We start from the raw sequence: 72,089 nt of genomic DNA on the forward strand, positions 1-72,089 counted from the left end.
ACTTTTCAATGGGTTTATTCCATCTTGGAAAGAAACTGAAAAATATTGTGATTCAGTAATATTGTTGAAGATAATTGGGATCAAAACATTTATAAATATTACATATAGATATGCAAGTGAAGCTGAGACAATATTTAGGGAAAATATAATAAAAATTTAAAAATGAAATAATTATTGGTATCTATCACCTTTCTTTATCTCATTAGGAAACATACAGCAATAGATTTGCATCAAGATCAGATTGAAGAAAATGCTCAATTTCACTGAGGTGACAGAATTTATTCTTCTTGGACTGACAAATCGCCAGGAATTACAAGTTATTTTCTTTGTTATCTTTCTAATAGTTTATATAATCACCATTGTGGGAAATGTGAGCATGATTATCCTAATCAAGGTCAGTCCCCAGCTCAGTAGCCCCATGTACTTCTTCCTCAGCCACCTGTCCTTTGTGGATGTATGGTTCTCCACCAATGTCACACCCAAAATGCTAGAAAATTTGATATCAGAGAATAAAACTATTTCCTATGCCAGCTGTTTAGTTCAATGCTTTTTCTTCATTGCCCTTGTCCATGTAGAAATCTTTATCTTGGCTGTGATGGCCTTTGATCGTTATATGGCAATTGGTAACCCTTTACTATATGGCAGTAAAATGTCAAGAACTGTCTGTATTCGATTAATCTCTTTCCCATATATATATGGGTTCCTCACTAGTTTGGCAGCAACACTGTGGACTTATGGTTTGTATTTCTGTGGAAATATTGAAATCAACCATTTCTATTGTGCAGATCCTCCACTAATAAAAATGGCCTGTGCTGGGACATATGTTAAGGAGTACACAATGATCATTCTTGCTGGTATTAACTTCACATACTCCTTGTCTGTCATAATTATTTCTTATCTCTTTATTCTCATTGCTATCCTTCGAATGCGTTCTGCAGAAGGAAGGAAAAAAAGCCTTCTCTACTTGTGGATCCCACTTGACAGCTGTTGTTATATTTTATGGGACTCTCATTTTCATGTATCTCAGGCGCCCCACTGAGGAGTCAGTAGAGCAGGGAAAAATGGTGGCTGTGTTTTATACCACAGTAATCCCCATGCTGAATCCCATGATCTACAGCCTGAGAAACAAAGATGTGAAAGAGGCCATGAACAAAGTCATTAGCAGAACATGTTTAACCAAATAAAATTTTTCCTTATAAATTCTGTGAACATTTGATCTTGAATGGGTGATCTGTAGGTGTGGGAATGAATAGCCATGAGTCACTAAATTTTTCTATTATAATTTTGAGGGGTAAGGGACAAAATAATGAATGCAACCAGGTCTGTTCCAAAGAATGCATCTATAATAACTATCAACAATCTCTTCTTTAACTGTAACAATTGAAGCCCATTAAGGCTGTAAAGTTAAACATTTTATGTAGATATATCAATTGTAAAGCATTGACATTTTTATGTAGAGTCAACAAGCATATATTAAACACCTGCTCTGTGTCAGGAACTGCATTAAACATTTGTGGGTACATAGAAAGGTAAAAAAGGAAAAAAAAAAGTCCACACCTCTCAGATTGGCTAAAATGACATGAAAAAATAATGACAATGTTGTAAGGGATGTGGGAAAACTGGGATACCAATACATTGTGCATGGAGTTAAGAACTGATACAACCATTCTGGAAATCAATTTTGAACTATGCTCAAAAGGCTATCAATGGGGTATACCCTTTGATCCAGCAGGGTTTTTACTAGGTTTATATTCTAAAAAGATCATAAGGGAGGGAAAGGGACCCCCATGTGCTAAAATGTTTGTAGAAGCCCTTTTTGTAGTGGTAAGAAAATGGAAACTGAATGGATGTCCATCAGTTGGAGAATGTCTAAACAAATTATGATATATGAATGCTATGTAATATGAATTTATAAGTAATGATCAGCAAGATTTCAGAGAAGCCTGGAGAGATTTATATGAAGTGATGTGAAATGAAATGAACAGAACCAGGAGATCATTATACATGGCAACAATAAGATTATATGATGATCCATTCTGATGGACATGGCTGTCGTCAACAATGAGTTCCAATGGTCTTGTGATGAACTTTGAAGAAAACCATCAGTACCTAGAGAGAGGACAGTGGGAATTGAATGTGGACCACAATATAGTATTTTTACTCTTTTTGTTGTTGTTTCCTTGCATTTTGTTTTATTCTCATTTTGTTTTCCATTTTGATTTGATTTTTCTTGTGCAGAATAATATTTGTGGAAATATGTTTAGAAGAATCATACATGTTTAATATATTGGATCAATTGCTGACTGAGAGAGAGGGTGGAGGGAAGGGAGGGAAACAATTAGAACACAAGGTTTTGTAGGGGTGAATATCGAAAATTATCCATGTATACATTTTGAAAATAAAAAAAATCTTTAAGTAAAAAAAATTAAAGTCCCCACTTTTAAGGAGCCCTCAGTCTAATGGGAAGACAATATATAAATACATATGTACAAATTATATATCCTATGACACATTAGAAATAATCACATAAGAAAAGCTTTAACATTAAAGACAATCAAAAAAGACTTCCTGTACAATGCAGGATTTTCACAGTCCTTATGGAAAGCCAAAATTTGAAGATGAGGAGGGAGAGCATTTTAAGAAAGAGATACTGAATTTATCCTGTGATGAACAACAAAGACACATGTATTATTGCAAAGTATATACAGATGGGGGAAATGTTTGAGAAGACTGGAAAGGAAGGACCAGTTTAGGTAATGCAAAATCTAAAAATCAAAGGATTTTGAATCTGATTCTGAAAATAATAGGAAGTCATGAGGGCTAAAAATAGTTTTTCACTTCCTGAAAAAAAAAAAGTTTGGTGATACCCCACCCTGACTTCTTCATAGGACTATTGTATAGACAGAATGGGAATCAACAACTACAACTACTTTATAATAGCAAACATATACAATGTGATATTTGCTAATTATAGTCCTGTTCAAGTCGCATAATTTCTTTAAACTTTAGTTTTCTAAATTGTAAAATTAGGGAAGTAAGCTTGATGACTCCCAAGTGTCCTCTCATATAAATCTATGATGTTTGATTTTAAATCTATATATTTTTTGATCCTTCAGTTTCTTCATCTGTAAAATGGATATAGCATTCCATGAATTCTCTATCCTACCAGCTTTGTGGAATTATTACCTTCCAAGGTCCATGCTTCTTCACCTATAAAATAAGTTGTAATTCAGTGATCAAATATAAAAATATATGTATATATGTTTTATATATAAATATATAAATTTATAATTGATATATTCTAGATATACTAGTCATTACTTTATATCATCTACATTTCCCTTTCTCTTTAATAAGAGAAAATTGTGATAGATAAAATTCTAAGGTCCTTTTGAGCACAAACTACATACTTCCATGATTATCTTTATTTTCTTTGTGTTACAATAATCTTTCAGCCTAGAAAACTAGAGCTGTCTTTGTTTAATTACATATTGATTGTTTTACCAAGGTCAGTGGTAAACTTTTTGAACACTGATTCTTCTTATCATGATGGGTATCCACTGGATTTACAGAAATGAACTTTCAAATAGTTTTTAACTTAACAAAGCTTGCATTTAAGTGGGGAATTTATACGCATTACTAATCATTTACAATGTGCAAGATACTTTGTTTCAGTGCTGGGTAAAAATCTGACTGAATTATACTATTGCCTTAGGTAATCAAACCAATCCTCCCATCTTTGGTAGAAATCAAATCTCAGGGTGGTAGAAGGCTAAGTAGAAACTAAATAGGCAGAACTGAATGATTGGATAGGTTCAATTTGAATGGTTTGAGAATCTAAGTCTAACTACTTTTAAACTAATTTAAATATCAGGCCACATATAAAAAAGGATATAACTTCTCAGTCAATCATTAAAAATTCCAGGTTTCTATATAGAAACCAGAAAAGTAAAGTTTCTTCTTAATCCCAAATTCAGGATTCTTTCCCCTACAAATTATTGTGCTTTCTGGGGAAATTATTGAAAATATCTTGATGAACCAAATCAGTTCCAAGAGAGCAGTAATGAACTTAACCAGCTACACCTAGGGAAAGAACTCTGGGAGATGACTATGAACCACTACACAGAATTCCCAATCCCTCTATTTTTGTCCGCCTACATTTTTGATTTCCTTCATAGGCTAATTGTACACTATTTCAAAGTCCGACTCTTTTTATACAGCAAATTAATTGTTTGAACATGTATACATATATTGTATTTAACTTATGCCTTAACATATTTAATACATATTGGTCAACCTGCCATCTGGGGGAAGGGGTGGGGGGAAGGAGGAAAAAAGTTGGAACAAAAGGATTTGCAACTGTCAATGCTGAAAAAAAAATATACATATATATGTATGTATATATATATATATATTCAGCATCGACAGTTGCAAATATATATATATATATATATATATATATATATATATATATATATATATATATATCATGACAGTGCAGCTAGATGGTGCAGTGGATAGAGTAGAGTCAGGACAAATCTAGTTAAATTATAATTTTCATGAAGTGTACATTTTACAATTTCTATCAACTCACTTCTAGAGAATTATATCTCCAATAAGAAGAAATTTAAGAGAGATAAATTTAGTCTTACATTTATATACAAAAAGAAGTGTGAAACAGAAGGGAATTTATTTAGCACCTAATATGTTAGGCATTATGTTAAATGCTAATCTTTTTTTCATCCTCACAACCAATAAAACAACCATCTTCATAGGTATTTATGAAAGAGATGACAATTTAGTTCTCTGATATCAAATTAGATGCTTCCAAAACCCTAAGCACAGTAGATAGCAAATAGTAGGCACTATAAAATGTTTCTTTCCTCCCTTCTTTCCTTAACCATTCAGTTAAACAGGCATTTAACAATTGATAAATTCTTTTTCTTATTCCTCATTATCTTTATTCTTTTCTCTCCCTTAGCCATAAAGTACCTTCTCACCTGGAGAATTATAGCAGTCTTAAATAATCACCCTGTTTCAAGTATCTCTTAATTATGAAGTTAATTAATTGACTATTAGGTCTAATTGAATGATCAAGTGGCACAGTAAACTATGAGGCAAACACAAAAAAAGGCAACCCAATTGGCCAAGACTTTGGCCAAGGCAACTTAACCTCCAGATGTTAGAGGACTTTATCCATTTCTTTTTCTGTTCTCCCAATGATTTACACCAGTAAGTAAATATAAATGTACTCTAGGAGCTGATACTTCATTTTAAATAATTTTAATGAAAATTTTCCAATAATTTCATACATAAGTGAACTATTTGTCTAAAAGAAACACAGAATTACAAGCATTCCTTTAACAATGAACTACTCACAAATTGAAAATAGCCTTTGGATATCGTAATCTTTATTTTCTGCTACTTGCTACTTTAATTTCTTTTAGTTAATTGGAAAAAAAAAACAAGAAAATGGTCCATCTCCCACTGCCTCTTTCCATTAAACTCCTCATGAAATGCTTTTTCTAATTGAATTAAGGCTAAGTTCATGAATTCAGCTCCTCCATGTCCTACACTGACCTCTCCATGGAGACTTCCAGTCATAATTTGTCAAGAATTGAACAGCTAGATGATCCTGGAAATAGTTTCAGACTTGGAGTCAGAAAGACCTAAATTAAAACCAGGCCTCTGCATGATGGAGGCCACAATAATCTCTACATTTTCTATTAGAACAGTTAATTGGCACAATGGATAGAGTAGTTGAGTCATGAAGAATGATCTTCATGAGTTAAAATCAAGCCCCATCTATGTCACCCTAGGCCAGCCACTTAACCCAGTTTGTCTTAGCTTTCTCATCTATAAAATATTCTGGAAAAGAAATTGGCAAACTCTCTATCCTCTCTGCTAAGGAAACCCAAATAGGCTCACAAAGACTTGGACACAATGGAAAAATTATTTCAACAAAAGCCTCCTAGGTTCCTTGAATTGTGAGGAGCCTGAAAAGGGAGCCTGGTGTCATCTCATGAAAAACTTTAAATAAGTACATCAGGACTGTGTGATTCTCCTACAATTGGCTACTGAGAAACTGAAGAAAATCTTGGAATCAAGCAGATTTCCCATAAAAAAAGCTTCTTGCTGATATTACTGCAGAATCCCTCAATGGCATTGTGCTTTGAGAAGTGTACATTGAAAATTACTCACCTATACTTTTTCTGAAAGAGAATCCTGTATTTAGCTTACCCTCTGTCACATAGTAGGTTCTTAATAAATGCTAATCAAATGAATAAAGTAGACCACCATAATCAACTGTTTTAGAGTAAAATAATTCCTGAAGTAGCTAGGAAAAACAGTAGACAGAGGGGCAGCTAGATGGTGTAATACAGAGAGTGCTGGGTCTGGAGTCAAAAAGATTCATTTTCTGGAGTTCAAATCTGGCCTTAAACACTAACAATCGGGTAACCCTAGTTATGTCAGTAAACCCTTTTTGTCTCAGTTTCCTCATATATAAAATGAGCTAGAAAGGAAAATGGCAAACTATTCCATTTTATTTGCCAACAGAACCCCATATTGGATAATTAAAATTGGATATGACTCAAAAAACTGAATAATAAAAATAGATAGATTGTTAGTGAGGACATCAAGAGAATGTGAGTGCAAATTCTGCCTCAAACATTTACTAGCTGAATGATCCTGCACAAGTCTTTTAAACTCAGTCAGTTTCAGAGTTACTGTCTATAAAATGGAGATAACAAAAGCTCCTACTTCATGACATTTCCTGAAGATCAAGTGAGATAATATATATAAAATGTATTGCAAAACTTAGTTGATATTCAAATTCATTAGGATCTTTGGGAGTACTGTAAGACTATATCTGACTGCAGAAAATAAGGAAATGTTCCTAGTTAATATGTCCTTGCTGATGGCAAATCCAAGTATGTTCCCAAAGTGATGACATGCCCATAGGATCAACTGGAAGCTAGGAAAGAGAGGTATAATATCAAAGGGTTCTAATCACTTGGTTAAAATGACATTTAAAACCATAATTTTTTTTGGGGGGGGGGCAAAAAATGAGGAGGGGGGCAGAGCCAAGATGGCAGTGAGGACACATGCATTTTTCTGAGCTCTCCTCTACCCTCAAATTATTTTATGAAATTCAGCCTCTGAATTAGTTCTTGACTGTCAGAACACAGAAATATTGGGAGTACAACACATTACCAACAGAAGATAATCTTGAAATTCACCAGAAAAGGTTTGTTTTTGCTTAGTGCAGGGATGGAACAGGGCTAGGCCACGCACATACTCAGGAAGTTAGGCAGTGAGAGCACTGAGGAAAGCTCACACTGAGCAGACTGGAGGGAAGCAGGGTATGGTCTCTGCTGGTGGAAAATCTGTGGGGAGAACTCTACCAAATATTTCATATCATCAGCAATTATTTTGAAAGGAATTTCTCTTTGTATCTCTTGCTGCTGGACTTTGTTGGTAATATATAAAAATGCTGATGATTTATGTGGATTTATTTTATATCCTGGAACTTTGCTAAAGTTGTGAATTGTTTCTAGTAGTTTTTGTTGTTGTTGTTGTTGTTGTTGTTGATTCTCTAGAGTTTTCTAAGAATACCATCATATTATCTGTAAGAGCCATAATTTGATTTCCTCATTACCTACTCTAATTTCCTTAATCTCCTTTTCTTCCTTTATTGCCAAAGTTAAACTTTCTAATACAATATTGAATAGTAATTATGATACTTGGCAACCTTGTTTTACCCCTCATCTTTTTGGGAATGGTTCTAGTTTGTTCCCATTACGTATGATGTTTGCTGATGGTTTTAAATAGATGCTATTGATCGTTTTAAAGAAAAGTCCATTTATTCCTATACTCTTTAGTGTTTTTAATAGGAATGGGTGCTGGATTTTGTCAAATGCTTCTGCATATATTGAGATAATCATATGATTTTTATTAGTTTGCTTGTAGATATAGTCAGTTATGCCAATAATTTTCCCAATTTTGAACTACCCTGCATTCCTGGTATAAATTCTACTTGTTCATGATGTATTCTTCTGGTGATGATTCTCTGTACTCTCTTTACTAATATCTTATTTAAGATTGTTGTATCAATATTCATTAAGGAAATTGGTCTATAATTCTATATTATATAAATATTATAAATGGTTTATAAACCAAGCTGGTTTAGGTAATAGCACCATATCTATGTCACAAAAGGAATTTGTTAGGATTCCCACTTTCCCTATTTTTGAAATAGTTTGCATAGTATTGGAATTAATTGTTCTTTAAATGTTTGGTATAATTCAAATGTAAATTCAATTGGCCCTGGAGATTTTTTTCTTACGGAACTGATTAATAGTTGGTTCTATTTCTTTTTTCTAAAATGGCATTATTTAAATAATTCATTTTCTCTTCTGTTAACCTGGGCAAACTATATTTTTATATGTCCCACTTAGATTATCAAATTTATTAACACATATTTGGGCAAAATTACTCATAAACATTGCTCTAATTTCTTTTTTATTGGTGGAAAGTTCTCTCTTTTCATTTTCCTTAACAATATGATTTTCTTCTTTCATTTTTCTAATGAAATTAACTAAAGGTTTATCTATTTTGATTTTTTCCATAAAACCAATTTTTAATTTCATTAATTCAGTAGTTTACTTACTTTCAATTTTTATTTATCTCCCCTTTTATTTTAGAATGTCAAATTTTTATTTATTTGGAGTTTTTGATTTGTTCTTTTTTGAGGCTTTTAGTTGCAAGCCCAATTCTTTGATTTTCTCTTTTTCTATTTTATGCAAGTAAGCCTCCCTCCATGCCAGATTGAAAAAGATCTTTTTTGGAGATCTTACAAATTATCTTCTGCTGGAAATTTGTAACACTTCAGATATCTATGGGTTCTGTCACTCAAAATCCAATTCAAACGTGTGATTTACTGTCAATTTGAGGGATACTGGGAGAGCTCAGAAATAGATGTGTCTCCTCTCTGTCATCTTGTCTCCAATCCTCCCTCCTTGGAATGACTTTAAATAAAAAACTGTAGAAGTTCTATTTTGTTATAAAGACAGAGTCAATAAAGGTGGGTTTTTTGGTTTTGTTGTTGTTGTTGTTGTTGGTAGGGGAATATCCTCTTAAGATTTCTTCTTCAGGATGACTAATTTTTCAGCTTAATACAGGATACATTTGAGAAAGGATAAACCAAAATACAAGTTAAATTGTGAGTGTGTCTCAATATTTACAGTAATAAGTAAATGAGGGGCTGGTATAGAGTAATGGCCATAGGATAAATGGAATCGTGAATAAAGATGTGAAATATATGAAATATATGATCTTGATAATAATAGTTTGTCTTTATAAATATTTTACTGTTTGTGAATTACTTTACACATATTATCACATTTAATTCTCACAACAATGCTTTGAAATAAATGCTATAATTACCCCCATTTTAGAGATGAAAACACTATATTTCAGAGAAGAGAAGCAATTAATCTAAGAGCATACACTTAATATGTGTCTGAGGATAAACTTGAACTTCAAATTTTCTAACTCCAAGTCCAACACAATATATACTTTACCACTTAGCACCCTAGGTGAAGTATAACCCTCATTTTCCTTTTTTTGGTATTTGTTTCTAAAATGGAAAAGATATATTATGGATTCTCTCCAAAAATTTTTTTAATGCCTCCTTCACATCTTTGTTCCTCAGGCTGTAGATAATGGGGTTTAACATGGGAATCACAATGGTATAAAATACAGATACAACCATGTCATGACTCAGAGAGTAGCTGGAAGAGGGCCTCAGGTACATGAAGAGGATAGTGCCATGGTAAATGGCTACCCCAGTCATATGGGAACCACAGGTAGAGAAGACTTTTTTCCTCCCTTCAGTGGAGCGGATTCTCAGAATGGCAGCCACGATGAAGCCATAAGAAACCAGGACAATCAGGATGGTGAAGATCTCAATTGAGCTCACAAAGGTGAAAAGCAGCAGTTCATTGACATGAGTATCAGAACAGGAAATGGCCAGGAGTGGAGGGATATCACAGAAGATGTGTCTGATTACATTGGATGCACAAAAGGATAAACTAAATGTAGCAACAGTATGTAAAATGGCATGTGACACACCCCCTACATATGAACCAATAATAAGAGGTACATAAACTTGTGGAGACATGATGGCTGAGTAAAGCAGTGGATTACAGATTGCAATGTAGCGGTCATATGCCATAGCAGCCAAAAGAAAACATTCAGTGGTCCCAAAAGTAACAAAGAGGAGCATTTGGGTAACACAACCAGAAAAGGAAATGACTTTATTCTCTGCTAGGAAATTGACCAACATCTTAGGTGTGATAACTGAGGAGTAGCAAGCATCCAAGAAAGATAAAACACTAAGGAAATGGTACATGGGGGTATGGAGTCGGGAATCAATCACAACTAACAATACTAATCCCAGATTTCCCACTAGTGTAAAGAGATAGATTGCAAGGAATAGCAGGAAGAGGAAGATCTGCAGCTCGAATCGGTCCGTGAAGCCAATTAGGACAAACATGGTGACCATGGTGTCATTAGCCATGATTTCTTTTTTATTTATCCAATTCTGGGAATAACAAGAGAGTTGCTACTATAAGTGAAATTTGCTACATTCTGTTATATTCTAGAAATTTTATATGTCACTGTATGAATTATGCTAACATTGAGATAAGTTTCTTTAAAGCCTTCTCTTATAATAGAAAATAAACTTCCTCAACCTCTTATGAATGTTCATTGAAAGCTTGGATTTTAAATGAAATGATGAACCCATGATCCTTTTTCCGAAGCTAAATAGGATCATGTAGTAATATAGTATAGGTAAATTCTACCTACAAAAAATTGTTTTTAAAATACTTCAAGAAGAATTATTCTTCCATAAAGAAAGTCTTTATGGATAAGCCTGGACTTTGTTATTATCGAAAGTCACTTATATTCTCTAAAAATTCTGTGTAGTTTTTACTATTTTCTAATGGCCATAGTGCCTGTAAGTACTTGTTCAGACCCTAGAGAAAATAATTAAATGCATGGATTTGAATTCTGTTCCTGTTTTTATTATCTGTATACAGCCTGTGAAGTCAATGTTTATTATTTATTATTATTTTCTAATACAAAATTTAAATTAAAGGCTGATAGATCTAGAAGAGAATCTTAATACCCAACAGAATGTTAAGATCTGTTTGAGGACAGATCTCAATTCAACTCAATTTTGCCTGTACATGAATCCATTAAATATAACCAACCAAGGATTATCTGTATTTCATTTGAAGATAACCAATAAAGAGGAGCTCCCATCTCACCGCTTTGATTATTAGGAGAATGTTCTTTACAAACAGACTTATCTATAAGTTTCATCATTGTTTTTAATTTTAATATTCGAAATCAGATGGGGAAAAATTTATGACCACTTTCATATGATCATTATATCCAGTAAGATAGCTATTCTACCCTTCCAAAAATTATTTTTAACAGAATATAAATTTCTAATGTCAAAAAATTTCCTCATATTATGTTTTCTAATTCTCACCATTCTTGTTGCACTCCTTTGGATTCACTCTGCTTGTCAAAATCCTCAAAATATGACATCAAGAAGTAAACACAAAACTGCAGATTTGGTTTATAGAAGTATCAGAAAATAGTAAGACCATTTTTTTTCTTTTGACACTATTCCTTTTTGTAATGTGAAATATGAGATCTGCAATAAATAGTAGAACATAAAAAAATCTTACTTTATAATATTTTATGTATAAATTACATGCACATATATATTAGCAAAAAATTGTAATTTTGCTTAAAGCAATGCCATGAGGCATATGTTTTAACTATTATTGTGTTATGTCTGATTATTATTATCAGTTATGACTGATGATGAAAATGAGTAAAAAGGAATAGGTGACTAGTCTCAAGATATTGAAGTGGACAATATGAAAGAAACCTAGGGTGAAAACACATTTCTCTATGTTCTAGTACCTAGTAATTGTTTAATAAATGCTTGCTGACTATCTTCCAGTACAGCAAGCTGTTCTGTGCTACTCAGTGACCTTAGAAAACACAGTAAAGTTTCTACCTCACAGATTTTACTATGTAACTTTGGAAAAAATCATAGTTTCCTAGGTCTCTTCAATTTTAAGATGAAAATGCTATACTGATAGTAAAGATTTTTGTTTCTACAAAGTCTTCTGACCTCATGATAACTCTCTCAAAAAATAGGAAATGTAAGTAGGTATTCAGATTTAGTAATTTTCAAATAGAGTATATATTCATTTTGCATCTTACAAAATACCTAATGAAGGTTTAGAGTCTGGCATATAATACTCTAATATAATTGTTGGTTGGCTAACATTTAACCTCACTAAGTATTTGTTCAATGAATGAATATATAAAAATAAGCTTGATCAAAATGACTTAATTCTATTCAAATAACTACATATACATGGTCAAAGGATGAAATTGCATAATAAAAAGAAAATTAGATTATTTATCCTTATAATGTGCTCTACCAAGAAGATATTGTGATAAAGGATCTACACAAGCTGAGAATTAGAAAGGTACTATACTAATTTTTAGGTCAGATCCAATTTTAAAATTGTCCATCCTACCTGTGGAATAAAAGAACAGAAATTGTAGGTTGAATAGATTATGAGTATCATGTATTTAAACCACTTATATGTATTTTCTCCCAGTTATTCAGTGTCTCAGTGGGGAATAGTCCTGGAGGGATATAGCTCAATCATCTTCTGGGATAAAGAAGCACTTACAATTTGTAAACAAATGAGCAAGTGGATTTTTAGGAAATTAGTGTACATATTGAGGATTACTTCCTGAAGAACTTCTCCTTTTCCTGAGTTATGAAACAGAATAATTATTTAATAGAAATGTATATAGTGAAAGAACATTAGTTAGGCAATCAATAAAATAATTTGAGTTTTAGTCATATCAACTCCCATTTGTTTATGTGAGATCATGAATGCAGAATATATGTTCTCTTTCCATGAGATTTTTTATCTAAAAACAAAGAGATAACATTATCCACCATATTATCATGAACGAATTCAGACATTTCTTTAATGTCATAATATCTGTGGAGTTCTTTCAATTTTTCCACTTTTGTCTTATTATGGAATGGAAGCAATTCTGAGTCTCCAAAAACATGCCAATGCAATAAAAGTTCCAAAAGGTCTTGAGAAATTTTAAACAGGAGACTAATGGCAAATGTTGCTAAGTCCTGATATCTTACCTTCAGATGAGCTAAACAATGAAGATCTTTTAAGCATTCTAGAATGTGGTTCCCAAATATCTTTGCAATCTTATTACATATGACCATCAGTTTTACAAAAATTATATTGGAGATATTTTGAGATCTCTTGCATGAGCACAATGGTGATAAGTCAAAGAGATTGATATACTAAAATATCCTTCAATAATGATTGTTATATAATGAGATGATTCAGGTCAATTCCAGTAGACTTGTGATGGAGAGAGCCATCTTCATAAATAGTTCATCAATTTTGAGAATGAGGATTATGGGAACTGAATGTGGATTAAACAAAATATTTTCATTTTTATTGTTATTGTTTCTTGTTTTTTTCTCTTAACTTTTCCCTTTTTGATCTGATTTTTTTCTTATGCAGCATAATAAGTATTGAAATGTAGTTAGAATAATTGAACATATTTAACCTGTATTAGATTACTTTGCTATCTAGGAGAAGTGGGAAGGAAGGAAAATATGGAAGAAAAGATTTTGCAAGGATGAATGTTGAAAATTCAGAATTGAACATCAAATAGAAAATTTTGATTATATTAATTTAAAAAGTTTTTTTTTATATTAACAAAACTAATGTAGACAAGATTAGAAGGGAAGCGATAAATTGGGAAAACATTTTTACATTTAAGGGTTCTGATAAAGGCCTCATTTCTAAAATATGGAGAGAATTGACTCAGATTTGTAAGAATTCAAGTCATTCTCCAATTGATAAATGGTCAAAGGATACGAACAGACAATTTTCAGATGAAGAACTTAAAACCATTTCTAGCCATATGAAAAGGTACTCTAAATCACTATTGAGTGGAGAAATGCAAATAAAGTCAACTCTTTAGATATTACTAAATATCTCTCAGATTGGCTAAAATGACAGGAAAAAATAATGACAAATGCTGGAGGGGATATGGGAAAACTAGGACACATACATTGTTGGTGTAATTTTGAATGGATGCAGCCATTCTGGAGAGTAATTTGGAACTATGCTCAAAAAATTATCAAACTGTTTGATTCAGCAGCGTTTCTACTGGGCCTATAACCGAAAGAGATCTTAAAGAAGGAAAAGGAACTTAGATGTGCAAAAATGTTTGTGGCAGCCTTTTTCTAGTGGCAAGAAACTGGGAATTGAGTGGATGCCCAACAGTTGGAGAATGGCTAATAAGATGTGATATATGAATGTTATGGAATATTATTGTTCTATAAGAAAAGATCAGGAAGATGATTTTAGAAAGCCTTGGAGAGGCTTACGTGAACTGGTGCTAAGTGAAGTGAGCTGGAACCAGGAGATCATTGTACATGGCAACAAGAAGATTATACAACAGTCATTTCCAATGAACATGACTATTTCCAACAATGAGATGATTGAGGGCAGTTCCAATGATCTTGTGATCAAGAAAGGAATCTACATCCAGAGAGAGGGCTGTGGGAACTGAATGTGAATCACCACATAATGTTCTCCCTCTTTTTTGTTTTTGTTTGCTTGCATTTTCTTTTCTTACTCATTTTCTTTCCTTTTGATCTGATTTTTCTTATGAAGCAAGATAATTGTATAAATGTTTACACATTTTGGATTTAACATATATTTTACCATATTTGACACATATTGGATCATGTAATGTTCTCTACTTTAAAATATAATCATTCTCTGGGAGCAGATTTCTTGGGAGCTTCTGGAGGCAGCTTTAGTTTTAGTTCAGTGTAATAATCACCTCAAATGCAGCCAGCTGTTAAAAGTTCAGATCCTTTATTATCTCTGGCTTCTGAATCTCCTTCCATGGGCCTGGTTAGCTTTAATCGAGGTCTATCTTTCTCTTTGGTTCCAAGAGCTCTGTTGCTAGTCCTTTGTCACTTCCAGCTTCAGCCTCTCCTCCTCCAAATCTTCAGCCAGCAGAAAGGTAGAAGGAATGAAATCTGTCTTGCCTCTAAGAGTGGGCTTCTGGATGTCTGTAGGCTTGTGGGAGCTCTTTGCTTATATACTGTACACTGAGTATACTCCAATCATTACATCACTAGGAAACCATTATTTGTTGTAGGATTAAATCAATGCTAAATTCGATTTAACCATTGTCTCCTCAATTCCATTTAGTACCTTGTTTCAAGTTCTGGTCCATAGCATCTCCTTGTAGGATCAGATCAATTCCACTGTCTTAGTACCTTGTAAGAATCATAACAGGATCGCTTGCCATCTAGGGGAAGGGTGGGGGAAAGAAGGAGAAAATGTGGAACACAAGGTTATGCAAGGGTCAATGTTGAAAAATTTTACATGCATATGTTTTGAAAATAAAAAGCTTTCAAAAATTATATTTTTATATTTTTGAAAAATAAAAAAAACTATTATAAAACATGATAGCTATAGCAATAAGGCAGTATGCTAAGGAATATATAGAAATCTGAATTACAAGTCAGTAAGAAACATGTATGAATCCAGTTTCCAACATATTGTTTCCCAGTATTCTTAGCAATTTTTGTCAAATAATGAGTTCTTATTCCTCAAAGTGGAGTGTGGGCATTTATCAAATACCATATTACTATAGGTATTGGTTACTGTATCATGAGTATCTAATCTATTCCACTGATTGACTCCTCTACTTCTCAGCCAGTATCAAATGGTTTTCATTAGTTCCCTTCATATTTTTGAGCTTTTTTTCTTCCAAATGAATTTTGTTATTCTTTTTGTTTGTTTGTTCTATGAAATAATTTTTGACAGTTTAATTGGTATGGCACTGAACAAGTAGATTAATTTTATGCTGAATTCTCACTTTTATTATGTTAACTTGGCCTACCTATGAGCAATTGATATTTTTTCCAATTGATTGGTCTTACTTTATTTGTTAAAAATGTTTTATAATTGTGTTCACATAGTTCTTGGGTTTGTCTTGGCAAGTAAACTCCAAAGTATTTTATTTTGTCTACAATTATTTTAAATGAAATTTCTATTTCAATCTCTTGCTGATGGGCTTTTACAATAATATATAGATATGTTGATGATTTGAGTGACTTGATTTTATATCATGCAACTTTTCTAAACCTGTTAATTATTTTGAATAGGTTTTTAAATGATTTTCTAAGACTCTTTAAGTATAACATCTCATCTGCAAAGAGTGATAGTTTTATTTCCTCATTGACTATTCTAATTCCTTAATTTCTTTTTCTTTTCTTATTACTAAAACCAACATTTCTAATATAATGTTGAATAGTAACAATGATGAGCATTCTTGTTTCACCCTTGATCTTATGGGTAATGTATACAGGTTCTCTTCATTACAACTAATACTTGCTATAGGTTTTACATAGAAATTGTGTGTGATTTTAAAGAAAGCTCACTATATCCCTATACTCTCTAGTGGTTTTAATAGGAACAAGTACTTGATTTTGTCAAAACTTTCTTGCATTTATTGTGTTAAGTCTAGACTAGCTCCCTGGGGGCCTTAGGATCAGCCAGAGTCAGGATAAGTAAAAGTCCTTAGTCATTAGGAAGAGAAGCAGGCAAACTGGCAGGAGTTTTGCCAACGATCTCTTTTGAAGTCCAGAATCCCCAGCCTTCTCCTCTTAGTCCTGGCCAGGTGATTATCTGGCCTCTGTCATCCACCCTTTAATCCTTGCCTGTGGTTATCTTAACCCCAAACATTGAACCAGCATGAAACAGTGAGAAGAGCTGTGTTTCAAAACATATGCTAATAGAGCCATTGTCTTATATTGAATAGGTAATTAGCCTTAAGTGCTTGGTTGTCTGATTCCAGTATACCTTTTCATAGTTTCAGACCTTTATATATTGATATTATCCAACCCTTCATTCCTGCTATAAATCCCACTTTGTCACAGTGTAATATCCAACGGATAAGTTGATATAACCTCTTTACTAACATTTTATTTAAAATGTTTGCATCAATATTCATTAAGGAGATTGGTCTATAATTTTCATTCTCTGTTTTGTCTCTTCCTGGTTTAGAGTTCAGTACCATATATGTGTAATAGAAAGAATTTGGCAATACTCCTTTTTCTATTTTTTCCAAATAGTTTACATAGTATTGGAATTAATTCTTCTTCAAATGTTTGATAGAATTCATTTGTGGATCCATCTGGTCCTGGAATTTTTTTTTTCCTTAGGGAGTTCATGAATGACTTGTTCAATTTATTTTTTTTTTTTAATGAGACTACTTAAGTAATTTAATTCATCTAATGTTAATCTGGCCAATTTGTATTTTTTATAAATCTTCATACATTTCAATTAGATTATCAGATTTGTTGCCCATACAGTTGGTCAAAATAGTTGCTAATTATTGCTTTAATTTATTTTTCATTGGTGATAAATTCACCTTTTTTTTTTTTTGAGGCTAATGATTTTGTTTTTTTCTCTTTCCTTTTTTTTTAATCAAATTAATTAAATGTTTATATATTTTATTGGGTTTTCATAAAAGCAAATCTTACTTTTATTAATTATTTTAATAATTTCTTAATTTCAATTTTACTAATTTCTCCTTTGAGTTTCAGGATTTCTAATTTGGCATATAATTGGGGATTTTTAATTTTTTTTCAAGTCTTTTTAATTTCATGACAAATTCAATAATCTCCTCTTCCTTTGTTTTTTTCATGACTCTATTAGAGATACAAAATTTTCCCTCAGAACTGTTTTGGGTGTATCTCAAAGGTTTTGTTATGTTGTCCCATTATTGTTCTTCTCTTTGATGAAATTATGGGTAGTTCCTATCATTTGTTGTTTGACCCCACTATTTTTTAGTCTTAGATAATTTAATTTACAATTGATTTTTAGTCTGCCTTTCCCTGATCCCTAACTGAATATAATTTTTATTGTAATTTGGCCTGAAAAGGAAGCATTTACTATTTCTGCCTTTCTGCATTTGACTGTAAGATTTTTATGCCCTAATACATGGTCAATTTTTGTGTATATTCCATGTACTGCTGAGAAAAATGTGTATTTCTTTCTGTCCCTATTCAGTTTTCTCCAGAGGTCTTTATATGTAGATTTTCTAGGATTCTATTAATGTTACTAATTTCTTTCTTATTTATTTTGTGGTTAGGGTTGTGTGATTATGAGAAGGAAAAATTGTGGTTTCCCCACTAGTATAGTTTTGCTTTTTATTTCTACCTGTAACTAACTTAAATTTTTTTTCTAGAAATTTGGCTGATTTATCTCTTGGTACAGTTAGTATAGTTACTACTTCAATGTATACAGTACCCTTTATCAAGATATACTTTTCTTCCTTATTTCTTTTATTTAGATCCATTTTTTTTTCTGTGCTTCCCTCAAGTCCTGTGTTTGTAGATAAAATTTTCTATTTATTTCTGTTTTTTTTCCCTCAATGGAAATATTTGAAACTCTCTTATTTCACTGAAAATTAGTCAGCTCTTCTGAAAGATGATTTCAAGTCTCACTGGGTAATTAATTTTTGGTTGTAACTTTAAGTCCTTTGCTTTCAGCAATATTGTGTTGTAGTCCCTCTGATCCTTTAATGTAGAAAAAGCTGCCAGATCTTGGGTAATCCTGCCAGTTGCTCCTTGATATTTGCATTGTTTATGTCTGGCAGCTTGAAGTATTTTTTCCTTTAGATTGTAGTTCTGGGTTTTTGCAAAAATATTCCTTGGGGTTTTCCTTGTGGGATCTTTTTCCAAAGATAAATCGATCAAGTCTTTCAATGAGTATTTTCCCTTTTGTTTCTAGTATATTTAGGCATTTTTCCTTAAATGAACTATTGAAGAAAGCTATCCCAGCCCTTTTTTTGATTATGGACTTCTGGTAGGATAATAATTTTTAAATCATCTCTTCTGGATCCATTTTCCACATCAACTCTTTTTCCAATGAGGTATGTCCATGCAATTTTTCATTCTTTTTAGTTCACTTGACTAATTCTTGCTGTCATAAAGAGTCATTAGGTTCCATTTGCCTTGTGGTAGTTTTTCATGTGTGATTTTCTTCAGTTAGCTTTTGTATCTCTTATTCCATTTGGTTAATTCTATTTTTGAAGCTACTGTTTTCTTCAATTATTTTTTTTTATTTGACTAATTGTATTTTGTAAAGAGTTGTTTTTTTCAGTAAATTTTGTCCTTTCTTTTCCAAGCTGTTGATTCTCTTGCATACCGCTCATTTCTTTTCTCATTTTTCCTCTCCTTCTCTTATTTGCCTTTTAAAGTCTTTTATGAGCACTTCTAAGAAGACTCTTTGGGCTTGAGATCAATTCATACCACTCTTTGAGAAATCCTCTGTGGATATTTTATCATCACCTGAGTTGGTGCTTTGATGTTCCCTGTCATCCTAGTAGATTTCTATTGTCTGTCAATTTTGTTTTTCTGTTTCTTGCTCATTTTCTTTCCAGTTCTTTTGTTATTTCCCTTGTTTTTTGTTTTTGTTTTTGTTTTGTTTGCTTGCTTTTTACTTTTAAGGTAGAGCTCTGCTCCTGGGATAAAGGGGGTGCTGTCCAAAGCTTTCTGTGAAGCTCCGAGCCTTGGCTTTGAGTGTAGGAGTTCCTTGTGTTTGCGGGGATTAACTTTGCCTGTTCTTTTCCAGAAAAAGCCTGGTTCCCCACAGTTTGTTTTCTGAGCTGGGACTGGAGGCTTCCCCACTAATCTGCTCCTATATTGAGAAAGAATGAAATTCTCAGTTGTTCATTTGCTATAATTAAGATGCTCTCACTCACTTTCCCAGAGTCTATATGAAATGGGTTGAACACCCTTTTTACCCTTTTTACCCCAGTGAGACTGACCTTTCTTGCAATTTTTTCCAATATGTTTTGAACTAAATGATTTCATTCTACCAGATTCTCTTCAGAATCTTTGTTTCATGTGATTTTCAAGGTCAACAAGCTTCCTGGCTTTATTTTGCCATCTAGGCTAGTCCTTGAATTAAAATAAAATCTTATTTTTTCTAGAATTGGAAACAACTTAAAAGGCTTCCTAATCAAACTGCCTTTGCAATACAAAATATAATTGAAAACGTATCAGGTTTGGGGAAAGTAATCCAGAATGTGCAGACTTTACAAAAGATGTCAACATAGCCCAAAAGTGTCTTTTATAGCTCATTTGCAAAATTAAAAATTATTTTAGCAGCAGACTATGAGTAAAGGGGATTTTTCCATGTCAGAGAGTGAGACCAGGATCTAAGTATTAGGAAAGAGTTTGGGCAGACACTAGTCAAGAACAAACTTACACATGTGTTATGCTTATATACTAAACTTCATGTTGTTACCAGAGGACTTGAGTATGCCTTTAGCTATGCTAATAAGACGGTCTCAGAAATTCATTTATCTTTTTGTGTGACAGTTGACACAGCATTGCCTTCATGAAAGTTCTACATTATTATGGATACTAGAGACAGAATAGGCTCATTAAAGTTCCTGCTCCATATTAAATATACTGTAGATAGTCACTGAACTCAGAAGTTTCTGCCACTTCTGAAATTCAAAGAAGGCATTCTAAGAAGAGATAACTAAATGAAAGCAAATAATTAGGGGGAAAAAAAGAATTCATTAAGTGCTTATCATGTGCCAGGTACTATTCTAAACACTTGGGAAATTCAATCTTCTATTCTGTTGAGGGAAGATAATTATCAAAAAATGGTTGAAAAAAGGGAAGGAGTAATGGTACCCTACCTGACTACTCATGGCAGCTCTGTTATATGGAAAGCATCAAATAAATCTGGAACAGGATAGACACTAGAAAAAAAGTCAGTTCAATGTTACTATCTATAAAATTAAGATAACAAAAGCTAACAGAGGAAGAAGTAAATATCCTAAACAGTCCCATCTCAGAAAAAGAAATAGAACAAACTATCAATCAACTCCCTAAGAAAAAATCCCCAGGACCAGATGGATTTACAAGTGAATTCTACCAAACATTTAAAGAACAATTAACTCCAATGTTATATAAACTATTTGAAAAAATAGGGATTGAAGGAGTCCTACCAAACTCCTTTTATGACACAGATATGGTACTGATACCTAAACCAGGTAGGCTGAAAACAGAGAAAGAAAATTATAGACCAATCTCCCTAATGAATATTGATGCTAAAATCTTAAATAAAATATTAGCAAAAAGATTACAGAAAATTGTCACCAGGATAATACACTATGACCAAGTAGGATTTATACCAGGAATGCAGGGCTGGTTCAATATTAGGAAAACTATTAGCATAATTGACTATATCAATAACCAAACAAACAAAAACCACATGATCATCTCAATAGATGCAGAAAAAGCATTTGATAAAATCCAACATCCATTCCTAATAAAAACACTTGAGAGCATAGGAATAAATGGACTTTTCCTTAAAATAGTCAGGAGCATATATTTAAAACCATCAGTAAGCATCATATGCAATGGGGAAAAACTGGAACCTTTCCCAGTAAGATCTGGAGTGAAGCAAGGTTGCCCACTATCACCATTATTATTTAATATCGTATTAGAAACACTAGCCTCGGCAATAAGAGTCGAGAAAGATATAAAAGGAATTAGAGTAGGCAATGAGGAAACCAAACTATCACTCTTTGCAGATGATATGATGGTATACCTAGAGAACCCCAGAGATTCTACCAAAAAGCTATTGGAAATAATTCATAATTTTAGCAAAGTAGCTGGCTACAAAATAAATCCCCATAAATCCTCAGCATTTTTATACATCACCAACAAAACCCAACAGCAAGAGATACAAAGAGAAATTCCATTCAGAATAACTGTTGATACCATAAAATATTTGGGAATCTATCTACCAAAGGAAAGTCAGGAATTATATGAGCAAAATTATAAAAAAGTCTCCACACAAATAAAGTCAGACTTAAATAATTGGAAAAATATTAAGTGCTCTTGGATTGGCCGAGCGAACATAATAAAGATGACAATACTCCCTAAACTAATCTATTTATTTAGTGCTATACCAATCAGACTTCCAAGAAAATATTTTATTGATCTAGAAAAAATAACAACAAAATTCATATGGAACAATAAAAAGTCGAGAATCTCAAGGGAACTAATGAAAAAAAAATCAAATGAAGGTGGCCTAGCTGTACCTGAGCTAAAATTATATTATAAAGCAGCAGTCACCAAAACCATTTGGTATTGGCTAAGAAATAGATTAGTGGATCAGTGGAAAAGGCTAGGCTCACAAGACAGAATAGTCAATTATAGCAATCTAGTGTTTGACAAGCCCAAAGCCCCTAACTTCTGGGAAAAGAATTCAATATTTGATAAAAACTGCTGGGATAATTGGAAATTAGTATGGCAGAAATTAGGCATGGACCCACACTTAACACCATATACCAAGATAAGATCAAAATGGGTCTATGACCTAGGCATAAAGAACGAGACTATAAATAAATTAGAGGAACATAGAATAGTGTATCTCTCAGACTTGTGGAGGAGAAAGAAATTTGTGACCAAAGATGAACTAGAGACCATTACTGATCACAGAATAGAAAATTTCGATTACATCAAATTAAAAAGCCTTTGTACAAATAAAACTAATGCAAACAAGATTAGAAGGGAAGCAACAAACTGGGAAAACATTTTCACAGTTAAAGGTTCTGATAAAGGCCTCATTTCCAAAATATATAGAGAACTGACTCAAATTTATAAGAAATCAAGCCATTCTCCAATTGATAAATGGTCAAAGGATATGAACAGACAATTCTCAGAGGATGAGATTGAAACTATTACCACTCATATGAAAGAGTGTTCCAAATCATTATTGATCAGAGAAATGCAAATTAAGACAACTCTGAGATACCACTACACACCTGTCAGATTGGCTAAGATGACAGGAAAAAATAATGATGAATGTTGGAGGGGATGCGGGAAAACTGGGACACTAATGCATTGTTGGTGGAGTTGTGAACGAATCCAACCATTCTGGAGAGCAATCTGGAATTATGCCCAAAAAATTATCAAAATGTGCATATCCTTTGATCCAGCAGTGTTTCTATTGGGCTTATATCCCAAAGAAATACTAAAGAAGGGAAAGGGACCTGTATGTGCCAAAATGTTTGTAGCAGCCCTGTTTGTAGTGGCTAGAAACTGGAAAATGAATGGATGCCCATCAATTGGAGAATGGCTGGGTAAATTGTGGTATATGAATGTTATGGAATATTATTGTTCTGTAAGAAATGACCAGCAGGATGAATACAGAGAGGCTTGGAGAGACCTTCATGAACTGATGCTAAGTGAAATGAGCAGAACCAGGAGATCATTATACACTTCGACAACGATATTGTATGAGGACATATTTTGATGGAAGTGGATTTCTTTGACAAAGAGACCTGAGTTTCAATTGATAAATGACGGACAAAAGCAGCTACACCCAAAGAAAGAACACTGGGAAACGAATGTGAACTATCTGCATTTTTGTTTTTCTTCCGGATTATTTATACCTTCTGAATCCAATTCTCCCTACGCAACAAGAGAACTGTTCGGTTCTGCAAACATATATTGTATCTAGGATATACTGCAACATATCCAACATATAAAGGACTGCTTGCCATCTAGGGGAGGGGGTGGAGGGAGGGAGGGGAAAAACTCGGAACAGAAATGAGTGTCAATATAATGTAATTATTAAATAAAAAATTAAAAAAAAAAAAAAAAAAAAAAAAGCTTATACCTCATGATATTTCATGAGGATCAAGTGAGATAACATAGGTAAAGTGCGTTGTATAAATTATTTGATATTCAAATTCATTAGGATATTTGTATACTCTTAAACTAAATCTGACTGTAAAAAATAAATAAATGCTCCTGGTTAATGTGTCACTCCTGACAACAAATACAAGTGTGCTCTCAAACTGATGATATTCCCATGGGATGAATTGGAAGCTAGGAAAGAGAGACATAATGTCAAAGAGTTCTAATCATTTGGTTTTAATGACATTCAAAATATAATTTGGCTAATTAGTATGTTATTTTTTTTCCATTGCCAGAGATTTTATGAGAAATATCACTGCAATCATTTCTTCCTGATATAATTGAACTTCTGGGAGATGACAGATCCCAAAGGTAAAGACTTTGCCATAAATCTGTCTCAATCTCTCAGCATTTCCTCTTTGTGGTAAACACAGAATACATTTTCAAAGGTAAGTTTTATAGGTATTATTCTAAATTTGAAAGGGATAATTATTCTTTAAACCAGTCTTACAAATCTTTCTAAAATACAGGGTATAGGAAAAAGAAATTTGCATCTCTCTAGATCATCATTGAGCCAGAAGTAAATATACCTTTTATAATACATATGAGGTAACAAAAATATTGCATAGAGAGCTAAATGGGATGACTTGCATATGTTGAAAACTTATCTTCAATAGACAGATACTCTATGATGTTGCTCAGGTTATGTAACTTCATGTTATAAGTAGTTTTGGAAGGTTATCTGTTATGAACAAGGAAATGGAAAAGAAGTTGCCTTTAATTTATAAAAGAACTTCACATTACTAATGAAATCACAGGTCCAGTCTCTAGTTTTTATAATGCTAATATGAGGTATGAGAGGAGAATGGCTTTTATAGATGGAATCTTAAATATGATATATTAAACTTTATATTAGCTAGGCACATTTTAAGAGGTTCTATATTGTGCTTATCTACTACTTTCTTTCTTGGATAGTTTCTGCTGTTGTGTTTTCACCTTGAGGTGAAATTTTATTTCCAGGCAAAACTGATTCTTGTATAAATTCCAAAAGATAAAAAAAATAATAATTATTGAATTATGCTAAACAAGTGGACCAGGACTTATCCAAATCACTTAGAAATTATTGACATGTTTTTAAAAATTAGATTGTTTATTACACTACATAATTCTCAAAAGAAATACAAAAAAAAATTTGTAGAACCATTGGAGTCCTAAGAAATGTTATCTAGTTTCACTAGATTATGAAATAGCTAACATTCTTAAAGAGAAACAGAGGGTGCCATTTTTTTCTTTGCCTTTATTCAATCTTCATCTAAACTTTACACAGAAAGAAGAGGAAATTGCATTCACATTATTTTGTAAAATTATTACACATCTACTAATATATTTCCCTCCATCTCCCATTAAGTCACCCTCTTAAAAAAGGACAAAAAAGAGAGAGAACAATAAATTTCTGCAAAATCAGCTTGTGAAAAACATCTGGCATTTTCATGGATTTCTCTCAATCACTGGATACCACTGTAATCCATAGCATCACAACAAAGACGAGGGAACAACATAGGATGATGAAATCAAAAAGTTTGTAATAGCATTGACACATAAGGATATAGAAACATAGTCCTCAGGTAGCACTAAAGTTGTTAAAAATAATCAGGCATCATGCTTCTTTCACTGGATATTCACCTCTAAAATAAGCTCCAATATTGCCCAGCTTGACCTAGTCCCTCTATGGCACAACGGCTTGTGGCTCTCTGCATAACATGTAGTCTTCATCTAAGAGAAAAAGTATCTAAGTTAGTGTCTTCCCACGATGGAATCTTTGTTCCTAAAAGGTACTGAAATATTTTTCCAAATCAATTTTTATTCTTCTGAAATTTATCTAATATTTGATTTGTCACACTTAACATCTACTCTAAGAAATTACATATCTGAAGCCATTATTAATATTTCCTTCCTTGGATTGTTATTAAAACAAGCAAATCGTAAATTTGCTTGTCCTATTTGAGAGAGTGTGCATTTTATTAGGGATCCATTGTGGTTACTTACCCTAAGGAAAGTGAATAGATCTTGATCTTATTTTCTAATGATCTTTCACTATAAGAATTTGGTCACTTGCTCTGAGGACCTCATACTATCATGTATATAGCCTTTGCTGTCAAGGAAACTAATCATTTCTATTTATTCATAAATATTTTCCTATCATTCATGTGGACCTACAGGGAAAAGTAAAAATTTTTAAATGCAGTGACTAGCCTCTCTAGAAGACTTAGCTTACCCATATAATTCAGTGTAAACTTTAAGGTTACTAATAGTTTCAAATTTTTAAAATAAATTTTAGAATTTTATAGAGTCACATTATTAGTTCTTTGTCAAGTTTTAGATGAAGCCTAAGTCTAAGGGAAAAAACTCTTTAGAGAGTCATAAATCCTGTTGAAGATTTCTATTTTATTCATATAGACATACCACCAACTGAAATAGATCAGCAATTCCTTTCTAACATCACATGTTTGAGAGTTGTTAGTGGCAAATGGGCAGCCTTATTGGCCACTTCACAAATATGTAAATTTCTGAATGTAATTTTTGTTTAGTCATATTGCTAGCTTGTCAATACTTAGTGATCTATTTGGGGCTTTTTTGACAGAGATACTGCATTAACATGGCATTTCTTTTTCTAATTCTTTTTACAGATGAGGATTCTAAGATAAATTGACTAAAGTAACTCTCCCAGAGTCACACAACTTGTAAATGTATGATGTGATTCAAAATCAGCTATACTTAATTCCATGCCTGTTGTTCTAGCCACTGAACCAAGCAGCTACTTGAAAAATTTAGACAATTTTTGAACTCTAGCCTTACTGATACCAAAGAAAGCTAATCCCATATTGCCTCTCAGGAGAAATTTATAGAATTCTAAGTAAACATATGTATTTAGCATTTACTGCATTCAAAATATTGTGATAAATGCTCAGTGGGATGAGGAGAAGGAAGAGGATATATATATTTTTTTTTAAATTAGATAAGATATAGTTCCTATTGCCATAGCAGCATTTGATAACATGTACAGAAAATTGTGAACAAAGTACAATGTCAGAGTTCAGAGAGGAATTATAAGTTGAATTGCGGTAACATAAAAAAAAAAAAAAAAAAAAAAAAAAACTCCCACAAAGTCCTTTAAGCCTATAGAGATCATGAAAGGTTTTCTAAACAAATAGGAGTTTGTGCTAGAAAAACTAGAGTCATTCTAATTCAGATGAACTGTGATCTAGGCTTAATTGTCTAATAAAATAAAAAATATATATATAGTCAGTACTAACTTTATTATAAAAATGATATCAAGAACCTGTGCTTTTATCCATGGGGGCAAACTAAAGCAATTTATAATTTTAGAGCATTAGAGAGTTGACTGAGACACAAAGATTTGATTGGTAATTAAGCTAAAAAGTGACAAAAGAAAGATTTGTAACCATGTCCCCATAATTTTGAGCCAATCCACTATTTACTGTTCCATGTTCCATCTCACATTATAAGATATATTGAATTAAATACTTTGGATTATTATATTATTGCATCTCTAGACTCCCATTCCTTTTCTCTTCACTGAAGCAACTACAGTGGTATCAGGGTAAACAGAAAAGCAAATATGTAAAAATTTAAAAAAAATTAAAAGCCTGAAAGTTTAATTTTTTTTAATTTTTGTTTTCTAAGAAATAATTATACATAAAATTATTAGCATTGTTGAGGGCACTCACAGAGTCTTTTTTCTCTCAACAGACAAGACAGAGCAAATAACTTTAAGCCTGATGCAGAGCTAAGGCAATGCCAAGCCCAAATTATACAGATGTGACTGAATTCATCCTTTTGGGTCTAACTAGTCGCCAAGAACTTCAGGTCCTGTTTTTTGTGGTATTCTTAATTGTATATGTCATCACTCTGGTGGGGAATATTGGAATGATCATGTTAATCAGTGTCAGTCCTCAGCTCCAGAGTCCCATGTACTTCTTTCTCAGCCATTTATCTTTTGTGGATGTATGGTTTTCTTCTAATGTCACCCCAAAGATGTTGGAAAACTTATTATCCAAGACCAAAACCATTTCCTATGTTGGGTGTTTAATACAATGTTATTTTTTTATTGCTCTTGTCCATGTAGAGGTGTACATCCTGGCTGTGATGGCCTTTGATCGATTTATGGCCATCTGCAACCCCCTGCTTTATGGGAGCAAAATGTCAAGGACAGTTTGTGTTCGGTTAATCTCAGTACCCTATGTTTATGGCTTTTCGGTAAGCCTCATTTGCACCCTCTGGACTTATGGTTTGTATTTCTGTGGAAACTTTGAAATCAACCACTTCTATTGTGCAGATCCTCCACTCATCAAGATAGCCTGTGGTGGTATCCACATCAAGGAATATACCATGATTGTCATAGCAGGAATTAATTTCACATACTCGCTCTCTGTGGTGCTGATCTCTTATACATTTATTGTTGTAGCCATCCTCCGCATGCGCTCTGCAGAAGGGAGAAAGAAGGCTTTCTCCACCTGTGGCTCTCACCTCACAGCTGTTACTATGTTTTATGGAACACTCATTTTCATGTATCTCAGGCGCCCCACAGAAGAGTCTGTAGAACAGGGGAAAATGGTGGCTGTGTTTTATACCACAGTCATCCCTATGTTGAACCCTATGATCTATAGTTTGAGGAATAAGGATGTGAAAGAGGCAATGAACAAAGCTATTAATAGATCTTGTTTTGTGAAATAATTCAAAGAATCAATTGTCATCAAATATGAAAAATATAATAATGATAATAATAATAATAATAATAATAATAATAAGACTCTAGAGTTGTGAGGGATACCAAAGTTCAACAAAGTTCAACAATAAGAGCAATTTTCTCTGATGAATAGTCATATACTTTGATGGCTCCAGGTGGTGCTTTATCTAGAGCATGGAGTCAGGAAGACCTGTATCTCAGACTCTTCATAGTTCCATGATTCTAGGCATGCATTTTAATCTCTGATTTCCTTAGGTTCCTTAACTGCAATAGAGGGATGATTAAAAATCAATTTTACAGTGATTTGTCAGAATCAAATGAGATAAAAATTGAAATTCAGTTGGCATTGTGTCTGACACATAATAAGGTATTTATAAGAATTTGTTATTGCTATTGCTGTTACTGTTACTATTCTTACAAGACTTATTTCAAATGTTACTTTGTACAGGTGGACCTTTACCATTCCCCTTGTTATTATTTTTTTTCCCTCTAAAGTGGACTTTTAACTACTGTTGAGCACATCTTATATTTCCAGCAGTAAAAGATAAGGGGTCTTTGTTTAGGTAGTGATAAGCAATGTCCTTTGTATCTGTTTAATGATAGTTGATTATTTAGTCAACTCCACAAAGTGACAAGGTTAACACATAGACAATCTAGCTGCCAAAACACTTCCCACCTTAATGTAATCAGCCTTAATGTATTAAGAGTTCCTTACCCAGCTCTTTCTGTCTCTCTCACTAACCAGCCTCAGTTGAAAGACTGGCCTTTCAACCTTTGATCATCTTCAATTAAAAATTCAGTTAAAAGGAATACTGTAGTATAAACACTCTTGTGAAAATGAACCCCTCACAGACTGTAGTGTTTCTATTTCATTGTCTCTACATTCTATTCCTCATTTCCTTAATTTCATCAAATTAATTAAGAAAACAAAAGAACATTGACTACTTCCCTCTTCCTGTACCCTCATATTTCATCAAAAAAACTATTTCTAATCAACAGTAAGCATGAAATCAGGCTCATAATCTCCTAAATTTATTTCCATTTAGACTTCCATTCATAATTATGTAATACTCAAGAAGTTAGAGCACCCAGGCAATAATATCAGACACCTCCAGTCAGCAAGACCTGAGTTCCAAGCAGATCTCTGTAAGGTGGAGAAAATAATAGCAACTACTTCCTAAGTTTCCTGTCAGGAATGAATGAGATCATGTTTGCAAAGCACTTAATATTCAATACCTGGCATAAAGTAGGCATTTAAGAAATGCTTTTTTTTTTTCTTTTTTTTTTTCAGGTAGGGAATCATGGAACATTGTCTATGAACTCAGAAATTTCAAAAGCTTCTGTAATGCTAAAGACCACTGATTAATGCTGGAGAAAAAAATTACAAGGAAAAAATATATTTAGGAAACAAGTATTTATTAAGTGCTAATTATATGCCAGGTATTATGCCAAGCACATGTATATAACTGAATTTATCTGAAAGAAAAAAAATAATATATCAATGGAATCAATTAAAAATGTGAAGGAAGGAAGCATAACAGTAACAAATATCAAACTAATTTACAAAACAGAAATAATAAAAATTTCCAGTATTGGGTAAAAATAGAATGGTTGATCATTGGAATAGATAAGATAAACACAAATAGGTAGTAAATGCTGATAGTAATCTAACGTTTGATTAAAAAAATTAAACATTTTACATTAAAATCCATCATTTTCAAAAATTGCTGAAAAAACTGGAAAGCAGTTTGTCTGAAACTAATAAAACAACAACTCATATTATATACCAAAATCAGGTAAAATGACTAAAATATTGAGACATAAAGAATTATAACATAAGCAAATTATCAGAGCATGGAAAATTATTACCTGTTCAATTGATGGACAAGGAAAGGACCTATCACCACACCAAACATAAAGGGGATCATAAGCTATAAAATGAATCATTTGAATTGCATGTCACTGGAAAGTTTTTGCACAAACAAAATCAATGGAGTCAAATTTTAAATGAAGGCAAGAAACTGGGGGTGATTTTTCAGGAAGTTTCTCTGAGGAATGAATCATTTCTGAAATATATATGTATGTGTGTTTACACATGTATGTGTATATATATGTATATGCACACAGAATTCATAAGAACATTAGTTTTTCTTTGATTAATAAATGGTGAAAAATTATGAACAGGCAATTTTCAAAAGAAAAAAATGTTAAGTGCAGTCATATGGTAACAAGCTCTAAATCAATACTGAGGAGAGAAATTGAAATTAAACAACTTAGAGATACAATTTCACTTCTCCCAGATTGGGTAATATGAGGGAAAAGGAAAATGATGAATGTTGAAGGAGATGTGAAAAAAGATGAAAATGTAATGTGTAATTGTAAAAAGATCCAACAATTCTGAAAAAACAATTTGAAACAGTGCTCCAAATGCTATGAAATTGTGCATAATCTTTGACCCAGCAATATTATTGTGGGATGTATATCATAGAGATATCAAAGTAAAAAGATATATATGTTCATTTTATTTTGGTATGATGGTAAAGAATTGGTAATGCAGGGATGCCCATCTATTGTTAAATGCATGAAATATGGTGAGTGACTTTGAAGGAATAATATTGTGCTTTATAAAATAATAACCAGGACGATTCAGAGAAATCTGGAAAGACATATTATGAACTCATACAAAATGGAGTGAATACAACCAAAAGAAAACTGTTCACAATGAAAATTACTATCCAATTCCAGAAAAAGAACTAATGGTGTTGGAATTCATATATATTTTACACACTTTATTTCTACTATAATTTTCCAACATGGCTCTTACGGAAATATCCTGCATGATTTCACACTTATGGTTGATATCACAATGCTTGCTTTCAAAATGGGTATGTAACAGATCAGAGGAAGATACAAAATTTGGAGTTTACAATTTTCAAAAAGAATCATTCTTGTGAAATATGTTACATTTCTATCTCAATTGTTCAGAAGAAAAAAACAGAAGGTAGAAGTGATTAAATGAGTCTCCCATAGTTAACCAACCACTACTGTGAATGACTCAAGATTATGAATTTATATCCTCCTAAATGCACATCTAGTACTCTATCCACTAACCTATCTAATCTCCTTGAAGGCAGACATCATTTTATCTCCCTTGACTTCCCTCTTTATAACCAACACTTGGCAGAATCTTTGGCTTATGGTAGATATTTATTTGTATAGAAATGAAGGAACTCCTAAGTCTATGAAATACCCTACTAACAATATACGGGGAAGAAATGGATTGGAAAGCTAGAGCACAAGAAGGAGTATGTTGTGACAGGAGCATGAAGAGGGAACCTGTAAAGAGTTTTAAATACCAGATTAGGAGTATTATCCTCCCACAGCTGAATCTTTTTGAAATGGATGAAAAACTTGCAATCAATAATTTCTCCATGTTAACTCTGAAAAATAAAGAGTTTACAGAAATTATATGCAAAAAGCTTTCCTTATTCCATTGGAGGAGGAACAACTAGATATACATGCTGAGATCTAGTTTAGGACCAAGGAGATTCAAGGCGAAGCCATGCTATGTAAAGATGTGAAAAGAAAAAAAAATGAAGCAGTGAAGTGAAGACAAAATGGTGGAGTAAAGACAGGAACTTGTCCAATCTGTCCTCCAAACTGCTCCAAATTCCTTTAAATATTGATTTTTAGAGCATCGGAACACCAAAAAAAGATAGAAGAGAATATTTTCCAGCCCAAAGCACGTTAGAAGCTCAGCAGAAAGGCATGTGATACAGGGCTGGGAATCCAGTCTAAAGTATTGGTTCAGACTGCTCTAGCGCAACCCAGATGCAGCCCCCAATCAAGCCCCAGTGTGGTCCAACCGGACCTCCAAATCAGATGCAGTGCTGGAAGCTTCTGAAACTCTCAGCCTAGGGACTCCAAGGAGAACGCCAAAGGTCAGTGGAGAAGGTCTATGGCAGTTGGGTAAGGATGTGGTATGCAGTCCCAGTGTAACTCCAGTCAATGGAGCCCCAACACCAGCCAGTATACGAGATCTGACAGGTCCTATGGGGAGGAGACACTCCTAACAACTTCCAGAAAAGAGGACTTGATTTCAAATTCCTAGAAGGATTTTTGTTTTTTGTTTTTTTTGTTTTTTTTTCTTCCATTTTTTTAAAATTTTTATTTAATAATTACTTTATATTGACACTCATTTCTGTTCCGATTTTTTTCCCTCCCTCCCTCCACCCCCTCCCCTAGATGGCAAGGAGTCCTTTATATGTTGGATATGTTGCAGTATATCCTAGATACAATATATGTTTGCAGAGCCGAACAGTTCTCTTGTTGCATAGGGAGAATTGGATTCAGAATGTATAAATAACCCGGGAAGAAAAACAAAAATGCAGATAGTTCACATTCGTTTCCCAGTGTTCTTTCTTTGGGTGTAGCTGCTTTTATCCGTCATTTATCAATTGAAACTCAGGTCTCTTTGTCAAAGAAATCCACTTCCATCAAAATATGTCCTCATACAATATCGTTGTCGAAGTGTATAATGATCTCCTGGTTCTGCTCATTTCACTTAGCATCAGTTCATGTTAGTCTCGCCAGTCCTCTCTGTATTCATCCTGCTGGTCATTTCTTACAGAACAATAATATTCCAAATATTCATATACCACAATTTACCCAGCCATTCTCCAATTGATGGGCATCCATTCATTTTCCAGTTTCTAGCCACTACAAACAGGGCTGCTACAAACATTTTGGCACATACAGGTCCCTTTCCCTCGTAGAAGGATTTTTGAAACCGGATGCACAGCACCCCTGAAACTTGGGACAGTTTACCCTCCACTCTGGAACAGAGTCCTTGAGTAATTAAGAGTTAAAAGATGTGTAATAGACTAGCAAAAATGAGCAGAAAACAAAAAAGAAAGTTTCTGACTATTCAAAGTTATTATGGTGACAAGGAAGATCAAAAGACACTCAGATGATAATAAATTTGAAGCTCTGCAAGAAAAGTCTCCTAAGTCTCCAAAAAAAAAAAAATGGTTTTAGGCCATGAAAGGGCTCAAAAGGGACAGTGATCAAGAAAGAGAAATGAGGAAAAATTAGGGAAATAATTGAGAGAGGTGTGAAAGGAAATACAAAAAGCCAGTGAGGAGAAGAATGCCTTAAAAAGCAAAGTTAATCAATTGGTTAAAAAAAAAAAGCTCACTGAGGAAAATAATTCCTTAAAAATAGAATTGAGCAAATGGAAATTAATGACTTTATGAGAAACCAAAGTGCAATAAAGCAAAACCAAAAATGAAAAAAAAATAGAAAAGGATGTGAAATATCTAAAATCAGTCAGTAAAGGAGAGATAATTTAATAATTATTTGTCTACCTGAAAGTCATGATCAAAATTAAAAGCAAGGGCATTATCTTTCTAGAAATTATCAAGAAAAACTGTCCCGATATTCAAGAATCACAGTTAAAATAGAAATTGAAATAACCCACTGATCACCTCCTGAAAGACATCACAAAACAAAAATTCCCAGGAATATTATAAACCAAATTCTGGAATTCCCAGGTCAAAGGGAAAACATTACAAACAAACAATTCAAGTATAGGGAAGACACAGTCAGGATAACACAAGATTTATACTTCAAAGAACCAAAGACATGGAATATGATGTTCTGGAGAGCAATGGAGCTAGGATTGCAACCACAAATCACAGGCTACCTAGTGAAATTAAATAGAATCCTTTAGGGAAAATGATAGTTCTTCAATGAAACATATTTTAAGCATTCATAATGAAAAGACCACAGAGGAATGGAAAATTTGATTCTCAAATACAGGAGAAGCAAAAGGAAGCAATCAGGAAAGTGGTATCATAAGAGACTTAATAAGGATTATATGTTTACATTCTTGCAAAGATGATACTTGCAACTCATTATTAAGTTCTCATTATTATGGTAGTTAGGAGAGGACGTGGATATGAAGTACTATGAATGGATAATATCTTGTTTATAATGATGAAATTAAGGGTTGAGAGAGGAATGTACTGGGATAAAAAGAAAGAAAGAATTGGAATGGTGAAAATTATCTGCTATAAAATAAAAGGCAAGAAAAACTTTCATAGTGAAGGGAAAGAAGGGGATGAGAGGGGAAATGAGTGAATCTTACTGTCATCAGAATTGGCTAAAATAAGAAATAACATCCATCCTCAACAGGGGTATAGAAATCTATCTTAACCTGAAGGAAATACAATGGGAATGGAATATGAGAAGGGGGTATGGTGAAAAAAAGAGAGGGCCTATCAGGAGAGGGAGTAATCAGTAGTAAAACAATTTTGTTGAGGGACAGGTCAAAAGGAGAGAGAGAGAATAAATGAGAGAAACTTCAGTTAGCAATAGTAATTGTAAAAAAAAATGAAGCAAGTTTCTCTGGTAGAATATTACTGTTCTCTGTGAAATAATGAGCAGAATGCTCTCAGGAAAAAAATAAAACCTGTAAAGATTCCCATGAACAAAATGATATGTACTATATACAAAATAGTAGCCATGTTCTGTGATGAACAGCTGTAAATGACTTTGTTATTCTCAGTAGTACAAGCATCCACAGCTACTCTGGAGGACTTATGATAAAAATTCTTATCCATACCCAAGAAGGAACTGATTATATCTGAATACACATCAAATCAGTCTCAGTCTCCGTCTGTCTCTGTCTCTCTCTGTCTCTTTCCCTCTCATATATATATGTATGTATGTATAGATAGATATAGATATAGCTAGATAGATAGATATATGTGTGTGTGTCTGTGTGTGTGTGTGTGATGTGCATGCATGTGTGTGTATCTTTTTTTAATTTAATTTTTCTTGAAGATTTTTGTTTTATTAGGATGGGAGACCTATGTTTTCTTTCACAACTTGACTTTTATGGAAATGTTTTGCAGAACTTCACATGAAATTTCTTAATTGTGGGTGGGTATGAGGGAAAGAACCTAAAATTTAAAAATCATAAAATCAAATGGAAAAAAAATGTTTTGAAAGTAACTGAGGAAAATCTTAAATAAACAAATGAATATTTTTGAAAGAAAATTTATCAAGCACTGTGGTATAATGTCACAGCTAGCTATAAAGGGAATAAATTTGTCTAGTGACCTGAAGCCATTCATAGCAGAACCTTATGATGAGAATATGGTTCTTCCATGTGCTTATTCAAGCTCAATGACCTAGATCTAGTTTGAAGCAATGCTGTGGTTTAACTGCATCAGAATTTATTCAGAGGATGACAGAAGAGAATGTTGTTATACCAATCTCTGGACACAACTTACTTGTTGGGCCTCAGCTGTGGAAAACTAAGTGTCACCTAATAATATTTTTTTAAAAAATGGAGTGAAAAGAAGAATGGTCATGGGGTGGGTTTCTGACACCCATCATGAAACATGCTTCAAGGTCATATATTTATACATTGAAAACAACTACTACTTACTTATTCTAAAATGAACCCCATGTTTAATACATTTGCTACTTCCTGGGACTATTGATGGCATCAGTAACATCTTGTATATACTTCCATTGCATGGCTCCAATCTCTGCCATTGTTTCAATAATAAATTCCTTTAATAGGACTGGCACTTGAAATTTTTTCCTTCAAAACCTAACAGCACAAATAACTTCACCCACTCCTTCAACAGTCATCTTATCTATCATCTCCTCTACTCATTTAGGGACATCTGAGACCAAGATTTATTTAATGAAGCAAGATTCATGTATTTTTCTGGTATGCTGTCTAAAGGAAAAACCTAAAGTTTCATCTATCCTGTCATCTGCTCCTTATCCAATTCTTTGTTTTCAACATATAGCTTTCATTTCTTCTTTTAGTATTATCAGAGCTTTGGTATTATATCACTCTTCATAGGCCAGCTGCAGCAACATATATTTTTTTTTCCTGATTAAGTAATGATTCTTAAATTCAGCTATCTCTGTCACTTACTTCTTGCAAATAGTGGCCATCTTGGAACTTTGCAGAACATGGACCAGTGTATTATTATCACTCCACACTTGCAACTTTACTCCATACACAGAAATTCCAAACTTGACAGCTCACTACAAACTCCAGCATATGAATGGAGGCAAATGATTTAATATAGCACAAACTTCCACTGGCAAATCTAACTGGTTTCATGTTACCACCACTTTCTAGATAGAAGACTAATGCCAACTGTTGCAAACTGAAAGCTGTATGCAAGACAAAAGACTTTCTTGGATCACTATAGGACAACACTGGCCCATATTGATTTCACACTTATTATGTGCTAGATCTATTTGTTTTTAAAGTAAAAATATAGTCCCTTTCTCAAAGAGGTAACAATCTAATGGTGGAAACAATAACAAATATCTATGTACATACATAATATAAACAGAATAGAGTCAAGATTAATAAACACAAAACATATCCTCTATAAAATCTATATAATTTTGGCTCGGCAATGAGATATGACTCATCCTGACTAAGACAGCACCTAGAAAATTTTGAGCTTCTTTCCTGTAATATTTGAAACTAAGTTTCTAAGCATTTAGATCCTTTGTTTACTCTAATGAATCAATAAATGCAGTCATGTAGCATCTTTTACGCATCAGTTACTCTAATGAATCAATAAAGAAACTTATGTAGTATCTTTTATGTATGAAAACTGTGATGGGAGCTAGAATATTGAGAAAGACAAAAATGACACAAATGCCTGTCCCATCAGACTCCATGGATAGAATTCATTTCTTCTCAACTCTTAGTAGTTGGTTTGTGATGACTACTCAAAAAAGAGCATATCCTCTTCAGGGAAATGAGAGTGTTTTATCTAATGTGTGTGTGTGTGTGTGTGTGTGTGTGTGTGTGTGTGTGTCTCACAGTATCTATCTAACAAACTTTTTTTCTCAAATTGGTCATTTATTTATTTGTTTTTTGGTAATCCTTTAGCTTCTATCAATGAAATGGTACCACTGATATCCCACAGGGGATTTTCTTATTCATTTTTAAAGGAAAAAACCTGCACTTCATTGTGAGAGTGAAATTTCCACCTTACTCTTCAATAGACCAGTAGGTAAAAATAATAATTCACAAGCAATGATGAATTCAAAATACTCAATCACTACTAAAATAGTTTTGTTTTGTTTTATTTTTTTCTTGGATGAGACAATGTTATAAGAATTGGACAAAGAAAAGATAGATTAGCTCTGTGTATGGAATATGAGGCAATTTACATAACTCACATTCTATATGCTGTGTGTTCACAACTAAATCCTTTCACTTCTCAATGAAGCCAAGGTTCTGAAGGCAGCCTTAGTTTCAGTTTAATAATCACCTCAAATTCAGCCAGCTGTTAAAAGTTCAGATTCTTTATTATCTCTGGCTTCTGAATCTCCTTGCATGGGCCTGATGAGCTTCAATAGAAGTCTATCTTTCTCTTTGGTTCTGAGAGCTCAGCTTCTAGTCCTTTGCCTCTTCCAGCTTCAGCCTCTTCTCCTCCAAATCTTCAGCCATCAGAAAGGTAGAAGAAGGAATGAATCTGTCTTGCCTTTAAGAGTGGCCTTCTTGGTGTCTATAGGCTTGTGGGAGCTCTTTGCTTATGTACTGTACACTGAGTATACTCCAATCATTACATCCCTAGGAAACCATTATTTGTTGTAGGATTAAATCAATGCTAAATTCGATTTAACCATTGTCTCCTCAATTCCATTTAGTAGCTTGTTTCAAGTTCTGGTCCATAGCATCTCCTTGTAGGATCAGATCAATTCCACTGTCTTAATACTATGTAAGAATCATAACAGGATCACTTGCCATCTAGGGGAGGAGTGGGGGAAAGAAGGGGAAAATCTGGAACACCAGGTTATGCAAGGGTCAGTGTTGAAAAATTACACATGCATATGTTTTGAAAATAAAAAGCTTTCAAAAATTATATTTTTATATTTTTTAAACTTAAAAACATTAACTATTATAAAACATGATAGCTATAGCAATAAGGCAGTATGCTAAGGAGCAGATAGAAATCTGAACTACAAGTCACATATAAATCCTGTTTCTAACATTGTTTCCCAGTATTCTTAGCAATTTTTGTCAAATAATGAGTTCTTATCCCTCAAAGTGGAGTTTGGGCATTTATCAAATGCCATATTATTATAGGTATTGATTATTGTGTCATGAGCATCTAATCTATTCTACTGATTGACCACTTTATTTCTCAGCCAGTACCAAATGGTTTTCATTTAATTTGATGCTTTATAATATAGTTTTTGGTTTGATACTGCTAAAACACTATTTTTTTGTATTTTTTTCATTAGTTCCCTTCATATTCTTGAGCTTTTTTCCTTCCAGATGAATTTTGTTATTCTTTGTTGTTGTTGTTGTTGTTGTTGTTGTTGTTGTTGTTGTTGTTGTTGTTCTATAAAATAATTTTTGGCAGTTTAATTGGTATGGCACTGAACAAGTAGTTTAATTTAAGCAGAATTCTCACTTCTATTATGTTAACTTGGCCTACCTATGAGCAACTGATATATATTTTTTTTCAATTGATTAGGTCTTACTGTATTTGTGTTAAAAATGTTTTATAATTGTGTTCACATAGTTCTTGGATTTGTCTTGGCAAGTAAACTCCAAAGTATTTTATTTTGTCTACAATTATTTTAAATGAAATTTCTATTTTAATCTCTTGCTGATGGGCTTTTACAGTGATATATAGATATGTTGATGACTTGAGTGGCTTTATTTTATATTGTGCAACTTTGCTAAACCTTTTAATTATTTTGAATAGGTTTTTGGATGATTTTCTAAGACTCTTTAAGCATATCATCTCATCTGCAAAGAGTGATAGTTTTTTTTTTTCCCTCATTGCCTATTTTAATTCCCTTAATTTTTTTTCTTTTCTTATTACTAAAACCAACATTTCTAGTATAATGTTGAATAGTAGCAATAATGAGCATTCTTGTTTCACTCCTGATCTTATGGGGAATGTAGACAGCTTCTCTTCATTACAACTAATACTTGCTATAGGTTTTACATAGAAACTGCTTGTGATTTTAACGAAAGCTCACTATATCCCTATACTCTCTAGTGTTTTTAATAGGAATGAGTGCTTGATTTTATCAAAATTTTCTTGCATTTATTGTGTTAAGTCCAGGCTAGCTCCTTGGGGGCCTTAGGATCAGCCAGAGTCAGGATAAGTAAAAGTCCTTGGTCATTAGGGGGAGAAGCAGGCAAACTGCCAGGAGTTTTGTCAAAGATCTTTTGTGGAATCCAAAATCTCCAGCCTTCTCCTCTTAGTCCTGGCCAAGTGAGTCTCTGGCCTCTGTCACTTCACCTTTTAATCCTTGCCTATGATTATCTTAACCCCAAACATTGAGCCAGCATGAAACAGTGAGAAGGGCCATTTTTCAAAACATATGCTAATAGAGTCATTTTCTTATATTGAACAGGTAACTAGCCTTAAGTGCTTGGTTGTCTGATTCAAGTATACCTTTTCATAATTTCAGCCCTTTACATTTTGATATTATTCAACCCTTCATTCCTGCTTTAAATCCCACTTTGTCAAAGTTTAATATCCAACTGAGAAGTTGATATAATCTCTTTCCTAACATTTTATTTAAAATGTTTGCATCAATATTCATTAAGGAGATTGGTCTATAATTTTCATTCTCTGTTTTGGCTCTTCCTGATTTAGAATTCAGTTCCATATTTGTGTAATAGAAAGAATTTGGCAATACTCCTTTTTTCTATTTTCCCAAATAGTTTACATAGTATTAGAATTAATTCTTCTTCAAATGTCTGGTAGAATTCATTTGTGGATTTATCTAGTCCTGGATTTTTTTTTTCTTAGGGAGTTCATTAATGACTTCTTCAATTTATTTTTCTAACATGAAACTATTTAAGTAATTTAATTCATCTAATGTTAATCTGGGCAATTTATATATTTTTGTAAATCTTCATATATTTCAATTAGATTATCAGATTTGTTGCCCATAAAGTTGGTCAAAATAGTTGCTAATTATTGTTTTAATTTATTTTTCCTTGGTGGTAAATTCACCCTTTTCATTTTTTGAGGCTGATGATTTTGTTTTTTCTCTTTCTTTTTTTCTAATCAAATTAACCAAATGTTTATATATTTTATTGGGTTTTCATAAAACAAATCTTACTTTTATTAATTAGTTTAACAGATTTCTTAATTTCAATTTTACTAATTTCTCCTTTATGTTTCAGGATTTTTAATTTGGCATATAATTGGGGATTTTAAATTTTTTTCAAGCCTTTTTAGTTGCATGCCAACTTCAATAATCTCCTCTTTCTCTGTTTTTTTTTTTTCATGACTCTATTTAGAGATACAAAACTTTCTCCTCAGAACTGCTTTGGGTGTATCTCGTAGGTTTTGTTATGTTGTCTCATTATTGTTCTCTTCGATGAAATTATGGATTGTTCTTATGATTTCTTGTTTGACCCCACTCATTTTTTAGTCTTAGATAATTTAATTTACAATTGATTTTTAGTCTGCCTTTCCCTGACCCCTAACTGAATATAATATTTATTGTAATTTGGCCTGAAAAAGGAGCATTTACTCTTTCTGCCTTTCTGCATTTGATTGTAAGATTTTTATTCCCTAATACATGGTCAATTTGTGTGTACATTCCATATACTGCTGAGAAAAAGGTGTATTTCTTTCTGTACCTATTCATTTTTCTCCAGAGCTTTTTATATGTAGATTTTCTAGGATTCTATTAACATTACTAATTTCTTTCTTATTTATTTTGTGGTTAGATTTGTGTGATTTTGAGAAGGGAAAATTGTGGTTCCCCACTAGTATAGTTTGTTATGTGGAAAGTATCAAATAAGTCTGGAACAGGATGGACATCAGAAAGAAGTCAGTTCAATGTTACTATATATAAAATTAAGATAACAAAAGCTCATATCTCATGATATTTCATGAGGATCAAGTGAGATAACATGTATAAAGTGCATTGTAATACTTATTCGATATTCAAATTCATTAGGATCTTTGGATACCCTAAGACTAAATCTGACTACAGAAAATAAATAAGTGCTCTGGTTAATATGTCACTCCTAATGACAAATTCAAGTGTGCTCTCAAACTGATGACATTCTCATGGGATGAATTGGAAGCTAGGATATAGAGGCATAATGTCAAAGAGTTCTAATCATTTGGTCTTAATGACATTCAAAATATAATCTGACTAATTAGTATGTTTTTTTTTTCCATTACCAGAGATTTTATGAGAAATATAATTACAATCATTTCTTCCTGATATAATTAAACTTCTGGGAGATAATAGATCCCAAAGGTAAAGACTTTGCCATAAATCTGCCTCAGTCTCTCAGCATTTCCTCATTGTGGTAAACACAGAATACATTTTCAAAGGTAAGTTTTACAGGTATTATTCTGAATATGAAAGGGATAAATAATTATTCTTTTAACCAGTCTTACAATTCTTTCTAAAATAAAAGGTATAGGAAAAAGAAACTTGCATCTCAGTCTAGATCATTATTGAATCAGAAGTAGATACCCTTTTTATAATACATATGAAGCAACAAAAATAGTGCATAGAGAGTTAACTAGAATGACTTGCATATGTTGAAGACTCATCATCAATAGACAGATACTCTATGATGTTGTTCAGGTTATGTAACTTCATGATATAGGAAGTTTTAGAAGGTTATCTGTTATGAACAAGGAGATGGAAAAGAAGTTGCCTTCAATTTTTATCTGTTATGAACAAGGTGATGGAAAAGAAGTTGCCTTCAATTTATAAAAGAACTTCCCATTACTAATGAAATCACAGGTCCAGTCTCTAGCTTTAATAATGCTAATATGAGTTACGAGAGTAACTATGAGAGTAGAATGGCTTTTATAGATTGAACTCTTAATATAATAAACTTCATATTACCTAAGCACATTTTAAGAGGTTTTATATTGTGCTTATTTATTCCTTTCTTTCTTGGATACTTTCTGCTGTTGTGTTTTCATCATCAAGTGAAATTTTATTTCTAGACAAAACTGATTCTTGTATAAATTGCAAAAGATTAAAAAAAAAAACATTGAGTTATGCTGAACAAGTGGACCAGTACTTATCCAAATAACTTAGAAAGATTATTGCCAATCTTTTTTTAATTAGATTGTTTATTATACTGCATCATTCTCAAAAGAAATATAAAAAATATTTGTAGAACCATTGGAGTCCTAAGAGATGTTATCTAATTTCACTAGATTATGAGACAGCTAACATTCTTAAAGAGGAACAGAGGGTGCCATTATTTTTTTTTTTTGCCTTTCTTCAATCTTCATCTAAACTTTACACAGAAAGAAGAGGAAATTGAATTCACATTATTTTGTAAAATTATTACACATCTACTAATATATTTCCCTCCATCTCCCATTAAGTCACCCTCTAAAAGAGGACAAAAAAGAGGGAGAACTATGATACATTTCTGCAAAATCAGCTTGTGAAAAACATCTGGCATTTTCATGGATTTCTCTCAATCACTGGATACCACTGAATCCATACCATTACAACAAGGGTGAGGGAACAACAAAGGATGATGAAATCAAAAAGTTTGTAATAGCATTGACACATAAGGATATAGAAACATAGTTCTCAGGTAGCAGTAAAGTTGTTAAAATAATCAGGCATCATGCTTCTTTCACTGGATATTCACCTCTAAAATAAGGTCCACTATGGCCCAGCCTGACCTAGTCCCTCCATGGCAGAATGGCTTGTGGCTCTCTGCATAACATGAAGTCTTCATTTAAGAGAAAAGGTATCTAAGTTAGCTGTCTTCCCACAATAGAATCTTTGTTGCTAAAAGGTACTGAAATATTTTTTTTTCCAAATCAATTTTTTATTCTTCTGAAATTTATCTAATACATTGATTTGTCACACTTAACATCTACTCTAAGAAATTACATATCTGAAGCCATTATTAATATCTCCTTCCTTAGATTATGATTAAAACAAGCAAATAGTAAATTTGCTTGTCCTATTTGAGAGAGTGTGCATTTTATGAGGGATCCATTGTGGTTACCTACCCTAAGGAAAGTAAATAGATCTGATCTTATTTTCTAATGACCTTTCACCATGAGAATTTGATCACTTGCTCTGAAGACCTCATACTATCATGTATATAACCTTTGCTGTTAAGGAAAATAATCATCTCTATTTATTCATAACTATTTGCCTACTATTCATGTGGCCCTAAGGGGAAAAGTAAGTATTTTTAAATGCAGTGGCTTGCCTCTCTAAAAGACTTAGATTATCCTTATAATTTAGTGTCAACTTTAAGGTTACTAATAGATTCAAATTTTTAAAATACATTTTAGAATGTTATAGAGTCACATTATTACTTCTTTGTCAAGTTTTAGATGAAGCCTAAGTTTAGGGGGAAAAACTCTTCAGAGAGTCATCAATCCTAATGAAGGTTTCTATTTTTATTCATACAGACATACCACCAACTGAAATAGATCAGCAATTCCTTTCTAACATCACATGTTTGAGAGTTGTTATTGACAAATGGGTGGCCTTATTGACCATTGGCCACTTGACAAATATGTAAATTTCTGAATGTAATTTTTGTTTAGTCATATTGCTAGCTTATCGATACTTAGTGATCTATTTGGGACTTTCTTGACAGAGATACTGCATTGACATGAGGATCCTAAGATAAATTGAGTAAAACAATTTTCCCCAGAGTCACACAACTTGTAAATGTATGATGTGATTCAAACTCAGATATACTTAATTCCAGAACTGTTGTTCTAGCCACTGTACCAAGTAGCTACTTGAACAATTTAGACAATTTTTGAACTCTAAACTTCCTGATGCCAAAGAAAGCTAGTCCCATGCTGCCTCTCAGGAAAAAATTATAGAATTCTAAGTAAACATGTGTATTTAGTATTTACTGCATTCAAAATATTGTGATAAATGTTCAGTGGGATGAGGAGAAGGAAGAGGCTAATTTTTGTTATATAAGATATAGTTCCTATTGCCATAGTAGCATTTGATAACACCAGTACAGAAAATTGTGAACAAAGTATGATGTTAGAGTTCAGAGAGAAATCATAAGTTGAATTGCTGTAATATATATAAAAAAAGAACTCCTACAAAGTCATTTAAGCCTATAGAAATCATGAAAGGTTTTCTAAACAAATAGGAGTTTGTGCTAGAAAAACTAGAGTCATTCTAGTTCAGATGAACTGTGATCCAGGCTTAATGGTCTAATGAAATAAATATATATATAGTCAATACTAACTTTTTTATAAGAATGGGATCAAGAACCTGTGCTTTTTTCCATGGGGGTAAATTAAAGCAATTTATAATTTTAGAGCCTTATAGAGTTGACTGAGACACAGAGATTTGATTGGTAATTAAGCTAAACATGACAAAAGAAAGATTTGTTATCATGTCCCCATAATTTTGAGCCAATCCTCTATTTACTATTCCATATTCCATCTCATATTATAAGATATATTGAATTAAATACTTTGGATCATTATATTATTGTATCTCTAGACTCCCATTCCTTTTCTCTTCTCTGAAGCGAACTACAGTGGTATTAGGGTAAATAGAAAAGCAAATATGTAAAAAAAAATTAAAAATTAAAAGCCTGAAAGATTTTTTTTTATTTTCTAAGAAATAATTATAAATAAAATTGTTAGCATTGTTGAGGGCATTTACAAATTCTTTTTTCTCTCAACAGACAAGACAGAACAAATAACTTTAAGCCTGATGCAGAGCTAAGGCAATGCCAAGCCCAAATTATACAGATGTGACTGAATTCATCCTTTTGGGTCTAACTAGTCGCTACGAACTTCAGATCCTGTTTTTTGTGGTATTCTTAATTGTATATGTAATCACTCTGGTGGGGAATGTTGGAATGATCATGCTAATCAGTGTAAGTCCCCAGCTCCAAAGTCCCATGTACTTCTTTCTCAGCCATTTATCTTTTGTGGATGTATGGTTTTCCTCTAATGTCACCCCAAAGCTGTTGGAAAACTTATTATCCAAGACCAAAACCATTTCCTATGTTGGGTGTTTAATACAATGTTTTTTTTTCATTGCTCTTGTCCATGTAGAGGTGTACATCCTGGCTGTGATGGCCTTTGATCGATTTATGGCCATCTGCAACCCCTTGATTTATGGGAGCAAAATGTCAAGGACAGTCTGTATTCGGTTAATCTCAGTACCCTATGTTTATGGCTTTTTTATAAGCCTCATTTCCACCTTATGGACTTATGGTTTGTATTTCTGTGGAAACTTTGAAGTCAACCACTTCTATTGTGCAGATCCTCCACTCATCAAGATAGCCTGTGGTGGTATCCATATCAAGGAATATACTATGATTGTCCTAGCAGGAATTAATTTCACATATTCACTCTCTGTGGTGCTGATCTCTTATATATTTATTGTTGTAGCTATCTTCCGCATGCGCTCTGCAGAAGGGAGAAAGAAGGCTTTCTCCACCTGTGGCTCTCACCTCACAGCTGTTACTATGTTTTATGGAACACTCATTTTCATGTATCTCAGGCGCCCTACAGAAGAGTCTGTAGAACAGGGGAAAATGGTGGCTGTGTTTTATACCACAATCATCCCTATGTTGAACCCCATGATCTATAGTCTGAGGAATAAGGATGTGAAAGAGGCAATGAACAAAGCTATTAATAGATCTTGTTTTGTGAAATAATTCAAAGAATCAGTTGTCTTCAAATATGAAAAGTGTAATAATAATAATAATAATAATAGGATTCTAGAGTTGTGAGGGATGCCAATGTTCAACAAGCATAAGAGCAATTTGTCTCTGATGAATAGTCATATACTTTCATGGTTTCAGGTGGTGCTGTATGTAAAGCATGGAGCCAGAAAGACCTGTATCTCAGACTCTTGATAGTTGCATGATTCTGGGCACGCATTTTTATCTCTGATTTCCTTAGTTCCTTAACTGCAATAGAGAAGGATGATTAAAAATCAACTTTACAGTGATTTGTCAGGATCAAATGAGATAATAATTGAAATTCAGTTGGCATTGTGTCTGGCACATAATAAGATATTTATAAGAATTTGTTATTGCTATTGCAAATTATCAGAGCATGGAAAAATTTTACCTGTTCAATTGATGGACAAGGAAAGGACCCATCACCACAACAAACATAAAGGGAATCATAAGCTATAAAATGAATCATTTGAATTGCATATCACTGAAAAGTTTTGGACAGACAAAATCAATGCAGTCAAATTTTAAATGAAGGCAAGAAACTGAGGGGGATTTTTCAGGAAGTTTCTCTGAGGAATGAATTACTTCTGAAATAGATATCTATCTACGTGTTTACACATGTATGTGTGTATATATGTATATAAACACAAAATTCATAAGAACATTAGTTTTTCTTTTATTGATAAATGGTAAAAACTTATAAACAGGCAGTTTTCAAAAGAAAAAAAATGTTAACTACAGTCATATGGTAACAAGCTCTAAATCAATACTGAAGAGAGAAATTGAAATTAAAGCAACTTAGAGATACAATTTCACTTCTCCCAGATTGGCTAATATGAGGGAAAAGGAAAATGATGAATGTTGAAGAAGATGTGAAAAAAGATGAAAATATAATGTGTAACTACGGAGTGATCCAACAATTCTGAAAACAATTTGAAATAGTACTCCAAATGCTCAAAAATTGTGCATAATCTTTTTTGTGCATAAGCAATGATATTGCTGGGGCTTTATCATAGAGATATCAAATTAAAAGATATTTAAGTTCATTTTATTTTGGTATGATGGTAAAGAATTGGTAATTTAGGTTTGGCCATCTATGTTAAATGCATGAAAAGTGGTGAGTGATTTTGATGGAATAATATTGTGCTTTTTGAAATAATAACCAGGATGGTTTAGAGAAATCTGGAAAGACATATTATAAACTCATGCAAAATGGAGGTAATAGAACCAAAAGAAAACTGTACATAATGAAAATTACTATCCAACTCCAGAAAAAGAATTAATGGAATTGGAATTCATATATATTTTTCACACTTTATTTTTATTGTAATTTTCCATCATGGCTCTTATGGAAATATATTGCTTGATTCCACATTTATGGTTGATATCATAATGCTTGCTTTCAAAATGAGCATGTAATAGATGAGAGGAAGGTACAGAATTTGGAGTTTACAATTTTCAAAAAGAATCATTCTTGTGAAATATGTTACATTTCTATCTCAATTGTTCAGAAGACAAAACAGAAGGTGAAAGAGGTTAATGAGTCTCCCAGAGACTCCAGAGTTAACCAACCAGTACTCAAGATTATGAATTTCTATCCTCCTAAATGCACATCTAGTACTCTATCCACTAACCTATCTAATCTTGAGGGCAGACATCATTTTATCTCCCTTGACTTCCCTCTTTATAACCAACATTGGCAGAATCTTTGGCTTATGATAAATATTTATTTGTATAGAAATGAAGGAACTCTTAAGTCTATGAGATACTCTATGTAATAATATATTGGGGAAGAAATGGATTGGAAAGCTAGAGCACAAGAAGGAGTATGTTGTGACAGGAGCATGAAAAGGGAGCCTGTAAAGAGTGTTAAATACCAAATTAGGAGTATTATCCTCCCAAAACTGAATTCTTTTGAAATGGATGAAAAATTTGCAATCAATAATTTCTCCATGTTAACTCTGAAAAATAAAGAGCTTACAGAAATTATATGCAAAAAGCTTTCCTTATTCCATTGGAGGAGGAACAACTAGATATACATGCTGAGATCCAATTTAGGACCAAGGAGATCCAAGGCAAAGCCATTCTATGTAAAGATGTAAAAAGAAAAAAAAAAATGAAGCAGTAAGGTGAAGACAAAATGGTGGAGAAAAGACAGGAACTTGTCCAACCTCTCCTCCAAACTGCTTCAAATTCCTTTAAATGTTGATTTTTAGAACATCGAAACACCAAAAAAGATAGAGGAGAATATTTTCCAGCCCAAAGCAAAGCTCAGCAGAAAGGTATGTGATACAGGGCTAGAAATCCAGTGCAGCCCAGATGCAGCCCCTAACCAAGCCCCAGTCTGGTCCAACCTGAGCTCCAAATCAGATGCAGTGCTGGAGGCTTTTGAACTTCTCAGCCCAGGGACAACAGGGAGGACTCCAAAGATCACTGGAGAAGGTCTATGGCAGTGGGTTAAGGGTGTGGAATGCAGTCCCAGTGTAACCCCAGTCAATGGAGCTCCAACACCAGCCAGCATATGAGATCTGACAGCTCCTATGGGGAGGAGACACTCCTAACAATTTCCAGAAAAGAGGGTTTGAGGTCAAAGTCCTAGAAGGATTTTTGAAACCAGATGCACAACGCCCCTGATGCTTGGGACAGTTCACCCCCCACTCTGGAAACAGAGCCCTTGAGTAATTAAGAGTTAAAAGATGAGTAATAGGCTAGCAAAAATGAGCAGAAAACAAAAAAAAGTTTCTGACCATTCAAAGTTATTATAGTGTCAAGGAAGATCAAAACACACTCAGAAGATGATAATAAATTTGAAGCTCTCCAAGAAAAGTCTCCAAAGTCTCCAAGAAAAATAAAAATTGGTTTTAGGCCATGAAAGGGCTCAAAAGGGACAGTAATCAAGAAAGAGAGATAGAGGAATGTAATGGGCTGAGGTTTGAGTTGATGCACTGAGGTCCCAAGCACATGAGGCTAAATAGTAATTGGACCATACTCTATTAATATATAAGCTTGGAGAAAGAATGGCCCCTGCCCACTCTTTGTGCAAGTCCTGATGTGTTGTATAGGAAATGACGATTTTGGTGGGTGGAGGCAGGGGAGTGGAAAAGGAAGGGGAAGGAGAGAATGCTTGCTTTTGCCATTGCGACAACCTTTAAGCTCAGATCTCCCTCTGTTAGCTGGCTTCCTGTCGCAGCTGCCCATATTGCTATTGCAATCTTTCTTGCTCATATTGCTATCGCAATCCTTATTCACCTCTTCACTTCAATAAAGATTGAAGATTTTTCCCTTAACCTGAATTCCTGACTCTGGCTGATTTTAAATACGCAGTCATTACAGAGGAAAAATTAGGGAAATAATTGAGAGAGGTGTGAAAGGAAATACAAAAAGCCAATGAGGAGAAGAATGCTTTAAAAAGCAAAGTTAATCAATTGGTGAAAAATAAAAGCTCATTGAGGAAAATAATTCCTTAAAAATAGAATTCAGTAAATGGAAACTAATGACTTTATGAGAAATCAAAGTGTAATAAAGCAAAACCAAAAATGAAAAAAAAATAGAAAAATATGTGAAATATCTAAAATCGTTAAAGGAGAGGTAATTTAAAAATTATTTGTCTACCTGAAAGTCATGATCAAAATTAAAAGCATGGGCATTATCATTCTAGAAATTATCAAGGAAAACTGTCCTGATATTCAAGAATCACACTTAAAGTAGAAATTGAAATAACCCACTGAACACCTCCTGGAAGATATCACAAAACAAAAATTCCCAGGAATATTATAAACCAAATTCTGTAATTGCCAAGTCAAAGGGAAAACATTACAAACAAAAACAATTCAAGTATATGGAAGACACAGTCAGGATAACACAAGATTTATACTTTAAAGAACCAAAGGACATGGAATATGATGTTCTGGAGAGTAATGGAGCTAGGATTGAAACCATGAATCACCTACCTAGTGAAACTAAGTATAATCCTTTAGGGAAAATGATGGTTCTTCAATGAAACTGGAATGTTAAGCATTCATAATGAAAAGACCACAGCTGAATGGAAAATTTGATTCTCAAATACAGGAGAAGCAAAAGGAAGCAATCAGGAAAGTGGTATCATAAGAGACTTAATAAGGATTATCTGTTTACATTTTTACAAGGATGACTCTTGCAACTCATTATTAAGTTCTCATTGTTATGGTAATTAGGAGAGGACATGCATATGAAGTACTATGAAGGGATAATAACTTGTTTTTAATGATGAAATTAAGGGTTGAGAGAGGAATGTACGGGGATAAAAGGAAAGAAAGAGTTGGAATGATGAAAATTATCTGCTATAAAATAAAAGGCAAGAAAAAGCTTTCATAGTGAAGGGAAAGAAGGGGATGAGAGGGGAAATGAGTGAATCTTACTGTCATCAGAATTGGCTAAAATAAGAAATAACATACATCCTCAATGTGGGTATAAAAATCTATCTTAACCTGCAGGAAATAAAATAGGAATGGAATATGAGAAGGGGGTAGGGTGAAAAAAGAGAGGGCCTATCAGGAGAGGGAGTAATCAGTAGCAAAACAATTTTGTTGAGGGACAGGTCAAAAGGAGAGAGAGAGAATAAATGGGGGAAACTTCAGTTAGCAATAGTAATTGTAAAAAAAAAATGAAGCAAGTTTCTCTGGTAGAATATTATTGTTCTCTGGGAAATAATGAGCAGAATGCTCTCAGGAAAAAATTAAACTTTAAATATTTCCATGAACAAAATGATATGTACTATATACAAAATAATAGCCATGTTCTGTGATGAACAGCTGTAAATGACTTTGTTATTCTCAATAGTACAAGCATCCACAGCTACTATGGAGGAATTATGATAAAAACTCTTATTCATATCCAAGAAGGAACTGATTATATCTGAATACACATCAAATCAGTCTCAGTCTGTCTCTGTCACTCTGTTTCTCTCTGTCTCTGTCTCTCTCATATATGTGTGTGTGTATGTGTGTGTGTGTGACGTGTATGTATGTGTGTGTATCTTTTTTTAATTTAATTTTTCTTGAAGATTTTTGTTTTATTAGGATAGGAGATCTATGTTTTCTTTCACAACCTTACTTCTTTGGAAATGTTTTGCAAAACGTCACATGAAATTTCTTAATTGTGGTTGGGTATGAGGGAAACAACCTAGAATTCAAAAATCGTAAAAACAAATGAAAAAATTGTTTTGAAAGTAACTGGGGAAAATCTTAAATAAACAAATGAATATTTTTGAAAGAAAATTTATCAAGCACTGTGGTATAATGCACCACCTAGTTATAAAGAGAATAAATTTGTCTAGTGACATGAAGCCATTCGTAGCAGAACCTTGTGATGAGAATATGGTTCTTCCATGTGCTTATTCAAGCTCAATGACCTAGATCTAGTTTGAAGCAATGCTGTGGTTTAACTATATCAGAATTCATTCAGAGGATGACAAAAGAGAATGTTGTTATACCAATCTCTGGACACAACTTACTTGTTGGGCCTCAGCTGTGGAAAACTGTTTCCTAATAATATTAAAAAAAAAAAAAACAAACCATGGAGTGAAAAGAAGAGTGGTCACGGCGTGGGTTTCTGATACCCATAATGGAAGCCTTGTCTTATTATTATGAAGCATGCTTCAAGGTTATATATTTATACATTGAAACCAACTACTACTTACTTATTCTAAAATGAACCCCATGTTTAATACATTTGCTACTTCCTGAGACCATCGATGATACCAGTAACATCTTGTATATACTTCCATTGCATGGCTCCAATCTCTGCCATTGTTTCAATAATAAATTCCTTTTATAGGACTAGCACTTGAAATTTTTTTCCTTCAAAACCTAACAACATGAATAACTTCACCCACTCCTTCATCAGTCATCTTATCTTTCATTTCCTCTACTCATTTAGGGACATCTTAGAAAAAGATTTGTTTAATGAAGCAAGATTCATGTATTTTTCTGGGATGCTGTCTAGAGGAAAGACCTCAGGTTTCATCTATCCTGTCATCTGCTCCTTATTCAATTCTTTGTTTTCAACATATAGCTTTCACTTCTTCTTTTAGTATTATCAGAGCTTTGGTATTATATCACTCTTCATAGGCCAGCTGCAGCAACATATATTTTTCCTGATTCAGTAATGAATATTAAATTCAGCTATCTCTGTCACTTACTTCTCACAAATAGTGGCCATCTTGGAACTTTGCAGAATACAAACCAGTGGATTATTGTCACTCCACACTTGCAACTTTACTCCATACATAGAAATTCCAAACTTGACATCTCACTACAAACTCCGGCATGTGAATGGAGGCAAATGATTTAATGTAGCACAAACTTCCACTGGCAAATCTAACTGGTTTCATGTTACCATCACTTTCTAGATAGAAGACTAATGCCAACTGTTGCAAACTGAAAGCTGTATGCAAGACAAAAGACTTTCTTGGATCACTATAGGACAACACTGGCCCATATTGATTTCACACTTATTATGTGCTAGATCTATTAAAAAAAAAGTAAAAATATAGTCCCTTCCTCAAAGAGGTCACAATCTAATGGTGAGAAACAATAACAAATATCTATGTACATACATAATATAAACAGAATAGAGTCAAGGTTAATAAACACAAAATATATCCTCTATACAATCTATGTAATTTTGACTCAGGCAATGAGATATGACTCATCCTGACTAAGAAAGCACCTGGAAAATTTTGAGGTTCTTTCCTGTAATATTCAAAGCTAAGTTTCTAAGCATTTAGATCCTTTGCTTACTCTAATGAATCAATAAATGCAGTCATGTAGCATCTTTTATGCATCAGTTACTCTAATGAATCAATAAAGAAACTTGGTAGTACCTTTTATGTATGAAAACTGTGACAGGAGCTAGAATATTGAGGAAGACAAAAATGACACAAATGCCTGTCCCATCAGACTCCATGGATAGAATTCATTTCTTCTCAACTCTTAGTAGTTGGTTTGTGATGACTACTCAAAAAAGAGCATATTCTCTTCAGGGAAGTGAGAGTGTTTTATGTATTTTTTTTTTATATCTCACAGTATCTAATAATCTTTTTTCTCAAATTGGTCATTCAATTTTTTTTTTGGTAATCCTTTAGCTTCTATCAATGAAATGGTACCACTGATATCCCACAGGGGACTTTCTTATTAATTTTAAAGGAAAAAGCCCTGCACGTTATTGTGAGAGTGAAATTTCCACCTTACTCTTCAATAGACCAGTAGGTAAAAATAATAATTCACCAAGCAATGGTGAATTCAAAATACTCAATCACTATTAAAATTGTTTTGTTTTGTTTTGTTTTTTCTTGGATGAGGCAATATTATAAGAATTGGACAAGGAAAAAATAAATAGCTCCGTGTATGAAATATGAGGCAATTTACATAACTCACATTCTAGTCCTTCCTCACACATTTATTGGCTGTGTGTTCACAAATACATCCTTTCACTTCTCAATGAAGCCAAGGAATTCTCTACTGTTCTAAGTGGCAAAACTACTGCAGCTTTTTATTGGTAACAGCAGTTTCTTCAATGTAAGTTCTTTATGTCAAAAAACTTAGATGTCTTTTTTTTTTAGTGATATGAAAGATAGGGTACTGGACCAAGAATTGGGAAGGTGTGGGTAGACAGGCTGCCTCAAACTTTTATAAGCTATATAATATGTACAAGTCTCTAAAATTCCTGGAATCTAATATTAATGATGCATTATTATCCCAATAATAAAATTGCAGATGCGAATAAAACTTTCACAATGTTATAATGAAGTTAAATAAATATAACATATGTCAATTGATTTGAAAAAAATTAAAACTGAAAGTGAAATGTGAGTTTTGGTCAGAAAAGTTCTCATGAGAGACACAAATACACACACAAACACTGACAGGTAAATACACAGAGAGAGACAAAAAGGGACAGAGATAGCAAGACAGCAAAGTTGAAAGAGCAATTCCCCTTAATAAAGAAAAAATGATGAGGTCCTGAGGAAGTCCTTATTCCTTAATATCTTCCTGAACATGCTCCAAAAATGTCATTCAATAATACTTTATACAAATTAAAACTGAATCATTTTAGATAGTCAGATTTGTGTCATAACAAACAAATACAGATATGATTAAGACAGGAACTTATTTAGTCATTAATTTACTTTTGATTATTCTCTTCACAGCATCCTTAACATCTTTGTTTCTTAGGCTATAAATCAAGGGATTTAACATAGGACTTACAAAAATAAAGAAAACTGCTACAATTTTTCCTTGTTCTACAGATTTCTCCGATGGAGGTCTTAAATACATGCAAAAAAGAGTCCCATAAAACACAGTGACAGCTGTCAGATGGGAAGCACAGGTAGAGAAAGCTTTACGCCGGCCCTCATTAGAGCGAATACGCAAGATAGCTATGAAGATAAACATGTAAGAGATGAGGATGATTGTGAGGGAGCAGATGAGGTTGGAACCAGCAGCTATAAACATGGCTGTTTCTTTGATGTAAGTGTCTGAGCATGAGAGGACCATAAGGGGTGGGTCAGCGCAGTAAAAGTGGTTAATCTCATTAGGGCCACAGAAGGATAGCTGGAGCATCAGGATGGTTTGTATCAGGCTATTGAAAAAGCCATAGACATAAGGTACAGTGACCAAGGAGATGCAAATGTTCCTGGACATTTTGCTACTATACAGCAGTGGATTACAAATAGCCACATAACGGTCATAGGCCATAACTGTGAGTATGTAATAATCCATGACCACCAAGGCAATGAATAAATGAAACTGTACGAGGCAGCCAACAAAAGAAATGGTTTTTCTTTGTGACAGAAAATGGACCAACATCTGAGGTGTGACATTGGTGGAATAACAAAGATCCACAAATGATAAGTGGCTGAGGAAAAAGTACATGGGAGTTTGAAGTTTGGGATCAGTCCTGATCAGTGCAATCATGCCCACATTTCCACATACAGTGATGAGGTAGATCATTAAAAATATCACAAAGAGGATGGGTTGCAATTCTGGACGGTCAGTCAGTCCCAGAAGAATGAACTCAGTCACCACAGTATAGTTTATCTCTGACATTTTATTCAACACCTAAGAAGGTAAAAAAGAAGATTAATATGACATTTTTCCATTAAGTATCATATTTTACTCTTACATGACTTTTATACTTTTTTCTTCCTCTGTAACATCTTACATATGGCCCATAGAGAACTTGAATAGCAAGCATTACCTGTTTATTTAGAAGTACCTGATTTATTCTAGAACCCAATATTTTAATGATCTTGAAATTCATGACAACATGTGGTTACATTAGCTATAAAGATGGATATTATTTTAAGCTGCCTAAATAACTGAAAAGTGTGAAGGGCTACAAAGGTTATATTCAATCTGTACTATCTCTCAATAATGTCACAGGATTGTCTTTGTTTCTAGATGTCACATTTTCATCAGAATGTTGCTGAACAGTAAAGCACGCAGAAAGGAGAATTCAAAATGGCATCAAGATCTTCCCATATGAAAATCAGTTGAAAGAAGTGGCAATTTTTAACCTTGAGAATAAAAGAGGATACAGATTTTTGTCTTCAGAAACCAAAAGGATTTTGTTTTGGAAGAGGAATTATAGACTCACAAAATTACAGAATTTAATAATTGAAAGGGATCTCAGAGGCAACCTTGAATTCCCACTCTAAAATGCCAACCTCATCATCCAATTTTGCTTTAAAGTTCTTCAAAACTGGGCAAATTTCTCTTGTAGATATAGTCCATTCTGGTTTGGAAGAACTCCAATTGTTTGGAAATTTATCTTTATGTGAAACAAATATTTCCAAGGCAAATACTCTAAATTTTCTTCTTCATGACATTATTTCATTTTATTAATAGCAATTTCCTTTCTCTTTTTAGCAGACTAAAAACTAACTAAACTTTAGGTTAGTGAGTGAGCAACTTAGTTAATAAGAATTTCTTACACATACAATATTGTGGGCATAATGCCAAGTGCTGAAGTTAACCCAAAAAAGGATGGATTCTATAATATTTAGAGCTTTACTGTAAATTTAAGAAAAAATCTAAGCAAACCACAAATGAATTACAAATCTGAAGAAAAAATTAGAAATTATCTCTTTAAAAAATTAATAATATGTCCTTGCTTATTTTCCCCTTCATTCACATCCATTAATATAGAATTATGGTTTATAATCAATTTTAAGTTATTATCTTTGGCTGAAATTTTATAGTTATGCATATGCATAATAAAATTAATTAATTAATAAAACTCCTCTCAAAAAAAGAAAACTTTAAAGAGTGTTTCTTAGGAAAATCAATTTTTTCTATAAATTATTGAAAATGTACATGTCAGTATGCCATGGATTTGTCATCTCATATCTCTTCACTCTTTTATTGCAAAATTCTTTAAGAAGCAGGTCTATAATCAATGATTCTATTTCTTTTCTTTTCATACTTTTCTTCACTCCCTATATCCTGGTTTCCAAAATTATCATTCAACAAAAATTGTTTTCTCCATAGTTGCCAATAATTACTTAATTGGCAAATCCAAAGACATTTGTTCAGTCCCCAACTCCTTTAACTCCTCTGCAGACTTTTCTCAAGATTTATTTGTTACTATATTTTCTCATTTCTCCTTTTCCTTATTGGATCATTGCCTTTGAGTCTCTTTTGTTACATATTTGTCCAGATCCTTATTCATCAGATGTGGGTATTCTGAAAGGCTTTATTCTGGTCCTTATTCTCTAAACTATTTTTGATTTAATAACATCATCAGTTCCCTTAGATCCTTTTGCTAATGGTTCTCAAATATACTAATCCAGTCCTAAACTCTATTCTATTACTTCAATAATTCTCAAACTCTCAAAAAATTATTAAATATCTCAGATTAGAAATACTAAACTCAACTTGTCCAAAATTTAATTTATTACCATTCCGACAAAACTCTCTGCTGTCTCAAACTTCCCTAATACTGCTAAGGATATCACCATACTGCCAGTCACCCAGGCTTATAACCTAGATGTCACTTGTTGTCAACTGCTCTTAATTTAAGCTGTGTAACATCTTTCATATTTGTTCTTTTCTATTCTGACACTGCCATCCATGGTAGAGACCTTCATTGTTTCATGCATGTGCATGTATGTGTGTGTGGGTGTGTGTATATATATATATATATACACACACCCACACACACATTTTCATCATCCATAGTTGTTTGAATATTGTACACTCCATTAGAACTTCTTGATTTTGATGACAGCAACTTTTTTGTCTTTCTTGTTTTATTTGTTTTCCCAGTGTTAACATAGTGCCTGGCACATAATAAGAGTAATCGATTATTTGCTGTTACCTCAAGTGCCTTTCCATCTACCAATTTCCCGACTTTGTCTTGAATGATCTCCTTACTTGGGATTCTGTCCCTCCTTATTCAAGATACATATCTGCTATCGATTCCATAGACTAGAGCATCTTTCCTGATCCGGTTCTAATTGCTCCTCCTCTCCTAAAAAAAAAATGCTGTTTTGCCTTTCTTTATATTTTGTATATATGTGTGATTACATAGATAGATAGATTCCCTCTAATAGAATATATATCCCTTAAGGGCTGGTATTGTTCAATTTATGTTTTAGTACAGAGCCTGAAAATTGTAATAATGCAGTGAAAAGCTTTTTGAATTCAAATCCTTCAATTCATCCCCTTCATTTTATATATAACATAAAGACCTACAAATATGAAATTACTTATTGAGAATCCTATATTATATTCATGATAGAAATATTTGAAATATTTTTTCTAGGAAGAGTCTAATTTTTCACCACTTTTATTTTAGGTTGAAATGCAATTGTTTTAAAAATATTACATGTATTTTTTGTAATGTAAATATAAAAATTATATTTACAAAAATACTTTTTCAGCATCTTAAACTTATTATATTTATTTCTCCATAACTCTTAATTATGATTAGTAGAAATAATATTAGAATCATTATTTTGCAAGTGAAATTTCATACATCAAACATCTTTCCCAACACATACAGCTCATATGGGACTGATGAAATTCAAGTTTTCTTGGAAGATACTTTCTACTACACACTGATGTTTTTTAACCTTTACAATCCACATCACCAAGATTTTCCTCCTCATGTAAGAGTCTACAATTCCTATCTGAAATAAAAGCAAATGAAATTTGAAAGCAGAGAAGCTATGATTTACTCTGAATCCTTCAGCCCACAGCATTTCCAATGCTACCTGTGAAAGAAGAGAGATCTCTCCAAGAAGATAGAAACTCAAAGGCAACTCAGTTATGTTTATGAGATCTTTGTCATTGAATCCCTGGGGTTCAATTAGCCTCTCCCCCTCCATAAAGACTTGTTTCAGAGAGATTGCTTAATTCTTAATATTCACAAGAGAAAATAATCTTGATTTTCCTAATGAGTGAAAACTGATGGACTCTGTGATTATGTTTTATTTTAGTTACCAACCAATGTTCCATATGATTCAACTTTCCTGTGGATGATACAACAAAAGGGTCTATAAAATGGAAATAATACTAAAATTCAAATTCTAAAGTTGTTGTGTTAATAAAATAAGATAATATTTGGAAAGTATTTAGAATGGTGTCTGGAACATAATTGGCATGATATAAATGGTTGTGGAGTTGTTCTATGAAAACAGAAAATAGCATATTATTGTATCGATTACATATGATAATTGTATTGGGAAGAGAAGAAAATGAAGTCAAAGTAGTGAAGAGTAAGGGGATTAGAGATTTAGAAAGAGGGCATAAAATAGGTGTAAAAAGGATGAGACCTTAGAGAGATTGAATGAGAGGAAATTATGTTGTGTTACATCCTGTAAACATCCTTGGGCATTGTTGAATTGGAGTAAAGTGGGATATGAAAACTCTAAAGAACTTCAAGGTTAATATATTTTATGGAGCATCAATAGGAATGTTGAAGTCCTCTGTTATAAGAACAGGAGCTGGGGAGGAGAGCAGGAAATTGAGCCAGATACTGTACTCTTTGAGAAATCATTTAGTTAAATAATCAATAAGCATTCCTTAGATATTTAATATTTACCAGACTTTTTGATAAGCATGTGGGTACAAAAGAAAACAAAAAGATGCACATACAACTTTATGTATATATGTATGTAATATGAATGCATGTATGTGTATGCATATATAATAAATAACTGTATATTATATCATAGTATTATATAGTATTGAATGTAGTTCATATGTGTGTATGTGTATATATACATATATATATTTATATGTATGTATTGTTGTCTTTTATCTTTGAAGAGGATTAAAATGACTTCTTTATGTTGGAACTGAGTTACATTATATTTGAATCTTGCTGATTAGACCAGTATGAGCTTGAAATGCACTGCCACAGGTCAAACACAAATAGTTCATATGGATATTTGGGATAACTTTTGTAATTTTGCATATTTCATTTTTCCTTTCCATTCCTAGCATTTCTCCCGAGTTGTCCAAACGCATTGACCATATTGACAATTCATTGGCTCCTGAAGCCACTCTGACTGTCAGATAGATGACCATCTTGCAGGTGAAAGATAAGTCTAGTAAGTAGGACTCTGGCAAGAATCTTTTCAGTAATGACTAAGAGAATAACACCTTCCCTTTTGATTGTCATAGGAAAACCTATTCCAATTTATTTTACAAAAATAAACAAAGATGGAATCCTTGATTTCTGGGGGATGATCTCCTTTTGCCATATAACAAGGATGATTTTGGTCATCTTTTGTATGAGCAATGAACTTCACTCCAACCTTGCAAGTTTCATTTGGAATAAAATCAGTACCAGGTACTTTACCACATAAAAGTACCCTAATGTCATTCAAAGCTTCTTTAGTTGGATGTTCAACTAGGAAAAAATTGAATTCAATCTGTATTAAATGGCTTCAGCATTGACACATGATGATATGTTGAGAACATTATGGAAGTCTTCAGCTCATCTCTGTCCTTATCACTAATCAATGTGGCTCCATTAATACTGATTATTGAGATGCACCCTAAGTCTTTGATTCATAAATTACCTTGATGGCTTTATAAAAGAACTTTGGATTGTTACTATCAGACTAAAACTGATTTCATCTACCTTCTTACTGATTTAAGAATCTTTTTATCACTCTAAGCTTTGCTTGTATTTTACTTTTGATAGAATTAAAAGTTGTCTTCTTAGAAATGGATGAATTATCTTTCTGGTGAACCTCAGGGAGTTCTTATTGTTCATTAAGCAGCATTTAAATTCCCTCATCATTTTGATCCAAATAGTCTTGATGTTTTTAAGTATCTGACCCAAATAGCAAGTGTAAGTTCTATATACCAAATCTCTGAAAGCTGCCCACATCTTTTCTACTCCACTGTTACTGTGTATTGGTTCAACTTTCCCTCCAAGTTAGCAACAAATTCTTCACTCAGAGAAGCATTCTAATCTATTAACATTATTTCTTCCGGTAATCTTTTAGTCTTGGGGCTCCTTTGTTGAATGTGATTATATACCTTGAAGAGGTTAAATCTATGACCTCTCCAGCACTCTGCACTACACATTGTCTTTGTCATTCTCATATCTTTTCAGTCTCTTCTCCTTACAATCAATCACAGTCTAATCCATGCCAATATTTGCTGCAAGGATGCAATCACAAAGTTTTATAACATTTAGATAAGCAGAAGATAGAACTAGTGACAATAAGCTAGTGATGTGTGCAAGTCATCATTATTAAGTGACCATTTCTGTTGCTGCTTTCAATTCCTCTTTTACCCAAGGATTTCCTGCCATGTCTAGTAGTCTGAACCAATAATAGCATCAATCACTCAGAATTATAAGCTTTCACCTTTTGGCACATTGAAATAAAAGTCTCTAGGCTTTCATAAAATTTTTCTTTGACCTGATGTTAGCATGACATTTTAGTTCAAGTAGCAATTTCATTGTCATGAACTTGTCATCATCATCCTATAAGTTTGTTGACTAGATCAATAACGATTGCAAAACACACACCAGCTTCATGGTACTCCCTTTCACTTCAGCCAATCCAGGAAAAAAAAAAAACACGTACCATCTCTTGTTTCAGTTAGCTGTTCTTCATTTGCCAGCCTTATTTCACTCAGGGATGCTAGTTTGATGTGATACCTGTTTAGTTCTCTTGCAACAAAAGCTGTTTATTTTTCACTTTTATTAGATTTTGAGTTGTATATAAGTGCACATATTCCATGTACCAATCACAAATTGAATCAACTTTGCAGAAGCTTCTGTACATGTCTACCATTTCAATGCCTTTGAAAGATGTAACTTCACTGCCAAGGAGAGTAATCAATTCATCTATTTATATGTAATTTTTCTCAAAAAGGATTTAAAGAGAACAGCAAATATAAATATTGTGATTACCACTGAAAGAGATCCTATAAATTCCAGATCTGAAAAATGTGCTAATCAAGTATTCTAGAACAAGCCATTGGGATTCTGAGATTTTCATATAAATTAAGAAGAACCTTAAGGTTCTAACTAGTTTCAAACTTATGATATGACTTTGACAATTTCTCTTTCAGTGACCTATATCTGGTTATGGATTTAGAAAACGGACAAAGATTGGCCTTCTTCTTTGATAATCTTCAATGAAAAATTTGTCTAAAAAGAATATTGGATGATAAATACTCTTATGAAAATGAACTCTTTGCAGTCTGAAAGCAGACATTAGATTTCCTTCTCTTTCTATTCTACCACTTGCTACCTCAATTTCCTCAAGTTAATTGGGAAAACTAAAATGAATATGTTAACTTCCCTCTCCCTCTATCCCTGAAATTCACCATGTAATGCTATTTTTAATTCCCTTCAGAGTAAGTAGGAAACGAGGTCCATTGTCTCTTAAATAGATTTCTTGATATGGAGTCCCATTCATAATTACTCAAAAATCAAGAAATTAGGGCACCAGACAATAGTGCCAGACCCGTAGAGTCAGGAAGACCGAGTTCAAATCAAATCTCTATAAGATGGAGAAAATAATAATACCCATATACATTGTCAGGAAGAAATCAGATAATATTTTCAAAGTTCTTATACATAATGCCTGGAACATATTAGGCACTTATGAAATATTTGTTTTCTTCTTCTCTTCCTTCTATCTGAAATAAAGAGAGAGATAGAAAAAGAGAGAAAAATAATAAAAATAGAGGTTAAAGGAAAAAGAAAGATAGAAAGGAAGGAAGGAAGGAGGGAGGGAGGAGAGAAGGAAAGAAGGAAGGGAGGAAAAAAAGAAGGAAGGAAGGAGGGAAGGAAAGAAAGAAAGAAGGAAAGAAGGAGAGAAGGAAGGAATTTTTTTATCACAAGTTCTCCCAGATTGTCTTAGAGTGTTGTTTTGCTGAAGATAGCAAGTGATATACATTTGTTCAAGCCCTGTCAATGAGTTATGTTTAAGATCACTATTATTTCTTAATTAGGTGCCATCTTGATTTTGACAGCAAAACTAAGAGTTTCTCTTAGCATATGTAGAACCAAATACGCAATAGATTATCAGACATTTTGAAGTATAAAAGACTTGTTGCCATGTGTGCCCAATATATCAATTCAAATACATAACATTTTTGCATTTAAATAACTATGTGCAATAATCAAATGTAAAAGAAATGTTAATATGACAACCTTGAGATACCATGTTTTAGCCACTAGAATGTGTAATAATATTTTAAATGGACAGGACAAAATGATGGAAAGACTATGGGGAATTAAACCTTTTAGTAAGACTATGGATAGAAGATTTTGGGAAATAAATTTAATATGTCCAATGTTTTTAAACCAAAGTTTCCAAAGCCAAGATTTTGTCTTTAGGACATCAGCAAAAGAAGAAAAAAATCTACTTTATTAACATTTCTATTTTCATATATGTGTGTGTGTGTGTGTGTGTGTCCAATATTTGTCAAAATTCATTATTATATTTTTACAATATATGACAAATAGATCCCCTTTTTCATTCATAAGACCACTACTATCATTTAAATTCTCATCACCTCTCACCTGACACAGCAATAACTATTCATTTGGTTTCCTTGCTTTGTTTTCCCCAACTCTGATCCATCCTATAATTAACCAATAAAATTATTTTTTTCTAAAATATAATTCTTCTAATATCATCTTCTAATCAACAAATTTTAACTGTTCCCTAAATAGAAATACCTATCTTAATTTAAGATCTTCACAATCTGACCCCTGTCTAACTTTTCAGTCTTATATTTTACTCCTCTACAAGAATGCTATAACGCAGCTTTACTAGTCTATTTTCATTTCCCATTTCATGCTTTTGCATAGATGTTTCCTTATGATTGGAGTGCCATATCTTTTCATCTCTGCTTTGGAGTTTCCTTGGACATCTTCAGATATCAGTTCAAAATTCAGATTCTGCTAAGATGTCTCTTTCAGTTTCATCTAATCCTTTTTGCTAGTGTTGCTCCTTCTGATATTAGCTTTCATCTATTAAGCATGTCTTATATGTACTTAATTTTCTTTCTTTTTATTTTTTTTCTTGCAAGGCAATTGGGGTTAAATGACTTGCCCAGAGTAACACAGCTAGTAAGTGTTTAGTGTCTGAGGTCAAATTTAAACTCAAGTCCTCCTGACTTCAGGGCTGATGCTTTTTCCATGGCACCATCTAGCTGCCATCATACCTATTTTTCTATGTCTTGTCTATTCCAGTAGAATAAGAAGTCTGAGAGCAGAACTTTCTTTTCTCTTTACATCCTTCATACACACACACACACACACACACACACACACACACACACACACACAAAATTTAATAGATGCTTGTTGCTTGGATAACAACTGCAGAACATGGGGATAAATTAGTTAAAAGTAATTTGGTAATGTCACAAGTATTATAAGTATGAAGTATAAGAAATAAGGAAAGATATATGCACATAAAAAAGGTAAAATTAAGAAAAAAAACAAAGCTATATCTATGACAATAAGAATAAGACAGACTTAAAAGAAAACAAATTCAAAGAAAAAATGACCAAGTAGTGAATATTCTGACATGTCTGAAAGGAGACATAGAATGAAAACATTATTTAGTGAGGCAAGATTTGTTTTAATTTTAATTTAATTCATCCTTGTTGAATTTTTAAAATTTTAAGGAATGTCAAAAATAACAAAATAGTAGTATTTTGAGACTTGGAAAAGACTGCAGCATCTACCTAGTCTAATTTATAATGAAAGGGATATTTTTTCAGCTCCATTTCTTTCTTGTTCCCACTTCAATTCCAATATCCTTTTACTATTGTACTCTTTCTGAGTGAATCGTGACCATTAATCTCTAAAAAATCTCTAAAAATACACTAGCAGAAGTGTGGTGCAGAAAACTCTTAGCCAACAATTAATTACTTAATTGATTTTGTCAATTGGATGCCCATCCATCCATTGATCCATCCATGTATCCAAAAACATTTAAGTGCCTAGTATATGTTAGGCATATTCTTCTAGGACAGATATAGAAATAAAAAAGAGAAAGATGTACTCTCTTTATTGACCGCCAAAACAGTTCATATTCAATAGAATCCAATTGGGATAATAAGTAGGTTTGGAGCACTAGAAATCTGTCTCAGATATTAACAAAATGTGTAATTTGAAAGGCTCAATTCCTTCTCTGGTTTGATAAACCATGAGTTCAAATTTCCAAACTCTTGCCTCTTATCTCTACCTCTCATAGCATTGCCCTGCTATTAATCAATCCCCTGTCACTCTGGTTCCCTTTTTGGTAGTTCAGGCATCAAAACTGGAATATATTGATTCCAGCCTATTCCCTCCATAAACTATCTTATTATGCCTCTGTCCCAAAACACAATGCAGTCAGGAGTAAACACAGACCCTTGTCTTTCTCCAAAGGGTGTGGGAAAGTGTTTCCTCTTGTTATCATCATATTTAACATTTAAATTATTAGGCATGTCTCAGTTTTTCTCAGAATAATAACAAATGAGACAATGAGCAGCAACTTGTAAGGTAAGTTGATGCCTTCTGACAACAATTTAGTTTTTGTTTTTTTTGTTTTTTTACAATGCAGACTCACTTAGGAGTTGACACAAATTAAGTGAAATTTAGTGGGGGGAATGAAATATGTTGAAAAGTGAAGTGTTTTTTTTTTTCAACAATAATCTTATTTAATGACCTCTACTTGAAGAAACTTCAAATCTTTTTTTTTTTTTATTTTAACTTAAACTTACTATTGAAGTTGATGTTAGTTCTCAGACTTTCAGTCATATAGTCAAAAATGCTAAAAAGGTTCATCTATACTTAATTCTTCAACCTCAATTTGCTTGAAAATCAAATTTACACCCCATTGTTGCCCTTCTTCCCCTTAAATTATTATTTTTTTTAAATCAAGACTACTATATGAGGCAATTAGAAAGACCTAGTTTAACACCTAATTCTGATAAATATTAGCTTTATCAGACTGGACATGTTACCTAATGTTTTTGAGCTTTATATAATTCTCTAATATAGTACATTACACAGCAAAGGGTAACTCAAATTTGAGACTTGGGAGTTCCTCATATCAATGATATTTAAGGTTTGGTAGGAAAAGCATCTCCTGAACAATGAGTACAAAACTATATTAAGTTACTCTCTCTACTTATATAACAAAGGTGGAATTAGAGATGTAGCTGCAACTAGGGCTAACTTTCATATAACATATAGATATTTTATGGACTCATTTTAAAATTGGCTACTTTCAGGCATTCTTCTAGAATGTCATAATAGAATAGAATTATGGAAACGTTTTGTCTGACTATCTAAGGGAAGGTCCAGGGAAGTAATTCTGTTTTTAACTGATTTTAAATCCAATTAAAGGGAGATTATCCAAGAAAGAGAAGAGCTGGATTTTTCCATGCAGCACCCGAGATGGTTTTGATGTTTCGGATCTTCTAAGATAGAGAGGAACTAAAGACTCATTCTACTATAGCCATTAACCAAATAATCTAGATGGTTCAAGAGTACTAGACTTGGGGACAAGAAGATCAAGTTCAAATACTCCATTACACAATTGCTAACTAATAGCTAAGTAATAACTAACATCAGACTCTGAATAAGTCATGAATTATAAGTTGACATCAATATCTTCTTCCATTAAACATGATCATTAATAGTAGCCCTTGTCTCACAGAGTTGTTTGGCATTTATGGAAAATATACTGACATACAATAATAATAAATTCTTGCCTTTAGTCCTACTATAATACTGATAATATGGCAATAATTCTTGTCATTTACATCTGGGTCCTTTTAATATCTTTCAAAAAATTTAACTCCAGATTTTAAAATGATACTACAAATGTGGTATAACTAAAATACAACTAACTAAAAATTAATATAACTAAAAATAAAATAAAAACCATGGTTTTGAAGTAAGGTGTATTGGGATTTATTTCTCTTATTACCGGTGTGAGTCTCTGGGTTTCAGTTTCTTCATTTGTAAAATAGGATTATGCTTAGTGCTCTCCACAGTATCTTACAACTCTAAATATGTGATCTTATAAATACCATCTTTCCAAGTTCTAAACATTTCAGTATTTTAATCTCTGGTCTCAATAATGCAGGTACCTCTCCCAACAATGCAAATCCATTCTCCTTAATATTGTATAGGTTTTAGCTATGTGATCTAGTAAATCATCTTCAGAGCATTTCAGCCAAATGAGAATAAGAACTGAGTTCAAATCTGATTCCACACACTTAAAATTGTATGATCCTGGGTAAGTGATAACATATATTTGCTTCAGCTTCCTTATCTATAAGAAGGGGATAATTATAACATGTACATTACAGGATGGTAGTTAATAGCAAATCAAATAATAATTGTAAAGCACTTAGCATAGCTCCTGGTAGAGAAGTTATGTAATATAAAGAATACAGATGTTCTGTGTAAATAGAGAATACAGGTATCTAAGTGCAAATCCACTTACCTATGGCTCCAAGAAGCTGTGGATTGCCCAGTAGCCACAGCACAGTAAATCATTCTGGAAGACTAAATTAAAAGGTAATTTAGGAGCCTTAAACCTGTCAGTGAGCTAGGGAAATGTCTCATGCAGATTTAGCAGATGTGAATAATTTGTTCCAACAAGCTCTGCATGTGGTAAAAGTGGGCACTAGGTCCTGCTTAGAACTTTGTTAGGCATCAGATGCTAATGTCATCCACTGCATCCTGAGTCACGATCAGTTGTCTTGCCATGTCTTGCCATTGTACTCTGATGATTCTAGAAGAGAAATTGAGGCTGGTGAGTTGTCATAACTGTTTCATTCATATATAACTTATCATGAATCAAAAGACATCAAAAAAGACATCAAATTGTTTTTATTTCTTGTACTTATTTTTTTAAATAAGAAACAAAGACAACTTGGTGAAGATTCACTTAGGAACTCTCTCAATTCCTGGAGAAATAGAAAATTAATAAGGAAATTCCAGTACAAATAAGAAAAACTTTTAGGAGGACATACTCTTAGGAACACTGAAAATTTAAGCAAAGTACATTCATATCTATCATATACAAAACCCTTGCCAAAAACAGAACTATTAAAAATGTTTAACAAAGAATGTCTTGAATAAAGTAATAATTTGAGAAATTTCTGAGTTTCACTGTATGACTGATTGAATATGACCATCTCCCCCTTCCCTTCCCTAGCACAAAAACCTAAGTTGGGATTTCATTCTACATTGAAGAAAAATAAAATTACTTTTGATTAACTCCAACCTTTACTTTATCTCTCCAAATAAAAGTACATTTGAATTCCTCATAGTTCAAAGGTTTTGTCAAAAGTTAAATCACTCAATCATCCTGAGGTAGTTAAATGATCTAGTGAAAAAAGAAATTTTAGTCTGAAGGCAAGATTTGACAAAAAACATTCATTAGATGTGTAGCCATGGCATATCACTTACTTCTGTTTACATCAATTCTCTCAAGTGTAAAATAAAAAATAACAAACAAACAATAGTAATGAGCTGTGATAAAGATCAAATGAGTTATTATTTGTAGAGCCTGGAAATAGCACAGTACCTGATTCTTAATAATCATACATATATAATGCTTATTTCTTTTCCTTCCTTCCTTCCTTCCTTCCTTCCTTCCTTCCTTCCTTCCTTCCTTCTTCCTCCCTCCGTCCCTCCCTCCCTCCCTCCCTTCCTTCCTTCATTATGGCACTGTAATACAGAGTCTAAGAGATCAACCAAGCAGAAAAGGCATTGAATTGGCACTTATGGTAAACTGGGCCTGTTGCCCATGGAATGAATTTTGTGCAAATTGGACAAGAAAAAAGTGGAGTCAACAACATATCATGTACTGTTGCAAATATTTAAGACCTAATAAATATGTATACACACTCAAGGAGGAAAAATTGTTCACCCACAAGTCACTGTCCTTTCAATTTTAACAGACAATAAATACCCATAGTACAATTAGAGATTCTAAAATACTTCAGAAAATTCAATGAATAAATTGTGCAGTGAAATTAGCATAATTAAACTCAGAATTATTACCCATGATTCCATCTTTAAAAAAATCCATAAACATTATTTTTAAAAGTTTTCAATAGAAGTGGCTATATAAAATACTTATAATCTCAAAACATTACCAAAATAATTTTAAAAATATGGACACTATATCTATATCTATTAGAAATAGGAAAAAAGTGAGCAGGAAAGTGTTGCAGTAGGTAATGCATTGAGCCTGAGATCAGAAAGACTCAGATTCTTAAATTCAAATATGGACTCAAACACTTAGTAGCTGTGTGACTATGTGCAAGTCACTCAATTCTGTTTATCCAAGTTTCTCATTTATTAAAAAATGGGGGGGGGGAAGAATTAGAAAACAAAGTGACTAACCACTACAATATCTTTGCCAAGAAAGCTATAAGAAAATGGGGTCATAGAAAATTGGTCAAAACATGAAAAGGCCTGAACAACAACAAAAGGGGCTGAAATTCATTCTTATGGAAGCAAAATGAGGTCCACATCATCCCTGTCATGATGCTTGTTACTTTAGTTATCTCAAAGATGCTATCAATTAAGCTACAGAATTTTAGCTTGTTTTCTAATATTTATCACAATTAAAAAAAAAAAACTATTCATTTACCTATTTTTGAGAGAGACTGGAGACTCCGGACTCCAGGATACATCTTTGTTAAGCCGCATGGCAGCTTGCCAGCCTCCTTTATTTCTCCCCCTAACGACCAAGGACTTTGATTGATCCAGACTTTGATCCATAGTGGGCATACAACAATTGTTTTTTGATTGATGTAGATAATACAGATAATATGTTCTTCATAAAGAAATTGTGCTTAGGGAAAATAATGTGCCTGAATAAAGGACTACAAGATTATAGGATGAACCAAATCTTTTCACATATCTATTTTAAAATATCAATTTAGTATCTTTATATAGCACTTGGTATGTAATTAAACAATTATCCATTTTCAGAAAAAAAAATTAAATGCTAAAACAACCTAAAGAAAAATAACCTACCTATGTAGTAACCACTCTCAAAAAAAAGTCTAGATTTTTATTTAATTTTTTTTAAAATTTTATGTTATCAAAGGTGATTTTAAAAAGACATAATGTCAAAATTAAAGCTGAACCTCTGGACAATGAGGGATAAAGTAACATCTATTCTTTGTTAATCCACAATTTGATCACTTTTTTAGATATACAAGGAATAATGAATGCAGTTTTTCAATCACTTTCCTTAGTGCATTTTTCACTTCTTGGTTCCTCAGGCTGTAGATCATAGGATTCAGCATGGGGATCACTATTGTATAGAACACTGAGGCCATTTTATCTGTGTCCAGGGAATGATTTGATTTGGGCTGCAGATACATAAAGATCAATGTCCCATAGAAGATAGTAACTGCACTCAGGTGAGAAGCACAGGTGGAGAAAGCTTTGCGTCTTCCTTCAGTTGATTGGATCTTCAGGATGGCAGTGGCAATATACAAATATGAAATAAGAACTGTTAGCAAGGAACTGATCATGTTAAACCCAGCAAAGATAAAAATCAAAATCTCTTTGAGACTGGTGTCTGAGCAAGCAAGCTCCATCAGTGGCACATCATCACAGTAGAAATGATTGATGACATTAGAACTACAATAGATCAAGCGAAAAGTGACCACAGTATGGAGCAAAGAAACTGAAAAGCTGTACAAGTAAGGACCTGTTACCAGCTGTACACAAACCCTCTGAGACATAACTACCATGTAGAGAAGAGGATTGCAAATGGCCACATAGCGGTCATATGCCATCACAGCAAGGAGAAACATCTCAGAAATTAGGAATGTAAGAAAAAACCCTAGCTGAGTTGCACAAGCATAGAAAGAAATTGTATTCTGTTTGGTCAAGAGGGTTGCCAAAAACTTGGGGGCTATTGAGGAAGAGTAACAGAGGTCAACAAAAGCCAAATTACTGAGGAAAAAGTACATGGGGGTGTGAAGTCTGGAATCTAATCGAATGAGTGAAATCATGCCCATGTTTCCTACCATTGTCAGAATGTACACCACAAAGACAAACACAAAGAGGACAATTTCCAGTTCTCTATCAAGAGAAAATCCCTGAAGAATGAATTCAGTTACTATGGTGTTATTTCTTCCAGCCATCTATTCCACAATTCGTTACTGAAAGAAAACAAGAAACAGAAATAAAAGAAGGTATCCAATGACATTTCTGTGAGCTTGAAAGTTTTATCAACTACTACTTCTTTAATATGACATTTTCTGGGAGAAGACAGATGTATTACAATTTTTCAGAAAAAAAAATTTGGGAAGTTTTTGCCAATTTATGTAGAGGGATGAAACTCTGAAAAGGTATACTTGAATCTGAGATTGCAAAGCTTAAGGCTAATTACATATACAATGGTTCTCAAACTTTTGTTTTCATTATCTTTATCCTGTTAAAAATTATTGAGGCTCTCTCCAAAGCGTTTTTGTTTATCTGGGTTATATTTATAGACATTTACCATATTGGAAACAAAAACTATTTTTGAATTTGTAGATCCTCTAAAAGGGTTTTAGAGATCCCCAGGGTTCTCTAGACCATACTTTGAGAATCACTGACATATGTGATGTGAGATAATGGCTTTATAAGCATATACTTAGATGATATGGTAATGTGATGGTTCCCCTCATGATTGGGACTTGCAGAATATGTGGTAGTGAGGTAATCATAGGCAAGAGGAGGAGAGAGGCTGTGGAGACTCCGGACTCCAGGATACATCTTTGTTAAGCCACATGGCAGCTTGCCAGCCTCCTTTACTTCTCCCCCTAAAAACCAAGAACTTTGATTGATCCGGACTTTGATCCTGAGACCCTCCAGAGAGTTAACCCAGGCTTTACAAATTTGGGAAAAAATACCCATATTCTCCCCATTTCCACTAAATATATCAGTGGATTTCATCAGTATCTGTTTCAAAAGTCTTGTATAAAAAATTATGGCTTATTTGTGTTGGCATGTCTACACAATGGGAGAGGGAGAAAGAAAAGTTGGAGCAGGAAGGAAACTATTGTGCATAGACATGAATCAATATATTAATGGCCAAATTCTATCAATGCAATAAAAATATTAATCAGATCATATAAGTAATTTCATTCAATATATGCTATGAATGTTTTCACCTAATAGACAAA

General features: G+C 33.0%; 6 protein-coding genes across 6 annotated transcripts; 3 read left to right on the plus strand and 3 right to left on the minus strand.

Annotated features, from left to right (window-relative positions):
* The first annotated feature begins 250 nt into the window (after positions 1 to 250).
* LOC127540878 (olfactory receptor 5M3-like) lies at positions 251 to 1,184 on the plus strand. Its single transcript, XM_051965798.1, is given in 2 exon segments — positions 251 to 946; positions 948 to 1,184. Coding segments are annotated over 2 exon segments (933 nt in total).
* Positions 1,185 to 9,640: 8,456 nt separating this feature from the next.
* LOC127541581 (olfactory receptor 1094-like) lies at positions 9,641 to 10,582 on the minus strand. Its single transcript, XM_051966805.1, has one exon. The coding sequence runs from the start codon at positions 10,580 to 10,582 to the stop codon at positions 9,641 to 9,643; it is 942 nt and encodes a 313-aa protein (XP_051822765.1).
* A 17,148-nt stretch (positions 10,583 to 27,730) lies between these two features.
* Positions 27,731 to 28,669, plus strand: LOC127540559 (olfactory receptor 5M9). Its single transcript, XM_051965326.1, has one exon. The coding sequence runs from the start codon at positions 27,731 to 27,733 to the stop codon at positions 28,667 to 28,669; it is 939 nt and encodes a 312-aa protein (XP_051821286.1).
* A 16,775-nt stretch (positions 28,670 to 45,444) lies between these two features.
* LOC127540560 (olfactory receptor 5M9-like) lies at positions 45,445 to 46,383 on the plus strand. Its single transcript, XM_051965328.1, has one exon. It carries the CDS (start codon positions 45,445 to 45,447, stop codon positions 46,381 to 46,383), a length of 939 nt encoding a protein of 312 aa, XP_051821288.1.
* Positions 46,384 to 54,557: 8,174 nt separating this feature from the next.
* LOC127540558 (olfactory receptor 1030-like) lies at positions 54,558 to 55,496 on the minus strand. The gene has a single exon (XM_051965325.1). It carries the CDS (start codon positions 55,494 to 55,496, stop codon positions 54,558 to 54,560), a length of 939 nt encoding a protein of 312 aa, XP_051821285.1.
* Positions 55,497 to 70,018: 14,522 nt separating this feature from the next.
* LOC127540587 (olfactory receptor 1038-like) lies at positions 70,019 to 71,063 on the minus strand. The gene has a single exon (XM_051965369.1). The coding sequence runs from the start codon at positions 71,061 to 71,063 to the stop codon at positions 70,107 to 70,109; it is 957 nt and encodes a 318-aa protein (XP_051821329.1). The 3' UTR covers positions 70,019 to 70,106.
* Positions 71,064 to 72,089: the final 1,026 nt, after the last annotated feature.

Source organism: Antechinus flavipes, chromosome 6 (assembly GCF_016432865.1).
Source record: "Antechinus flavipes isolate AdamAnt ecotype Samford, QLD, Australia chromosome 6, AdamAnt_v2, whole genome shotgun sequence".
Lineage (NCBI taxonomy): Eukaryota > Metazoa > Chordata > Mammalia > Dasyuromorphia > Dasyuridae > Antechinus > Antechinus flavipes.

Bases quoted from the DNA above. Each gene is read 5' to 3' on its own strand.
- LOC127541581 (XM_051966805.1), bottom strand. From the start codon at position 10,582: ATGGCTAATGACACCATGGTCACCATGTTTGTCCTAATTGGCTTCACG.
- LOC127540559 (XM_051965326.1), top strand. From the start codon at position 27,731: ATGCCAAGCCCAAATTATACAGATGTGACTGAATTCATCCTTTTGGGT.
- LOC127540560 (XM_051965328.1), top strand. From the start codon at position 45,445: ATGCCAAGCCCAAATTATACAGATGTGACTGAATTCATCCTTTTGGGT.
- LOC127540558 (XM_051965325.1), bottom strand. From the start codon at position 55,496: ATGTCAGAGATAAACTATACTGTGGTGACTGAGTTCATTCTTCTGGGA.
- LOC127540587 (XM_051965369.1), bottom strand. From the start codon at position 71,063: ATGGCTGGAAGAAATAACACCATAGTAACTGAATTCATTCTTCAGGGA.